The 71049-nt window shown below is 44.4% G+C and overlaps 2 protein-coding genes across 8 annotated transcripts; both read left to right on the forward strand.

The window, feature by feature from the left end:
• Positions 1 to 2809: 2809 nt before the first annotated feature.
• On the forward strand, positions 2810 to 24817 carry LOC131810152 (conserved oligomeric Golgi complex subunit 2-like). 2 transcript variants are annotated; one of them, XM_059137760.1, is made up of 3 exons: positions 2810 to 3012; positions 22724 to 22884; positions 24283 to 24817. In XM_059137760.1, exons 1-3 carry the CDS (start codon positions 2941 to 2943, stop codon positions 24347 to 24349), a joined length of 300 nt encoding a protein of 99 aa, XP_058993743.1. In that variant the 5' UTR covers positions 2810 to 2940; the 3' UTR covers positions 24350 to 24817. The 2 variants fall into 2 exon arrangements, 1 of the variants encoding a protein (XP_058993743.1); XR_009345451.1 differs by lacking the exons at positions 2810 to 3012; positions 24283 to 24817 and adding an exon at positions 3028 to 3163 and having other exon boundaries at positions 22724 to 23074.
• A 1755-nt stretch (positions 24818 to 26572) lies between these two features.
• Positions 26573 to 47151, forward strand: LOC131810153 (conserved oligomeric Golgi complex subunit 2-like). 6 transcript variants are annotated; one of them, XR_009345452.1, is made up of 5 exons: positions 26573 to 26631; positions 28245 to 30721; positions 31538 to 31717; positions 33363 to 33490; positions 46658 to 47151. XR_009345452.1 is itself a non-coding variant. In XM_059137762.1 (4 exons), the coding sequence occupies exons 2-4, from the start codon at positions 31709 to 31711 to the stop codon at positions 46809 to 46811; spliced, it is 291 nt and encodes a 96-aa protein (XP_058993745.1). In that variant the 5' UTR covers positions 28187 to 28348; positions 31538 to 31708; the 3' UTR covers positions 46812 to 47151. The 6 variants fall into 6 exon arrangements, 2 of the variants coding, with proteins under 2 accessions (XP_058993745.1, XP_058993744.1); XR_009345453.1 differs by lacking the exon at positions 26573 to 26631 and having other exon boundaries at positions 28084 to 28348; positions 30613 to 30721; XM_059137762.1 differs by lacking the exon at positions 26573 to 26631 and having other exon boundaries at positions 28187 to 28348.
• Positions 47152 to 71049: the final 23898 nt, after the last annotated feature.

Raw genomic sequence — 71049 nt, forward strand, 5'->3', positions numbered from 1 at the left:
TATCCACTTTTTAATTTAATCTTCCAGCCTGTTTCCTGGATTCCAGCTTCTATTTCCTATGAAATAGGTACCATCACCAAAGACGAGAGTCAAACATGTAACAGTAGTCAAATCTTTAACAGCGCGGACAGCTAACTAACCAAAAGCTGGCCCGGGGACCCCTGCAGAGTCAAGTGTTACATGCCCAGTGCCTGGACCGTGAGGCCATGGTAGGGATCTTGGGAAGGGTTCAGGGTAGGGAGACACACCGCAGGTTCTGGCCAGAGGCTAGTCACCAAACTTTGTGTGGCTGAAGGGGTGTGTACCAGCTGAATGTCAGCTCCCAGATGAAACTGAGGGAAATGTCCTTTGGGAAGGTTTCCGCTGACTCTCTGCCTTTCCTTCGTCCTCCCCAGGGTGTTCCATTAGCATTTGGGGTCTGGGGTCTTGCCTGTTGCTCCTGGCTTTGGTGGGCCACGCCACTGCCACAGCCAGGGCTCCAAGTGGCAGTGAACTGTATGGGCTCTTGACTGTTCCCTCCTTACTCTTGGAAGGAGAACAGGCAGCAGGGATTTTCATTCTTTGTTGGCACCTACTCTCTTCAGCAACCCCAAGATCAGAACCCCAGGCTGCACAAGCTCAGGTTCATGTCTTTACCAAAGGCCGGCAATAATTTCAGAAAGGAATGACAATGAAGGCAAAAAACAGTTCAACTACTCGCTCATCTGGACTTCTAGGGCAGGTGGGGTTCCCAGACAACTTTGTTTCGTCGGTCTGGCACTCTTGCCCCCCCCCCCCTCGGTGCCTTGGTGATGAGTGTGGGCCTTGCTGTTTGCGCTGCCTGAATTTGCCCTTGTCGCTTATTAGCACTGTGGTCCTAAAAGTCTGAGAGGCTAAAAGTCATGCCTCTCAGAGCCAATCGGAATAGCTTATTAGACCTATTGATTCTGGCATAGTGGGCCTGTGCGGAAATCTCTCTTCTTCATCCCTCCTCCTTCTCAGTCTTCCCCTCCTCCACCTCTTCCTCCTCCTTCTTTGATGTGTAAACCAAGGTATTTGGGGAGCAGGGAATGATGTGATGTTTGGGATTTACTTTAAAATATATTCCAAACCTCCCCCCTCCCCAAAAGCAAAAATACAGCCACTTTGGGGGAAGTAGAAGGAGGAGGGCCTTTGAAACAGTTGGGGAAGCAGAGTGATAAGTACTCAGAAGGGCCGGGATCCTTCTGCTCTACACATTTTGGTGTGTGCTTGAGAATTTTCATAATAAGAGTAAACAAACAAAGACCAAATAATGAGGCTTTCATTCCCTATATACAAATGACCACAACAGGGCATAGAATGCACTTTCATAGTTGTTCCCCTGGCAATTTATTCTGATTCTCCAAATAAGATTCCAGCTCTCATCCTACCAGTCATAGTCTCTGGATATTGACTGGGAACGTTTTCCTCAACAAGGCCTTGCCAGGCCCACGCTAGGGAATGTATTGTTTTAGATTCTGTACTCAGGTTTTAAAGATTATTTATTTATTTATTTATCAGAGGAGGGGGAGAGCGAGCACAGGCAGACAGAATGGCAGGCAGAGGCAGAGGGAGAAGCAGGCTCCCTGCAGAGCAAGGAGCCCTTGTGGGACTCTATCCGAGGACGCTGGGATCATGACCTGAGCCGAAGGCAGCTGCTTAACAGGCTTCCCTGTACTCACGTTTTAAAAAAAGTGACCAGTTTCCCGTTTGGAGTGACTCGAATGCAAGACTCACTGTAAGCCATTGTCTTGCTGTGTCCCATCCCTTTCTAAGGACTGCTTGTGCTATCTCTGGGAGATCACAGCATTGGGAGGGGCAGCCCAGGCCTGGGCTACTACAGCAAAGCTGCAGCCTGAAGGGCTCACATGAGATCTGTGGTTTGAGCTGTCAGAGCCTCACGGAGAAAAAAAAAGAGAAATGAATCATCATTTGACCATGACATTCCCACTAAAGGTGAGGACAGTGGGAGAAAGAGCAAGGGAAGAGAAAAGAAAAATCTCAAAATAAATGTGGGGTGGATGGCAGGAGGAGGAGGGGGTCTCGGAAATTGGGGGCAGGTGTGGCGATCGAACCAACGCTAGCCACAAACACAGGATTCCGCCCATTCTAGAGCGGACTGGACATAAACATGCTCCCACATCTACTTGTCGGCTGCGTTTTGTCAGCCGGTAGCAAGGTGACTCTTTAAGAGCTCTGAGAACCCAAACTTGTGGCCTCCCCGCAGCTGAGCCAAAGTGGAGCTGGGAGCTGCCCTGACGACCCGAGGCTGCCAGCTGACCACCTTCCTCCCTACTGATCGCTGGAGCCAAGCTCGGCGGGGGAGAAGCCACGCTCGCAGGTGGGTGCCAGGGCTAAGGGCAGAAGCCGGGTTCCCACAGAGGCCTCCTCGCCCAGGCGGCTGCAGGGGCGGCGCACGGGGACCGGAGGCCTGACACCGGGACGCGCCCCCCACTCTGGACAATCGGCCGCAGAAGTAAAGGGCCAGCATCCGGCCACGGCTGTGCTTCCCGCGGGACAATCTCGGGAGAAGGTCCTGGAAGAGGCTCGCAGGCCGATTTTCCGAGGGAAAGGGCGAGGTGGGGAGGGAGCGCCCCTGACCCTCCCCGCCCCCCCTCTCCCGCTCACCCAGCATCACCAGCGTCCTGGCTGCTCCGCAGAAACTTACGCGAGGTTGTAGTGTCGCCCTCTGCCGCATGGGGGCAGCATCACCTGCTGGCTCAGCGGCAGCGGTCTGCACCCCTCTCTTGGCGGAGGCAGGCGCAGGCGGGCCTGCGGCATCCTCTTTCATTGGCCGAGGCGCGGACGCTGCCATGTTGGAGGAAGCAGTGCCTTCTGTGCGGTGGAAACGCCGTGGCTTCACCGGTAGCGTCGGGGAGCGCAGCCTCCTACCTTTTCTCCTCGCTCGAGTGTCGGTGCTGAGAGGCGGCGGCCGGCGGGATGGAGAGAAGTAGGATGAACCTGCCCAAGGGGCTGGACACGCTCTGCTTCGACAAGGACGAGTTCATGAAGGTGCGCGCTTGGGCTCTGCTCCCCGGAGCCGGGCCGTGGGTGGCCTGCCCTCCTTGGCCCTCCGGGGCCTCTCCTCGGGCTTCTCCTGCGGGCTTCCTGGGCCGTCCCTGCCCCGGACGGGTCCTCGGCGGGGACCTCACTGCACTTCACAGTGAGTCTCTTGGCCTCGGGTGGGCTAGGTGCAGCCTGGAGAAAGCACTCCTGTGAAATCGTGCACATTGAATGAAAAGGCCTGAAAGTTCAGGGCAAGTGGTTTTGAGCTAAACGTAAAAGCCCCGGATGCGTAGGACCCGCCTCTGGTACCGTGCGGCACAGTCAGACCGCCGCTCCCCCGGCCTGACAGAAGCCTCCCAGTGCCTTGTGCCTAGAAGCTGAGCGACTGTGCGTTGAACACATCTCTGAATACACGTACTTACCAGGAATCGGGTCAAAAAGGCACTTAACCTAACGTTTATGCCTGACTTTCGTCTTAAGCTCCCGGAATGAGAAATCTGAAAGACTGTACTGTCGTTACTGGTTCTGGTCCAGTACTACAAAGCATACCAAGCTCCTTTTCTAAAGTTGCCCTACTTCTCTTGGTGAGGTCAGCCTGAAGCTGGCAGCAGATAACTGTAGGACATAAACTTACAGAATAGAAATTTAAACTGAAAAGACTTTACTGACAGGAAAGGTTCATCAGACATAGCCTTGAAAATGTCCCAAGGTTTGAATCAGAGCCAGGAGGAGCTTTATCTGTTTTCTGTATCCCTCTGGGTCTGTACTTAAACTATCAAAACGTATATGTTTAATTTCTAAGGATTGGGATTTAGTAGCTGGTTTCAGTGTTAAAAAGTTTTGGCTCTGTAGGTACCTAAAATTCTGAAAAGAGTTTGAATTTCTTACTTTTTTATGGCTTCAAGTCATAATATGTTTTTTTCTTTTTTGGGTTAACCAGCTAGTTCCTTTTTGATACTTGCATTCAGATCACATCTCCCAAACTCTGGCTTTAAAAGTGCTTATGTCTGGGGGCGCCTGGGTGGCTCAGTGGGTTAAATCCTCTGCTTTCGGCTCAGGTCATGATCCCAGGGTCCTGGGATCGAGCCCCACATCGGGCTCTCTGCTCAGCAGGGAGCCTGCTTCCACTTCTCTCTCTGCCTGCCTCTCTGCCTACTTGTGATCTCTGTCTGTCAAATAAATAAATAAAATATTTTTTTAAAAAAAGTGCTTATGTCTGGATCCTCTGCAGTGTGGCCATATCATTTTTAATATGTAGGGATGCCTAGACGAAGGTATATTGTACTCTTGTTCTTGTATGGTGATGTTAAGCCACTGTAATAAAAGGTGTAAATTGAATGGAGTGTCTGAAGGAGAGCACAGAGTGAATTCTCGGATCCAGAAACCTTTTGTTAATGAACGACACGTGATGAGGAGAGAGGTCATTGGAAGAAGAAAAGGCACACACACAGACTTAAAGAATCTCAAAGCACGGAAGTCTCTTTAGCTTGTCTGTCTTTGGACTTCGTCAGGCTTTCTTTGAGCCTAACACTAGCATTTTCTCGCACTTCCTTGCCCCGCCATCTTTCTCACTCTGAGCTGACAGAATGCCTTTGGTCAAAGCAGCTTCGGAAAATAGAAATCTCAAAATAGCAGTTCTAAAGTAGGACTTAGAGGTAGGAAGAGAGCAAACTGGGAAAGTGGCTAGAATGCCAGCAATTCCATATTCTTTCAAGGCTCTGACATTTCTGAATATAATGTACAATTTGTAGTGTTAATGAACGTGACCCCTTCATACATAGAAGGAAAATACATAGAACAGCTGTTCTGTGTAAAGTGGTATTGATCTTCTATGTGGCTGCTGGAGATAAAGGTTATATGCAATTTGTGTTTCCGTCAGAGAGATGTTTTGTTAAGTTACAGTTCTGAGGCAGAAATGAGTGGAGAGCTTGCTGGCAGGGTTGTATTTCTACATAGGTGTCTTGTTTGGCACATTTTGGAATGAGACTGGGATGGTAAAGGGAGATGGGGTGGGGCTGTGGGTTGCACCTTGGACACTGCATACATTGAGGGGTCCACGTTGATGCAGTCTTCATGGTAGAGCTGCAGTCAGGTTTACAGCAGGATGTTGCATGGTCATATCTGTTGAGTTCGAGCTGACTGGTGGCAGGAGACTACTTAAAAAGTCATGTTTATGAGATCTAATGAGAAATAGAAGGGGAAAGGTATGCAAAAGAGGTAGGTGATCAAAGTGCAGGAATGGCAGATGGGGAAGGGTCACCTGGGGCAAAGGCACTGGCAACATCATACTTTGTCGGCTTAGAAATACGAAAATCCTTTGGGTTGACAGCCAACTAAGAGATAAGCAGGACATAACGTATTGGTAGTAGGGGGAGAAAGTGTCATAACAGATAAATTAGACCATTTACATGGGTGTGCTATTGACATCACATGTAGCCTTCCTCTTCCATCTCAACATATGACTTCATCTCCAGTCGTACAGAAAAATTAGCAGCCACCCCACGGGACCTCCTCCATCGTGCTGATCATGATCCCATTCTTGTATTTGTCCCCTTCTCCTCCTCACCTGGTACAGGGAGGGGCTCTCCTTCCTCCTCGGGTTCAGTCTTCACTCTGGCTTGGAGTCCATGCCCTCCTGCCCTTCCAGGAGCCTGCGAGGATCCTCTCCCCTGCACTCCTTCCCATCATGCGCTCCTGTTTGATCCTCTCCCACTTGACTGCCCCACCTCTAGGTATTGCCCTGTCACTGTCGCGCATCACAGCCAGTGCTCAGGGGTTGACTTGACTTTCCCACCTTCCACCCTTCAGGCCCTGTCGTTCCACTAAAGAGTTCTTACCAAAACTGTTTCTAAGTCAGCGCACCTGACCTTTCTCTGTCTCCTTACTCGACATCACAGTAGACCAAATGCTCTGCATTGCTTCCTGTCTTTCTTCTACCTCTCTGATGTGTCTCCTGTGCAAAGTCATGCTCCTGGTAGCCACTGAATGCTGATTATGGGTTCAGCCCTGTGTTCCTTTCTTTCCCTAGATGACCTTTTGTGCAGCTTCATGACCACCTATCAGCAGGTCAGGCAGATTCCTGTCTCTGGCTCACACGCCTCCTGAGCACCAGTTCTGTGTATCGGACTTGCTGACCTTTCTTCTCGGATGTGTCTGTGGCCCCTCAGACTCATCAGGTTCAAGACGGAATTCATGAGCACCTCCTCCACTGAAAACCACCTTTCTTATTCTATTGCCTCTCTCGGTAAACACTTCATCCATTTAGCCTGGAGTCGGAAAACCAGAAGTCAACTCCTACTCTGTCACCTTTCCAAACTCTAGTCTGTCACACCAAGTCCTGTGGATTTCGCTTCCTAAACCTCTTGAGTCCATATACTTCTTTCCATCTCTTCTCGTACCTTTGCAGCGCGCCCTTGCCATCACACCGTAGAAGCTTCTCACCCAGTCTCCATGCGCCTTCCTTGTCTTTCTGGCCCCTGGTCTACACTGCAGGCAAGCCACTCTTGTCAGAATGCGGATGTGATCTTGTATGTACCAGGTGACTGGTCAGTCCACCAGCTCTTGAAAAACCATTTTCCCATGCACTCGAACGTATTTCAAAGAGAATCAGTCCCCCATGGGGTAGTTTTCCTTGGTAGACAGTTTCTTTCTGCGCTGAGCCAGTCTGCCTCCTTCGAACTTCTCTGTGTCAGTTCCTCTCTGGAACCTGTGGCTTCGTTGGCACCCCGGGTAGGCACATGATGACCTTTTCCATGAGAAGTGAAGGCAGGAGCCCTCTGGACGGTGAATGTATGTACCCTCATGTTCCATAGGTAAAAGAACCGTGTGTGTGGGTGAGGGGGTAAGTCGTTGAGGCTCCTCCCTGTTCTAATTGGGTGAACTGGGAATTTTGAGACAGGAAGCAGGTCCTGTGTGTCCTTGTTTGCAGGGAGCATGCATTCTGATGGACAAAACGGAAAAGGGGAAGAATGAGCAGCTGCTCAGATCTGTTTGTACTGTGCTGGCTGATTAGCTGTGACCTGCAGATGTGGGTCCCATCCTCGGCTCTGCTCTCTGCCTGCTTATGTCTGACTTGGGGCAAATCTCTCGCCTCCGGCCTTCTGTTTGCTTGTTAGTATAATGAGGTGGTGCTTATCTATGTGATCTTTGCCGGCTCCTCTGAAAAGACTCTAGTCCATCCTGGCTTGCAGATAAGGAAACTGAGGCCTGAGGTGTGATGACTTCCTTTAAAGCCACACAGCTAGTTGGGGCCAATCACAGGCCAGATCTCCTGACCCCCATGCATCAGTCCTTGGAAATCCTACTGTAATATGTTCCTTTCCAGAGGCCACAGGTGGGAACTGAGGGAAGTGGGACAATCAGAACATTAAGAATAGCGCAGAAGATGGCACAATGTCCGCATGCCTTGGCACCTGCATTTCACCAATAGGGCCACCTCTTACCTTAGAAGAAGTTCCCACAGGGCTGGTGATCTGGGTGCCTGGCCTGGAGCTTAGCTACGGTAAATGGGACCGGAGGGAAGTGATGGCTGTTTGAGGTGGACTTTGTTGACGGTGGCTGGAGATAGCAGCTGACAGAGGAGGAAGAGGGAAGAGTGACAGATGGTAGATAGCCGCAGGCCCGCAGGTCAGCCACTGTTGCCCAGGGTGGCCCATCCCCAGGAGCTGTCTTCGTATCACAGGAGCTGAGTGCTTACCCTGTGGGTTCTTAGTTCGATGTCACATCTTGATGACAAGATTCCATTCTCTTCCGCATCAGTTTGAGACAGACATCGTAATGAAATTCTAATTAGCCAAATATGGAATGTAAGCCTGGAACTCATTTTATAGAGAAATTTTCTTATGTGAACTACTTTCCCTGATGGTAGAGGAGTTGTGACGATGTAACATCAGATAAAGTTTATCTGATTGGCACTTGTAAGAAGGTTTCCCGGCAAAAAAGAACTGTTTTTTTGTTGTTTTTGTCCTCCCTTTTGATCTTTCCTTTCCATTCCTTTTTTTTTTTTTTTTTTTTTTTTGGTCTTGTGAGCGGTCATCTGATTTATAAAAAGATGCAACAAAAAGTAAAATGGTACAAGATAATCAGTTTCAAAAAATAAAAAAGTGAGTGTCTTTAGCCATAGCTCAGAACAGAGGAACTGGGTAAGGAAAATTGCTTGTATGAACTGGCAACAGGAAAAGTTGGTAAAGGAGAGCTGAGGAACTCTATTAAGACATAGGAGTGAGGGGCTCCATCATCATCTGGCATTTGCTCAGTGTCATCTATATGGTTAGAGATGTCCATGATGGGAACTCCAGCAATCTTCTGGGTCTGGGTCTGGGTCAGCTGATGCCACAGTATAACACTCTGAATTACTTCTGTACTGAGCAGTCATCTGCATAGTTTGTCTTGTGTGTACGTGGTAATCATTTGAATCTTGGCTCTTTCGCAATCCTTAGAGCCTCTTGATATTTTCACCCCGGTTTCTCAGTTTCAGCCATTACACAGTCAGTTGTACAACTGGTACACTTGGCACACAGCCCGTCCATCATTGACCGGTCAAGTTTGGCCTAAATAGAAAAGTTGATAAAGTCGGTACCAACCAGGATGTGGTAAGTCGGCCCAGCTGTGTGTTTATATTGGAAAAAGCAGGAGGGATGTTGGGGGACTTCTCTTTCCTTGAGTGCATGGGATCCTTCTTTTCTTTCTTTTTAGGTTTTAATCTGTCCTTCTCTCAGAGAAGGATCTCAGAGCTAAGCATTCGCTTCCCGGTCACATACTTTCTTGCTTTCTCTTGCTTCCCCATGTTCACATCATGCCCATTTCTCCTTGCTTTTGATTTTCTAATTCACTCTTTGTAGTACCATAAAACTTATTTAAATAAAATGTTGGTCTACTAAGTTATTGATTATTAGTAAGTTCTTTGTTCAAAATTTGAGAGCAAGAAGTATTATGTAAATATATCTTTTTGTTATTTAACTAGTCTTACAACATTTAGCATCAAATTTCTTGAAACATTTAAACAAATTAATCACAAACTGGGACTTGGGCTCTTTCTTTCTTTTTTTTTTTTTTTTTAAGTAATCTCTATACCCAACATGGGACTTGAACTCACAACCCTGAGATCAAGACCTGCACACTCCAGTGACTGAATGAGCCAGGTGCCCTTTGGGCTTTTTGTTTTTAAGTTCCTCAGGTGAGGGGGTGCCTTAGTGGCTCAGAGGGTTAAGCTTCTGCCTTCAGCTCAGGTCATGGTCTCAGGGTCCTGGGATCGAGCTCTGCATGGGACACTCTGCTCAGCATGGAGCATGATTCCCTCCCTCTCTGCCTACTTGTGATCTCTCTCTCTGTGTCAAATAAATAAAATCTTAAAAAAAAAAAGTTCCTTAAGTGATTCTAATGTGTGACCAGTGTTGAGAACTCTAGCACTGGATAATTCCTTTAAATAGCTCAAGAAATTAATTATGAAAAGCGAACTAAAAGCCTACATAGATTATGATTGGTGTTAAATTGAGGGGAAAAAAAGAGATAAAGAGAAGAAACCAGCTGGAACAGAGTGTATTTAGGTACTCAAATATTTGTTAGATGGATAAATACATTTACGGAATGTAGGTTTTTTTTTTTTTTTTGTCTCTTCATAAATATGTCAAATGGGTATATAAATTCAACAAAGGAGTTTGATATAAAATTGATGAAAATGTTAGAACAGAAGTTTTTTAGAATTTCAGTGTTACTATTTCATGATGCTTTTAAGATGATTTCTCTGTAGATGGTGGGAAGATCTTGTTAGCATATGTTTTTAATTTCTCAAGCTTGAATAATTTAGTCACCGAACAAAGATTTAGAATGAGTTTTGGGAGACACAAGTCCTAGATTATGTCCCCACCTAGCTGGGTCAGAGATTTGAGAGCAGGCGCTGGAGGGAAGAGCTCCAAGGACATTTTTGTATACATACTGATACCTTGGGCGGGAACACTCTTCCCACATTTCCTGTGGCTAGCCCCTTTGTGTCATTTGGATCTCAACTCATTGTTCTATATTTCCTGGTTCATCCAAGTTAAAATACATCCCATTTGTCACTCAGACCTTTACTCTGTCCTGTTTTCTTTTTAGCTGTGATCACTATTCATTAATCACTATTTGATCACTGTTCATTAATATAATGTTTGTTTACATATTTATTTTCTCATTTCTTCATTAGAATATCTGCTTCTTAAAAGCAGAGACCTTGTCTTTTCTTTTCATGACTGTGTCCCCAGGTCTTAGAGCAGAGCTGGAGTTGCATGATAAATATTTGAGGAATATTTATGGGATATACAGGGACATTTATTCATCTCTGTTGTCCATTGTTTTCAAGAATGGTTGGAAACACACACATACGTGAGCTCACACAAACTTTCTATGTCTTTCAACCCCTATGTAGTGTGCAGATTAGTGCTTAACTATTTTGGTTTTTTGTCTCGATGAAATGGGACATGTTTCAGGGCAGAGCTCATAAATTTCATATGCCCTCTTAGTACTTCTCATCTTTACAGAGTGATGGTTCTGGGGATTCTGCTTCTCGTGGAGATAGTATATAGTGATTTTATAAGTCCATGTATCTGGGAAGGAGTGTTTTACTTCTTGGCAGTTTAGAGAACTTCAATCTTTCCAAATTCCATGTAATTTTCATAGCATTAAAGCTACTAATTTCAGATTATTGGTAAGTTTTAAATGATTAATTCCCAGGTTACTTTGAATTAGTCTTTGTTTGCCATCCCTGATTGCAGCTAGTTAGTAAAGTAGCTAAACTTTTAAACTCTACTTGGTTTTAATTTTGAGTGATGTCACTGCTCCTCTGATGGTTAATGGTTCTTAATTACCTGCAGCTTGTCTGGTTTGCTCATTTATTTTCCTGTGTTCCAACACCTCTTGTGATCTACCAACTTCTGGCCTTTTGGGGGATTTGTACTTTAACTGGGTTCAGATAGGAAATACCCCTGAGTACAAAGAGAAGATATTTTTCTTCTAACTTCACTATCTCCTATTATTAATGTATTACATTGTTGTGGTACATGTGTTACAACTGATGAACCAGCATTGATACAGTATTAATTAATAATCCATGGTTTACATTAGGGTTCACTCCTCTTTCTAAAGTTCTGTGGGTTTTGACAAATGTATAATGTTATTTACCTACTGTTGGTATCTTACAGCCTAGTTTCATTGCCTTGAAAAACCCTGTACCTCATCTATTTGTTTCTTCTCCTCTCTCTGCACCCTCCTCGCTCACCCCTCAGCCCGGGATGTTTTTACTGTCTAGAGTTTTACCTTTTCAGAGGCACCTGGATCGCTTAGTTGCTAGGGCATCTGACTCTTGATCTCGGGGTTGTGAGTTCTATCCACCACATTGGGTATAGAGATGACCTAAAAAATAAATTAAAATAAATAATGTTGGTTAATTTTTACCTTTTCCAGAATGCCATAGAGTTGGAATCCTATAGTATTTAGCCTTTGAAACTGGTCTTTCACTTAGCAATATGCATTTAAGGTTCTTCGAAGTCTTGTGGCTTAATAATTCATCTTTTAATTGTCGAATAATCCGTTGTGTGGGTGTGGCACAGTGTACCTGTTCACCTATTGAAGGAGATTGGATTGCTTCCAAGTTTTGGCGCTTCAGAGAATAAAGCTGCTGTAAATATCCGTGTGCAGGTTTTTGTGTGGACACTAGTTTTAAGCTCTTTTGGGTAAATACAAAGGAGCACAATTACTGATCTTATAGTGAGAATGTGTTTAGTTCTGTGAGAAACTGCCAAGCTGTCTCACACAGTGCCTCCCATTTTGCATTCTGACCAAACAGTGAATGAGTGTTCGGTTGTCCCACATCCTTGCTAGCATTTGGTATTACTAGTGCTTTGGATTTTTTATATTCTACGTGATATGTAATAGTACCTAGTTTAAATTTGCAATTTCTTAATGACATACAAAGTTGAGCATCTTTTCAGATCCTTTTTTTTTTCTGTTTTAAAGATTCTATTTATTTATTAACACCACAAGCACACGGAGAGGTAGCAGCAGGCAGCAGGAGAGGGAAAAAAAGCAGGCTCCTCGCTGAGCCGGGGGCCCAGTGTGGGGTTCAGTCCCAGGACCTGAGCTAAAGGCAGATGCTTAACTGACTGGGTTTCCCAGCCACCGCTCTTTTCACATTTTTAAATTAGGTTTGATTTCTTGTTGCTACTAAGACATCTTTATATTATATTTCTTATTTTAAGTCCTTTACCATGGATGTGTTTTGCAGATATTTTCTCTACTCTGTGACTGGTCTTTTCATTCTCTCTCTTTTTTTTTTATTTTTAAGATTTTATTTATTTATTTGTCAGAGAGAGAGCGAGCAGAGTGAGCACAGTCAGACAGAGTGGAAGGCAGAGTCAGAGGGTGAAGTAGGCTCCCTGCGGAGCAAGGATCCGGATGCAGGACTCCATCCTAGGACGCTGGGATCATGACCTGAGCCGAAGGCAGCTGCTTAACCAACTGAGCCACCCAGGCATCCCATCTTTTCATTCTCTTAACAGTGTCTTTTACAGAGAAGTTTAATTTTAACAAAGTCCCTCTCATCAATTTTTTTCTTTTGTAGATCATGCTTTTGGTTTTATATCTGAAAAGTCATTGCCAAATCCAAGGATCCCTACATTTTTTCTTATGTCATCTTTAAGAAGTTTTGCATTTTACGTTTAGGTTTTGTGAAAGGTGTGAAAAGTTTGTTTTTATTCTTTTCATTTCTTTGTTTTTTCTTATCAATGTCCCATTGTTCGGTTCCATTTGTTGAAGACTGTCCTTGCCATTGAGTTGCCTTTGCCTGTGTGTGTGGATGTTTTTCTGAGCTCTCCACTCTGTTCCAAGGACCTGTCTCTTTTGCCAGGCACCTTCTGTCTTAATCACTATAGCTTTAATAGTAAGTCTTGAGATTGGGTGGTGGCAATCCTCAATTTCCTTTTTTTCCCCGCTCTTTAATATTTTGTTGACTACTCTGGGACTCTTGGTTTTCCAGTTTTCCATCCAAATTTTAGAGTCAACATGTTGGTATCCACAGAATAACTTCCTGGCATTTTGATTGGGATTGCATTGAGTCTGTCGATCAGTTTGGGAAGAACTGACCTCTTAACAGTATTGAGTGTTCTTACCCAAGATTATGGACTTTCCACTTCACATCTTACCTTGCTTGTTATCTTTCATCAGAATTTTATACTTTTTCTCATATAGATCTTGTGCATATTTCGTTAGATTTGCACCTAAGTATTAATTTTTTTTGGTATGCTAATGTAAATGGTCTTGTGTTTTTAACTTCAAATTCCACTTGTACATTGCTGGTATATACGAAAGCAATTGACTTTTTAAATTTTTTAATTAAAATTCAATCTCATTAACATATAGTGTACTTTTAGTTTCATGGTTAGAATTTCGTGATTCATTGGTTGCATACAACACCCAGAGCTCATCCCAACAAGTGCCCTCCTTAATACCCCTCACCCAGTTACCCCAACTTTCCCCTCTCCAGTAACCCTCAGTTTGTTTCCTGTAGTTAATTCTCTTGTGATTTGCCTCCCTGTCTGTTTCTATTTTTTCTTCCCTTCTCCTAAATTCATCTGTTGTTTCTTAAGTTCCACATGTGACTGAAACTATATGGTATTTGTCTTCCTCTAGTTCCATCCATGTCCTTGCAAATGGCAAGATTTTGTTCTTTTTGATGGCTGAGTAATGTGTGTGTGTGTGTGTATGTATACCACATCTTCTTTATCCATTCATCTTGATGGACATCTGGGCTCTTTCAATAGTTTGACTATAAACATTGGGGTGCTTTTGCCCCTTTTGTGTACTTTGGATAAACATCTAATAGGGCAATTGCTAAGTCGTTGGGTTGTTACATTTTTAACTTTTTGAGGAGCCTCCATACTGTTTTCCAGAGTTGCATTCCCACCAACAGTGTAGGAGGATTCCCCTTTCTCCACATCCTCGCCAACATCTGTTGTTTCCTGACTTGTTAATTTTAGCCATTTTGACTGATGTAAGGTGGTGTCTCATTGTGGTTTTGATTTGTATTTCCCTGATGCTGAGTGATGTGGAGCCCTTTTTAATGTGTCTGTTAGCCATTTGGATGTCTTCTTTGGTCTGTTCATGTCTTCTGTCCATTTCTTGACTGGATTTTTTTGTTTTTTGGATGTTGAGTTTGATAAATTCTTTATAAATTTTGAATACTGGCCCTTTGTCTGATACATCATTGGAAAGCAATTGACTTCTGTATTTTAACTGTGTATTGTGCAGACTTGCTATAATCACTTGACTAGTTTCAGGAGGGTGTGGGGTGTGAAGTCTTTGTATTTTCTGTAGACAGTCATGTCATCTGTGAACAAAGTTTTATTCTTTCCCAGGTTGTATACCTTTTGTTTCCTTTTCTTACCTTATTTCATTAGTTTGGCCTTCCAGTATAGTATTGAATAGTAGTAGTAGGAGGGATATCATTGCCTTGATTCCCTGTCTTCGATTTTCTCAGTATTAATATCATGTTAGCTGTGGATTTCTGGAGACATTCTTTATCAAGTTGAGGAAGTCCTCCTATTCCTAGTTTCCTGAGGGTTAATAATGAAGAGGTGTGGATTTTGTTAAATGTTTTTTTTCCTCCCTTCATTGATATGATCATGTGATTTTTTTTCTGTTGATATGATGGATCACATTGATTTTCTAATGTTGAACATTTTCTAATGTTGCATACCTGGAATAAATCCTACATGACCCTGGTGTATAATTTTTTAATATAGTGTTTGCTTTTATTTGCTAATTTTTGTTGAAGATTTTTGTGTCTGTGTTCATGAGAGATACTAGTTTGTAGTTTCTTTTCTTGTAGTATTGGTTTTGGTGTCAGGGTAATAATGATCTCCTAGAATGATTTAGGAAGTATTCCTTCTAGTTTTACTTTCTGGAAGAGATTTTAGAGAATTGTGTAGTATTCCATAAATGTTTGGGTGAATTTACAGTGATTGGGGTTGTTAGCAGTAGCCCTCCCTTCTTTCATCTGATATTAGTAATTTATGTCTTCTAACTTTTTTTCTTTGTTTGCCTGACTAAGGGTGTATCTGTTTTATTGATGTTTTCAAAGAAACAGACTTGGGGTTTATTGATTTAAAAAAAAAAATCCTGGTTTTAATTACATTGATTTCTGCTCTAATTTTTATTTTTTTCTACTTCCTTTAGGGTATTTTTTAATGATTTTATTTGACACAGAGAGAGTCAGTGAGAGAGGGAATACAGGCAGGAGGAATGGGAGATGGAGAAGCAGCCTCCCTGAGCAGGAAGCTCTGATGCAGGGCTCTGTCCCAGGACCCTAGGACCATGTCCTGAGCCAAAGGCAGATGATTAACCAACTGAACCACCCAGGAGCCCCTCCTTACTTTAGATTTGATTTTGTTGTTGTTGCCTAAAATGGAAGCTTAGATTATTGACTTTAATCTTTTTTTTCCTAATATTTGCATTCAGTACTGTATTTTCCCTTTAAGCAGCATTCCACACATTTTGCTACATTGTATTTTGTTGAGACTGGTCTCCTGTAATTTAGAAGTGTGTCATTTAATCTCCATGTATTTTGGACTTCTTCAGCTATCTTCTGTTACTGATTTTTAAAGATTTTTTTTTTTAATTTATTTTAATTCCATTGCGGTCTGAGAACATACTTGGTATAATTTTTATTTTTAAAAATTTGTTCTGTTTTGTGGTCCAGAATTATTCTGTCTTGATGAGTGTTCCATATGAGCTTAAGAAGAATGTGTGTTGCACTATTACTGGGTGAAATTGTCTGTGTACATCTGTTGTACGGTAATTGATGGTGGTGTTAAGTGTGCCATGTCTGGACTGAATGTGCACATCTGTCAAATCCTTGTTGCCCTGCTGCTGGATCGGCCCATTAATGAGGGAGAAGTGTTGAAGTCACCAGCTGTGATAATGGAATTGTTTATTTCTCCCTGCAGTTCTGTTAGGTTATGTCTCACCTGTGTTGATCAGGTACACATACATTAAGGATAATTGTGTCTTCTTGGTCAGTCGATTTCTTTATCATGTAATGCTGCTCTTTATGCCTGATAATTTTCCTTCTCTGAAATCTGCTTTGTCTGAAATTCATGTAGCTACTCCATTGTTCCTGTGATTAGTGTTACTTTGGATATTTTTAATGTATCCTAGCATTTAACTTGTTGATATTTAAGTTGTTTCATTTTTCATCAAAATATAATTCACAAAGCATAATAGTTGCCATTTTAAAGTGTACTCTTCTCTGGTTTTTAGTATATTTACTGTGTATATGGTACATACATCACTTCTGTCTAATTCCAGAATGCTTCCATCACCCGAAAAATAAACCTCTTAGTTCCAATTCTCCCCTCCCCTTATTCCCTGGCAATCATGAATCTACTTTCTGTTTTTATGGATTTGCCTTTTCTGGAACATCTCATATCTGTGGAATTGTATAACACGTGACCTTTTGTGTCTGGCTTCCTTTAACCTGAGAGTAGAATGTTTTCAGACTTCACTCGTGTTGTAGCATGTAACAGTTTATTCCTTTTTATGGTTGTGTAAGAGGCTCTTCCACATTTTACGTATCCATTCATCAGTTGATGGACGTTGGGTATATACTCTTTTGGCTGTTACGAGCAGCGCTGCTGTGCACATTCATGTACAGGTTGTGGCAGGAACATCTGTTGTCAGTTCTGTCGGTGTCATACCCCTAGACGTAGAACTGCTGGGTAATTGTACGTGTGTAACTTCTTGAGGAGCTACCGAGCTGTTTGCTGCCTTAGCCACACTATTTTACATTCTCACCGAGAATACAGGAGGGTTCCAGCTTCTCCGCCTTCTTGCCAGCACTTTTCTTCTTCTTTTTTTCTTTTTCTTTTTCTTATTTTACCATAGTTGTCCTAGTGGGTGTGACGTGGCATCTGCATGTGCTTTTGATTCGCATTTCCCCAATGACTAAGGATGTCGAACATCCCGACATGTGCTCTTGACCGTCTGTGTATCATCTTTGGAGAAATGTCTATTCAAAAGTCTTTGGCTTGTTTTTAAATTAGGTTATTTGTCTTTTTGTTGTTGAGTTCTAAGAGTATATTTGCATATTCTGGTTATTAGGTCCTTGTCAGACAAATGATTTGCAGATACTCTCTCCCATTCTGTAGGTTGTCATTTCAAGTTCTCCGTAGTGTCCTTTGATACATGAAAGTTTTTATTTTGATCAAGTTCAGCTTATCTAATATTTCTTATTGCTTTGTGTATCATGTCTAAGAAAGCTTTTCCCGATCCAAAGTCATACAGATTTTCACCTGTTTTCTCTGAGTGTTACAGTTTTTACCCTTACATTTAAATCTTTGATCCATTTTGAGTTATATTTTTGTGTATGTGTGACGTTGCTGTTCCAAGTTCATTCTTTTGCATGTAGATATTCACTTGTCCCAGTAGTAGGCACTCGAAAAGACTGTTTTTCCCCCCATTAAATGGTCTTGGCATCCTTGTGAAAAATCAGTTGACCGTAAATGTATGGGTTGTAAATACTTTCTTTTTGAATACTTGGGAAATCTACACTATAAAGTAAAACCATTCCTAAAGTAGTAAAACCATTCTTGGTTAAGTGAAATGGGTCTCTATTATGGCACTGTGAGTTTGGGTTTGCTTTTCACAGCAAACGCTGCCTAACCCAGTATTCACAGATGTTCCGAGTTATTTAGTCATGTGTTATGCAACTTTTGTTTATCTGAGAACAAATGCATAAATGGTAAATTGAGTACTAATATTACCTAATAGCATTTGTTCACTGAGGCTAAGTTATATGATTTATTTATTTATTTATTTAAGATTTTATTTGAGAGTGAGAGAGTGCAGGAGCAGGAGGAAGGGACAGAGGGAGAAGCAGGCTCCTTGCTCAGCAGAGCGCCTGATGTGGAACTCAAACCCAAGAGACTGGGATCATGACCTGAGCCAAAGGCAGATGCTTAACCACATAGGCACCCCAGTTATACAATTTAGAATGCCATCATGAAGTTCAAGAACTTTCAACAATGTGTAACTGAGGCAGGGAAAGTGATCGACCTAAAGGTATACAGTTGGTGAGTAGGATGGCCAGGATTATGAACCGAGACCCCCTCCCGTGATGTACTACATAACTATGATGTAAGGTCTGAGATGGTCTCAGGAGAGAAAGGTCCAGGCTAATTTGGTCACCAGTGTAAGGAGCAGGTGGCTCTCTGTAGATGACTGTGAAATTACGGTTTGGTATGAAGTCCTTCTCTCTGACACTAGCAGGATCAGTCTTTGGTTGTAACTAAAAAAGTCAGTTTAAACAAGTACTCTTAGGGAATAGTACATACAGTTCTTAGCATTTAATTGGAAAAAATATATGTACATTTATTCTTCATTGAAACAGAGTGCCAGGTCTTTTCTCTGGAAACTGGCCTGCAGATTAGATTTCTGAGTTATCACAGCACTTGGGTCGCTCAATAGGTTAGGCATCTACCTTCGGTTCAGGTCATGACCCTGGGGTCCTGGGATGGAGTCCCGCATTGGGCTCCCTGTTCAGCAGGGAATTTCCTCCCATTGCCCCTTTCCCTGCTCATACTGTCTGTCTGTGTCTCAAATAAATAAAAAGAATCTTTAAAAAAAGCTTTCTATGTTGTCTTTTTTTGCATTCAGTTTCAGTTTCTTTAACTGAATTGAGTGAGAATCCTGTGATCACTCCCTCCCTGCCTGGTACTTGGTCATCTCACCCATACCTAACTTAGCAAAAATTTTCTTATTGATTTCTTTGTATCAAATCTTTCCAAAGTAGCTGTGTTAGTTTTCAAAAGAACAGTGATTTTTTTTTTGCAGTCATATTTTGTTGGTTTACATAGTGTTTAATGAAAAGTAAGTGTAGGTGTCCTTAACTAGTTTGGGAATCATCACATTTGATTCTTGCTGACTAAACAGGTCATGGAGTAGCAGAGTCACAGGGGAATTAGATAGTAATTTATTGCCTCTAAGCATATAAGCCTACCAGGGTATCACAGTATTGTAAAGGGGAAACACAGGATAGCTAATCCTGTGAGACCAATACTTGGAAATAGGTTATGAAAGATTTGGAACATATGTTCAATGGGACACTCAGCATGCACGTAAAATATTAATAGAAATGTATGTGTTTTATGTAAAGACATTCAAGTTATATTTTTAGATGGGAATTTTTTTTTAAAAGAATGGGTTTTTATTTTTTATTTTTTTATTCTTTTTTTAAGATTTTATTTATTTATTTGACAGAGAGAGAGAGAGGTCACAAGGAGGCAGAGAGACAGGAAGAGAGAGGGGGGAAAGTAGGCTCCCAGCTGAGCAGAGAGCCTGATGTGAGGCTTGATCTCAGGACCCTGAGATATGACCTGAGCTGAAGGCAGAGGCTTAACCCACTGAGCCACCCAGGTGCCCCTAGATGGGAAATAGTTTAGAAGAGCATGAATATTTGTGTGTGTGTGTGTACACATATGTGTGTGTACACACATACATAGAGAAGGTCTGGGGTTTCCATTCAAGATGGAAAAAACCCTACAACTAGCTGAGTGACTCCTACACATTAGGTGAGTAAGGAAAAAAACCTATGTTGAAGTAAGAATCAGTCTTGCCACAAACCCCACCCCTGGTACAGCGACCTGGGATTGGGAGGGTACTCAAAACCCCAGGCTTCTCCCTGAGGAGCAAAGGGTTTGAGCCCCACTTCTGGCACCCCAACTTCCAAGACGTACATCTAAGAGACAAGACCCCAAAACATCCAGCTTTGAAAGCCATCAGAGCTTGCACCCATGAGACCCACAAGGCTAGAGCAAACTGAGAAACAGTTCTTAAAGCAGTCGCCCGCGAATAGACTGACCCACCCTGGAACTCAGCACAGAAGCAGCAGACTGAAATGGGTTCAGATTTCTGTGAAAGAGGCTCATTTGCTTATCTTAAAGCCCTGAGGGGCAGGCATCTAATTTAACCTGGATCTGGGAGCCTAGTAAGGTATTCTCCAAAGATGGAGCTGATGGGTACCATCTTTGCGCTGTCCCTCTACCTCGCTTCTGCTTTCTGGTATCTCCTGGAAAGGAGCTTGAATGCTCGTATGATGCCCCGAGGTTTGCAGTTGCTACCCAGGGTATACCTCTAGATCACCTGGCTCTAGCGGCCAACAAGACTCACACTCACGGTAGTGAGTATCACAGTATTTACAACAACCAAGACTTGGAAATAACTAAAGTGTCCACCAACGGGGTGAATGGATAAAGAAAATGTGTGTGTATACGATGGAATATTACTCAACCATAAAAAGAAGGAAGTCTTGCCATTTGCAACAACATGGATGGACCTTGAGGATATTGTGCTGAGTGAAATAAGTCAGACAGAGAAAGAGAAATACTGTATGATCTCCCTCACATGTGGAATCTAAAAAACAAAACAAAATGAAGTCATAGAGAACAGATTGGTGGTTGCCAGAGGCGAGGTTGTGGAGGAAATAGATGAAGGGGTCCAGTGGTATAAACTTCCAGTTAATAAGATAAGCCTTGGGGATGTAATGTACATCATAGTGACTGTAGTAAATAATACTGTGTATTATTGTATATTAATTTTATTATTTTTTATTAGAAATATGTATTATTAGCCCCAGGGTTACAGGTCTGTGAATTGTCAGGCTTACACACTTCCCAGCACTCACTGTAGTACATACCTTCCCCAATGTCCACAACCCCACCACCCTCTCCCTACACCCCTCCCCCCAGCAACCCTCAGTTTGTTTTGTGAGATTAAGAGTCTCTTATGGTTTGTCTCCCTCCCAATCCAATCTTTTTTTTTTTTTTAAGATTTTATTTATTTATTGGACAGACAGAAATCACAAGTAGGCAGAGAGGCAGGCAGAGAGAGAGGAGAAAGCAGGATCCCCGTTGAGCAGAGAGCCCGATGTGGGGCTCAATTCCAGGACCGTGTGATCATGACCTGAGCCGAAGGCAGAGGCTTTAACCCACTGAGCCACCCAGGTGCCCCCCTCCGAATCCAATCTTGTTTCATTTTTCCTTCCCTACCCCCACACCCCCCACTTTGCCTCTCAAATTCCTCATATCAGGGAGATTGTATGATAATTGTCTTTCTCTGATTATTTCACTCAGCATACCCTCTAGTTCCATCCAGGTCATTGCACATGGCAAGATTTCATTTCTTTTGATGGCTGCATAGTATATTATATATATATATATTTTTTTTAAGATTTTATTTATTTATTTGACATAGATCACAAGTAGGAAGAGAGGCAGGCAGAGAGAGAGGAGGAAACAGGCTCCCTGCTGAGGAGAGAGCCTGATGTGGGGCTCGATTCCAGGACCCTGGAATCATGACCTGAGCCGAAGGCAGAGGCCTTAACTCACTGAGCTACCCAGTGCCGTATATTATTATATATTTAAAGTTGCTAAAGCTTAAGAGTTCTTAGCACAAGAAAAAAATGTGTATGTTTGGTGATGGATGTTAACTAGTCTTAGGGTGATCATTTCACAACAGATAAAAATATGGAATTTTTATGTTGTACGCCTGAAACTAACATGTGTCCATTATATGTCAGTTTCTTTAAAAAGTAATTGATATTTTATTTTTTAAAAAATTATTTATTTATTAGACAGAGATCACAAGTAGGCAGAGAGGCAGGCAGAGAGAGAGACAGGGAAGCAGGCTCTCTGCTGAGCAGAAAGCCCAATGCGGGGCTTGAACCTATAACCCTGGGATCATGACCTGAGCTAACGACAGAGGCCTTAACCCACTGAACCAGCCAGGCACCCCAAAAGTAATTTATATTTTAAAGAGAAAGACTAGGGCACCTGGGTGTCTCAGTCAGTTAAGCATCTGCCTTCGGTTGAGATCTTGATTTCAGGGTCTTGGAATGAACCCTGGCATCAGGCTCCCAGCTCAGCAGAGAGCCGGCTTCTCCCTCTGCCCCTCCTCCCACTTGTTCTCTCCATCTCTCTCTCTCAAATAAATAAAATTAAAAAAAAAAAAAAAAAGTAAAGAGAAAGACCAAAGCAAAGTCTGGAAGGATGTTAATCGCTGTGTTAAATAGTGAAGAAAAATAAATATTAACAGTGCTTAACTGCAGAGCATTAGAGAGTGGGTGATTTTTTTTTCTCTCTCTTACATAAGTATTTCTTGGTTGGTTGAAAGTTTGACAGTGAACATTTGTTACTTTTAAAATTAAGAAGAAGGGGCGCCTGGGTGGCTCAGGGGGTTAAGCCTCTGCCTTCGGCTCAGGTCGTGATCTCAGGGTCCTGGGATCGAGCCCCACGCATCAGGCTCTCTGCTCAGCGAGGAGCCTGCTTCCCACTTCTCTCTCTCTGCCTGCCTCTCTCCCTACTTGCGGTCTCTCTCTCTGTGTCCAATAAATAAATAAAAACTTTAAAAAAAATAAAATTAAATTAAGAAGAAAAAGCTGTTTCTATTTTGAGAAGAGCCTCTTTGAAATGTATAATTAAAAGAAATAAAATGCCTGTAGAGTTAGGCAACTGGAGAGAATGGTCTTGGTGAGGGGCTCCCTTTCCCATAATCTTAGGAAGTGAGCAGACCCCCTGATGTCCCTGTGTGTGTTCCCCTGCAGTAATACAGCCTCTTATTCTTTCTCTGATCTTAATTTTTCTATGTAAAATGTGGTATCAGTGCAATCATTTTTTCTCTCTGGTTTGATTTTCAGGAAGATTTCGATGTTGATCACGTTGTGTCTGACTGTAGGAAGCGTGTCCAGCTGGAGGAACTAAGAGGAGATCTGGAACTCTACTATAAACTTTTAAAACAGCCATGGTTGAGCTCATCAACAAGGATTATGCAGATTTTGTCAACCTTTCCACAAACTTGGTAAACCTGAAATTCACAAGTCCTATACACACACACACACACACACACACACACATTTTCTCTCTCCTTCATATTTATTAAAAGGGCAGAGTTTTTAGAAACCTTTCAGTTGATTACCCCACCAACCCCACCAGAAACTTGAAGAAATTACCAATTTCATTAATAAAAGAACTAAACTTTTTGGAATACATTTTTTTGTTTGTTTTAGTTTTTATTCATTTAAGGTTGCTCTAGTTTGATTATGTTTCAAATTCATTAGTCAACAGTGAAAAGTAAAGGATAATAATACCCAAGGGGTTGTTTTATTAGTTGCTAAGTCCTGAAGTCTTCCTTGATTTAGACTAATTTGTAGGAGCAAATGTCCACCACTCTTACAATGTTTAATTTACTCCCAGGTATATCTGTTAGCCAGAGCTAGGTTGAGGGAACATTGGCCAATATTGATATTTTAAAAGTTTGGTTTTATAAAAATATAAGAATGATTTGCAGTGAGCTTATCAATTGTTTGTAAAAGCTGTTTAGAAATGTTGAATTTTGGGGCGCCTGGGTTGCTCAGTGGGTTAAGCCGCTGCCTTCGGCTCAGGTCATGATCTCAGGGTCCTGGGATCGAGTCCCACATCGGGCTCTCTGCTCAGCAGGGAGCCTGCTTCCTCCTCTCTCTCTGCCTGCCTCTCTGCCTACTTGTGATCTCTGTCTGTCAAATAAATAAATAAAATCTTAAAAAAAAAAAAGAAATGTTGAATTTTGTTACTTGGCAGAAAAGTCTCCTTGTTGATGCTTCATTTTGTTTTAAATCTGTTTGTCCAGAGAAGCACAGAAAGTTGCAGCTTCGTGGGAATTTCAAGAAGCATTAAAATTAATGATGCACATTTGCTTTTGGGAAATATACCACTAAGATAAATATCCCAATAGGATTTAAAACCTAGAAAATTTTACTTCTGTTTAATTTCTATTTTTCTCAAGGCTTATAATAATGTTTAAGAGAGACGTAGCCCGTGCTCGCTTCGGCAGCACATATACTAAGAGAGACGTAGCCCGTCAGACTTTCACATCAGCTGGCTGAGTATCATCAATTACAGACAGAGAACTGTTTACCTTCTGTGAAAATTTTTCACATTCATTTAAAATGTCATCTAAAGGCAAATTGTTCTTAAGGAAACTTTCGTTTCTCATGACTTCCCTTATTTTTATAGTTCCATGTATTTCAACAGATTTTTTTCATATTCTATGAACAACATTAATGGCCAAATAACACTTCTGTTGTTTAGCTAGTTATGTAGCAAAATACGGTTGTGCCAAAAAAATAACTTAAATCTGGTACTGCTTTGATCGTTAAATAGATACGTCACTATTACTTCTTATCGTGATGTGTTTGTGCCAACCTGGTTTTGCCTTTAGGTTGGCATGGACAAAGCCCTCAATGAACTTTCTGTGCCTTTGGGACAGTTATGAGAAGTTCTGGTAAGTCCCCAATTAATGAAAACAGTCTGCTGTGACGCCTGTTGTCCTCGTCGGCTTTTCTCTAAGAATTCTTTTCATCTGTTAGTTTGGTGGTACTGGTGGTTGTATTTTAACGGTTCATGATTATAATATTCACCTTCAGAAGAGTTGTAAATGATTTTGTTTTTGCATATGCTAAAAACCTAAAAAAAATGTTCGATTTGAAGAAGACATATTCTCAGAGTAGACAACCTTAAAATGTCAGGGGAGAGGAAGCATATTTCCAAATTCAACTTATTAATGCCACTTTGGTCATATGTAAGTGGTTTCTAACTTACGAATGACTTGTATTTTAACAGTTTGTAATCTTGTAAATATCCCCCCCCACCCCACGTAATCTACATGTGGTTAGGTTCCTGGGCTGATCTACAAAAACTGTGTAATCCCTAATGGAACTGAAGGATAATATAAATAAAATGTAATACTTAATAAATGTTACATTTGCATGTTCTCTCAGAAAAATCTCTGTTGTGGGAATGGGACTCCCCACCTCTAAGCCATTGGGAATAGGAACTCCACCTGGGTGAACAGTGGAGGGGCAGTTGTGGCATCACTTCTAACAGAAAACTGTGCTGCCCTGTCTCCCCCCCCCACCCCCCCCGTCTGTGTCTGGTGCCCTGACTTACGGCCTCTGTCCGTTCTGATGCCCTGTCGTAAATTTGTCATAAACTGCACCATCCTTCCTTGTCTGTCTCCTCTAGCTTGAGTGGCCTCGTGCATCCCTCCGCTAAGACAGTGCCTGCATCCTAGAGAGAATATAAAGAGAACATAATTTAAGGGAAGACACAGTACATGGTTAGAACCAAGAAAAATGCGGAGTAATGGAAATATCAGTGCTGAGAAGCCTAGGGGAGGGGCAGGCAGGAAAGAGTTCGTGAAACAGGTAAAAATCTTGAGTTGTGCCTTGAGGTAGCCAATACTTTCCATGGTTTATGTCTCATTTGAATTTTACAAAATCTTGTTAAAGGTACTTTTCCTTGGAATGGAAGGGAATTTCGTGGTCCGCTGTTGGATTCCACACCAGCCGCTGTGGGGCTCTCCCACTGCCTCCTTGGTGTGCCTCTTCCTCCCGGGGCCTCATAGTGGTGTTGTTTCCCAAGCCTAGCCTTCCTTTGGCCTCCCACTCTTCTCTCCCTGGAGGCAGATTTGCTCTACTCACACAGCTCCCGTCCCACCTCACCCCCTGCCATCACTGTATCCCCTCCCTTTTCCATGGGCTGTTTTTATGGCCACTGTGGTCCTGCTCAGCCATAGGCCTGACCTGCCTTTCTGGTCCAAACTCTGAAGCTGTTCTGTGAGATTCTCAGACCTCTGAGGGATACGACTATATCTGTCTTTATTGTATCCCTGTGGGCTGCCACCATACTGACATCCAGGAGGTGTTTCATAATGTTGATGGAGTGAATTAATTCACCTTCCTGTGGAATTTTTGTGATATGCCTACTTCATTCTAGTTGTTTCTGTTAACCTTTGTTTTGGCCCTAATTCCTAATTATCTCTTTATTCATTAGCTTCTGGACATGTTTCTCTACCTCTGTGCTCTGCCTTTTTCTGGTCTTCTGTTCTTCATTCTTGATTCCTGGTATTTCCATACCCACATTTCATCATCATGCATCAGTGCTTTGACATTCTCTCATTCTCCAAAATATGCAGAATCTAAAGACCTCATCTCAGTGAAGTTGGCCCTCCATTCCTATTTCTGCTTCTCTCCAGAAGGAAGCCTGCAGTGCACATGGCTGTATGCCTGTCTGACCCTGCCCCTGAGTGTGTGTGCACTTACATCTGCTCCCCATCCCCTCCCCACCTCGGCAGCTGTGTACACATGGCTTTCAGAGTCCGATTTGAGCCCCGTCGCATGTCCAGACTCTCCTGTACTTTGCTTCATATTATCTGTTCTCCATTCTAAGCCCCCTCATCCCCATAACTTTCACTGTATATATGTCATTCTTCTTCTGGCCATGCGACCCTGCCTTCGTGTCATTATGCCCCCAGATCATGAGTCCCCTCAACAGTAACTATGTCTGGTATATCATTTTTTTTTTTTGTCAATATCTGCATAGTACTGGAGCACAGGTATTAAGTTCTGTGGAATTGAATGAGATGTAGGAACTTGATGATGTGACAAAACAATGTCTGTAATACGTTTTATTTTTTATTCTTTTAAAGAGTCTCAGGTCATCAGTCAGTAAAGGAATTCGGGCAGTAGATGAACTAATGTGTAAACAACAGGACATAAGGAAGAAAAAGGTACCCTCCAGTAGATTTCTTATGCTGCATGCCAGTTGAAGCCCTCTCCCCTTTTCTCCACGAACTTGTCAGCACTATTCAGCTTTTTTTCAAAGCTCTCACGCATGTGCATTTTATGCATTACGTCATGTTATCTACCTGAAATAATAAGACAGAATTTCAGAGGTACCCACACAATCTCAAGATCACCCACTTTTTCCAGAACAAGAAACCGTGATAAATGTTGTCGGTGCAGCGCCTGACAGTTAACGACTGTATAAATTGTCAGCGACCCTGTAAAGAAAATAGTCCTATATTAGAGACTAGGGGAGAAGTGGGCTTTCCAAAGCAAACTCAGGATTCTGCCGTAGGTTTGTTGTTATTTTCTGATCCTGTGTTCTTTATGTTCTGGTGTTAACTTTAATTTTTTCAATTCCCAGTAGTTAGCATGTGATGTTGGCTTAGTTTCAGGTGTGTGAGACAGGCAACGGCTCTGTACATCTGAGGGCTCACCCCGGGAGTGTGCCCCTTAGTGCTATCTCCAGTTTCAAGTGTCCCCGATGTCATTCATGATCATAACGATGTAGGGGCACAGTGGGCATTGGGAGTCTGGGCTTCTGACTCTCGCCTGCTGCTCTGTACTATGTTTTCTATGTGTATTATTAGCATATTTGTTAAAATCTCAGTGGGGAGAAAGCCTGTTTGAGGGACCTTCTGTTTAATTCGCCTCTGGATCTCCTCACAGCTTTTGTCCAAAGAATGCTTGTCATGCGCTTCCAGACAAAACAGTAAGCTTTATGAGAGCAGGGTGTATTTCTTGCTTTATTTTCTCGTGCCCCCCCACCCCCACCCCCTGTCGGAATGAATGTCGAGCTCCCAGGGGTGTTCAGGAACTATTTATTGAATGGATGACTTTGTATTTTTTTGTTCTTTAAGGATGAGAGTTTTCATAATGTCCCTCAACCTCTTTGATAATATTTGTAGTGTAAAAGGTCTTTAGTGATTTGGTGCTTGGCCATATAGGTATATGCACATGTAAACTGAGAGGATCAGTACGATCGGAAGCCAAAGTTAAAACATGAATAAAGGGCCATAAGAAAACAAATGGAGGGGAGCCTGGTGGCTCAGTTGGTTAAACGTCCGACTCTTGATTTTGGCTCAGGTCATGATCTCAGGGTCATGAGATTGAGCCCCACATTGAGCTCTATGCTCAGCAGGATGTGTACTCGAGATTCTCTCTCTCCCTCTGCCCCTCCCCTGCACGTGCACATGCAGTCTCTCTCTCTCTCAAATAAACAAATCTTTTTAAAAAAATAGGAAAGAAATGCCAATAGAAAGATTCAGGTTGGGGAAAAGAAGAAATAAGAGTATAGAATATGAGAAAGCAAAGTCTAGGGTTTTTTTTTTTTTTTCTATATAAACTTGCAATAGAATATGGAAGTATGCTTATTCTAGAACTAAGATTTGCATTCTTGAGAATTCTTTGTTTCATAGAAATATTCAAAATATAGCATGCCCTATATATTTGAAGTTAACTTTTGGTCTTATATTTTCCTGCATTTGGCATGGGAAATAAAGATGATTAAGAGTAAAGATGGTGACGTTTTTTCTTTGCTTAATTTTTATTTTTATAGATGTGTGTGTTGATGCTTATACAAGTTATTTGATCAGTTGAAAAGATTGAAAAAATCTTAAATTCACAAAGTTCTAAAGAAACCTCTGCACTAGAAGCAAGCAGGTAAGCATTTTTTTTTTTAACTAAGTAGCACATAAATTAATACTTCACATCCAGTCTAATTAGGCGGGGACGGCTTAGTTAGAATTCATTTCTAAACAAGAAGAAAATCCAGGTTTGTGGCTAGAATGTAGCTCCAGGAGAGTGGAGAGCATGAAATGGTGAAATCTATAACACGTTCCTATAAACCCTTTGGTTATAGACCACAGTTCCAACACGTCATTATGCTTGCAGTGGAAAAGTATATTTGGAACCACCTTCCCTGAGGACTAGCAAAGTCCTGTTGATCTTTAAGGCATACCTACCATTCATCTTGGTTTTTCTCCATCTCATTTTTTTTCCTAGACATGCCCAGAGTATTACCATTGATGTATTTTGCACCAGCATTATATTATTATGAAACAGTATAGGGCACATCCAGTTGAAATTTACAAACAGGAAAGAAAAAGCTTATGAAATAGGAAAAAGATGATGGCTCTCTTTGTTATACTGTGATTGTCTTGTTCCCTTCCTGGTGTGAATTTTCAATCAGCCAGGGTAGATGAGTGACTCAGAAAATGAGTAGTTAGGTCCTGTCAGCACCGTGAGACACACAGTGGTGCAGTGGGAGTAGCCCGGGCTGGTTCTGCACATACCAGCTGGGCTGCCTGCGTCAAGGTCGCATGGTGCCCTGCGTGCCCTGCGTGCTCTGTTATGTGAGGCTAACAGTCCCTCCCCCTGCAGGCGGAGTTAGGTTTCTAAATTTTAGGAATTAAGGTTTTAGATTTGGAAGGAACTTGAGAGACCATATGCTCCACATGTCTCATGATGGAGATTAAGAACGGACACATCCCAAAGGAAGCGATTCTCTGGTCCTAGGTCTCTGCCCCCTTTCACATCAAGGCATTCAACTAAGTGGTCAGCCTCCACTGTGCTTGTGTCTCTAGCCCGTTGCACTCGTGCTTCTGCCCCGTTCGTCCACACTTAGCAGACAGTCTGTACGCGGCCCTTCTGCAGCCCATGTGTCTCCAGCGGCTCTGCTTTGCTGCAGCCCTTGGCAGCACCTGCAGCCCCTCCGGCCATGTCCACGTTCGGCCCCTGGGGAGCTGGCCTTCCAGTGTTCTTCCCGTCTTTGCTGTTGCTGCTGTGCTCCTCGGATAGAAACACCTCAGTGAGCTCTGTGTCTACAATCCTGTCCCTTTGCAGCACTGTCCTTGATAAACAGATATTGTGCGCTTTCTTGCTCAGAATTACCTTGGAGGACTTTTTTCTCCAGAAGAGTAGCTCTGAGCTCTGGAGTCAGGAAAGCCAGAGCAGAGTCAGCGCACGGTAAATCCATCATGCTCTTCTAGGCCCAGAAATGCCGAGATAAGGATAAATAGGAAATGCGCATGGGATCAGTCAGTAGAGGTTGGGATTAGGCTTCTTCATTGGTCATGCCCAGCGCCTGCCTTCCCTCCACACCAGTTCTGATGCTCTGGGACGGAGCACACCGTGGCAGGTCTCCAGACATTTTTGGGTTTCCTTACAGTGTGTTTCCTCACTACCTGACTGCCCATCCTCAGATGTGGGATGCCTCATAGAGCCCAGCAGGGGCTTTGGGGTCTTTGTTGTGTTTTTTTTTTTTCTTTCACTGTTCGGCTTCCTTTTGAATGGGGTTGACACTTTCTAATGTGGGGGGCAAGAGGGAAGTGTATCCAGTCCACTTGATGGCAGATGCACTGTGAGTGATTTCTCACCAGCTCCAGGAGCACCGAGCTTGCTCTTTCTGCCGTTGGGTAAATGTAAACTTGGAGTCCGCTGCTCTGAGCGATTTCCCAGGTTGCTGCTAGGCGGTCAGTTTTAGCTGATTGAGGAGACAGCAGTAGTTGGTACTGGGGAGGTACTTGGGAGGGAGAATGAGGCAGGCAGAGAAGAGGGGGATTCGCGTATGAACGGTAGGACAGGGCAAGAGAGAGGAGGGGGTTAGAGAATGGGAGAAGAAGGGAGAAGAAGGGCACGAATGGGAGAGCCCGAGGAACGTGGTGGAAACATGCAGTTGTACCCACACTGACCTAAAATAGCTCCATCCCCTTGCCTGGGCCCTGTGGCCCGGGCCAGGCTGCATCGGTGGCTTCTATGACCTCCCCGCTCCTCACCCCTCGCACCTGGGGCCTGCTGCACAGACAGTTTGTCCTGAAAATTGATGGCGTGCAGGTGCAGGTGCCTGAGCGCTGTAAGGCATGGGGGGCGGTGGGGGTGGCAGGTTTTAACTTTGGGAATTACACTTCTCTAATTGTCTCTACTAGCCCTCTCTGGACTAGAGAGATTTTGGAGAGAATTGCCACAGAATTTAACCAGTTACAGTTTCATGCTGTTCAGAGCAAAGGCATGCCTCTTCTGGACAAAGTAAGACCAGTAAGTGTTGGTTTCGATTTTCAATTTGCTGTTTGCGAATTTCCTGGATGATTTTGATTTGACCTAGCATTGCCCCCTGATAATTGCTACTTTACAGGATTTTGAAGCTAGCTTTGAATTTTTTTTTTTCAGTATCTCCTGCTTGGGACCCTTCTTCCATTATGTCACACTAGATAGATTTTGTGTAAAGACACAAGCGTAGTCTCCAAACTATGCAAGTAAAATTAATTCTGAATTACATGTAACTTGACACATCATATGATGTAGTCGGAGTTCATTTATCCAAAGCCCTTGACTGGGTTTAAATGCACGTTTGTCAGATTTACTCCGTAGCTTAAGAGGCAAATAACTTTTTGTCATTCCGTAATTGTCTAAACTTCACTTTGATGAAGCCGACTTACTTTCAAAGAAATCATACGGAGGGGACGCCTCAGTGGCTCGGTCAGTTAAGCCACTGCCTCTGGCTTAGGTCATGATCCCAGGGTCCTGGGATCAAGTCCCACCTTGGGCTCCTTGTTTGGCAGGAAGCCTGCTTCTCTTTCTGCCTATGCCTCCTTATGTGCTTGTGCTCTCTCTCGACAAATAAATAAATAAAAACCTTTAAAAAAGAAAGAAAGAAAGAAAGCAATCATGGGGAGAAGAGATTCATTGTTATTCTCTAGGAAATGTTGGGATTTTAATCTTACATATATTCTGGTAGAATTAGAGGCTCGATTTATATATATAACACATATGTATATAAATTATACACATATATTGGAGCTTTTAGAAACTGTTGTGCCTGGACCTTCTTTCCTGGTCTCTCTGTTCTTGCAGCGTATAGCCCACATTACGGCCATGCTGCAGCAGTCCCTGGGAGGCCTGTTGCTAGAAGGGCTTCAGACTTCCAATGTGGACATCATACGGCACTGCCTCCGGACTTAAGCTACATTTGACAAGACACGGGATGCAGAGGCGTTCGTTGGTCAAGTACTGGTGAAACTGTACATGGATGAGGTTTGTGCTCCCATGCACCTCATTCCACAAACACAGAGCATCTAATCTGGCTTCGTTTCTTGACTGGGTGCGAGAGAGCTCAGGGCTCTTCCTTGAAGATGCTCTTAGTTCCTGCTCTTCTGGATGTAAGAAAAGGTTGGTCCCGCTTGGAGCCCATCAGCATGGCAGGAATCAGGCATGCGCTCTTTTCTCTTCCAGTGATGCCATAACTCAGGGATCATCTTAATTTAGTAGGGGTGAGGGACTTGCCTCGGAAGAAGGTACGGATCAGAACATTTTCAGGCCAATTTCCATTTCCATAAGTTATATGTTAATGAAGTTGCTGAAAAGCGTGACCCCACCAAGGCGCCCGTGCCCACTGGAGGAGCTGGAAGACAGCTCTGTGCGCAGGGAAAGTCTGTGAGGGGAGGCGTCTTCGCAGAATTGATGTGGCTTAAGTCTTGAAGACCATGGGGGAGTTTGCCAGGCTAGGAAGGTGGGAGGGAGGGAATATTCAAAGATAAAGGGCTTTGAAGGGCGAGTTAGCGGGGTAGTACCTTAAGTCCGGAACTTGGTTACCCAGTGTTCTTGACCTATAAGGATACAGTTAAATATAGGGAGTCAGTGTATCCTGCCTCTGAGCAGCCGGAGTATGGGCTGCACCATGTGAGACCACCAGCAATCAGCAGCTTCCAACGTAGAGAGCATTGGTTTCATCTAGTTCAGGCTGACAGAAGTTATGAAGCCAGTCTCAGCGTTTGAGGGCTTTCTTCCAGTCACCTGCCAGTGCGAGTGTTCTTTCTGTCCGGTAAGTATAAAGCTACCCACCATGACTTCAGGATGAAAGGCTTCCAGTTTTAAAACGAGACAGTATCCCAGTGATAGAAGTGAAATTGAAGGATTAATTTCAGTAATCTTCTCAGCTTCATTAAGACTACTAAAAGTAAATGATCTGTCAGTTCTTTGTATGTATCCTATTATAGTTCATAGCTCTCTCTGTGGGGGTGAAAAAGATTACATTATTCTTTGTCACTAAGTGAAAATATTTTAGTTGTTTAATTTATGCCCTTTTCATTGAACTGAATCTAATATGCTAAATTAGGGAAGTACTTTACGTTTCCGTGTCGTTAAGTGAACTGTGGCCACGTTTGTATTTTAAGTTTGTATGCTTGTCATTCACCTCCTCCAACTCAGCCTCACCAAAAAAATAAAATACTAAAGCAAAATAAGATGTGTTTTCTTCCATCACTTTCCATCTCAGCCCTTCCCTGTTCTGGAGACGGTAGAGGATAAGGCCAGGGTGAAGATGGTACAGAGCTGTTGTCTGCAGATACAGTATTTTGCTTTTAAGCTCAGAAGGGAAGCAAATGAGTGTGTGTGATGTTTTAGCTTCAGGCCAGTCTCTGTCCCTCAGCCTCTGTGTCCCCCAGGGTTGGAGCAGTATTCCCAAATCCCGGGACCTAGATTTTCATGCCATTGTTACTTACCTCCTGTTTAGAAAGCATACTGAGTGGGGAGGAGGAAGAACGAAGTGCATTTGTAAGGTTTACTCGATTCTTTTCTCTGTAGTGTATAGTTCATACTTCTCTTTTAGGTGCTTTAAAAACAAACAAAAACACAAACAAACAAACAAACAAATAAAATAAAACGCTCTTCCTTCTGCTAGGTGATTGTAGAGCAGATCGTTGAGTCTCATCCGGACGGCCTGAAGATCATGTATGCTAATAAGCTCCTGGAGTTCGTTCCTCACCACTGCCGCCTTCTTCGAGAGGTCACAGGAGGAGCCATCTCAAGGTGACGTAAAATGCTGTGTATGCACCTGAGCTCAGTTTAGTGACCACCTGTCACCTCCTCATGTGCCGCTGATCCCTGGCTGTCCTGTCTGACCCGGGAACGTGGGAACGTGTGCTCTTCCCTATTTGTTACCAGTGCTGTGAGGCAGGTGTCGCTTGCCTGGGTTTACAGGGAAGGGAATGAAGAGTGTGGACGAATCTCAACGGTGACATTTGTGTGACTCCAGAGCCTCTGCTTTTCTCTTGTCTATACTTTCTCCTTAACCAGGTTCAAAATCAGAATTGGTTTCCTTCCATTATTGTGATGTCATCATCGGTCTAGAAATACCAATTCATTTTAATTCAACACGTTTTATACTGATGGCAATTAAAGTCATGTTCGGTTTTCCCTCCCTCTCTTATTTCATTTCCATGGCTTTCCATTTCTGTTTCATGAATATCCCATTACCTTCCACCATCTCCGTCATCCCAGTCCAGACCTTTGTCGCCTTTTGTTCGAGGGTAGCGGGCTCTCCCCACCTGGTCTCCCAGCTCCACCTGTCCCTCTTCATTGCAGCCTTCAGCTGTCCCACCTGCCCAGAGCTCTGCAGCCTTCCTGAGTCGCTCGTGGCTTCTCATCGCCCACAGAGGAGCATCCAGTCTTCCTGCGCAACCTGTGACCCTTGGTGCTGGAGTCCTAGTGGTTCTCCGCTGTAGAACTTTTTACTGTGGAACTTTCCCCCATACCACTATGGGTCTTGGCCAGACAGGAGCGCTTGACCTTCCCTAACACACCTGGTACAGAAGATCCCTGACTTCACCTTGGTTCAGTTTATGGTTTTTTGACTTTTTATAATAGTGCAGAAGTGATATGCATTTAGTTTGGATCTTTTCCCAGGCTGGCGATCTACAGTAGGGTCCTCTTTTGTAATGCTGGGCAGGGGCAGCGAGCACAGCCCCCAGGCAAACCACGTGATCACGAGGGTCAGCAACCAACACACTTGAACCGTCCTGTTCTGGCTTTCAGTGCACTGTTCAGTAAGTTACATGAGATACCAGACATTTTATTGTGAAATAGGCTTTGTGTTAGAGGATTTTGCCCAATTGTGCAATACTGTAAGTTTCTCAACACATTTAAGTTAGGCGGGGCTAAGCTCTGATGTTCAGTCGCTTAGGTGTTTTCCATGCATTTTCAACTAAAGAGATTTCCAGCTGAACAATGGGTTTATTAGAAGCCGAGGCCGTCATAAGCTGAGGAACATCTGTCTATACTGTGCGCCTCTGTGTTTTCCTTCATTGCTTCCTGTCTCATATCCCTTTGTCTTTCTGTTGATCTGTCACTCCACATGAAGCTCCAGTCAAATACAACTTCTTTTGTTTTTAGGTTATTTATTTATTTACTTATTAGAGAAAGCATAAGCAGAGGGGGAGGCAAGGAGTATAGCAAGCTCCCCACTGAGCAGGGAGCCCAATGTGGGACTCGATCCCAGGACCCTGAGATCATGAACTGAGCCACCCAAGCGCCCCCAGGCTATGGTTATTTCAAGAAAAAGTCCTATTTGTGAATTCTTCATCTAGTGAAGATGAATTAAAATCAGAAAGTCAACTCTGCCACCTTTAAAAACCCAGGAACAAAAAAAAATTCCACGACCAGGTATAACCCTATACAATTTTTAAATTGGAGAACGACTTTGACCAATAAACCAGGGCTTAGTTCATGAGACTATGTCAATGAGCTTATACCATCCCATGTCCTCGTCAAACCCTCATGTCTGGGAGATGGAGGGACATCTTCATCTTCAGAGCTACTATTAGTGAAAAAGGTGGAGACAATACTGACTGAGTCCCTCCTTCAGCAGGAGAGCCAAAAACACCTTGCCCCTCCATAATCCCAAATGAAAATAAACATCTCAGGGCACCTGGGTGGGTTAAGCTTCTGCCTTTGGCTGGGATCGAGCCCCACGTCGGGCTCTTTGCTCAGCGGGGAGCCCACTTCCCTCCTTCTCTCTCTGCCTGCCTCTCTGCCTACTTGTGATCTCTGTCTGTCAAATAAATAAAATAAATAAAATCTTTAAAAAAGAAAAGAAAAGAAACATCTCATTTTACTAGTGTGCAGCAGTGACTATGCAGGAGAAATTATTATTATATTATTATTATTATTAAATGATATTATTATTATTATTATTGTACCATATTGTTAACCTTTTGAATTCGGACACCTAAAATTTTTAATAAAATATGAAGGCCTTTTTTTTTTAAGATTTTATTTATTTGAAAGACAGAGATCACAAGTAGGCAGAGAGGCAAGCAGAGAGAGGACGAAGCAGGCTCCCCACTGAACAGAGAATCCGATGCGGGGCTTGATCCCAGGACCCTGGGATCATGACCTGGGCTGAATGCAAGAGGCTTTAGCCCACTGAGCCACAAAGGCGCCCCATGAAGGCTTTTTTTTGTTTTTTTAAAGATTTTACCTATTAATTTGACAGAGAGATCACAAGTAGGCAGAGAGGCAGGCAGAGAGAGAGAGAGGAGGAAGCAGGCTCCCCGCTGAGCAGAGAGCCCGACGTGGGACTCGATCCCAGGACCCTGGGATCATGACCTGGGCTGAAGGCAAGAGGCTTTAGCCCACTGAGCCACCCAGGTGCCCCATGAAGGTTTTTTTTTAAAGAAAAAAAACTTCAGACTATATCTTTATCCTAGAAGTTCCCCCTACAACTGGCTTCTGTCTTGGCCAACATTTAGCCATTCAGATAAAGTCCGTATTTAGTGCTTCGTGTGTATGCATGTGTAAAATAAGAGGACAGTCATAAATCTTTAAGATTGTGTATAATAACCGTGAAATAAGGATTCTTGATACACAAGGTCTCGCCTGGGGAAAACAGTTGGAGAACAGTATGCAGTTTTCAAATGACGGAGAGGAAATACGCATTCGGTTATGAGAAAGGGAAGGAGAACAAGACCAAATATTAATAAAAGGGAAAAAAGCATTTTCTGCCATCTTTCCGTGCCATAGTAACAGTGTGAACAAATGTCCCACAGATCTCCTAAAGAACATTAACACTGCTGAAAGGGGGGGCGAAGGCCAGGTTCTTAGGAGGCCCTGCACCAAAGTCATCGTCCCGTTTCTTCACTGTGATGACGAAGCATGAGTACATTGGCAAATTTGAAATTATTGATGACCACAGAGCTGGGAAAACTGCTGTGAACCTCACGGGCAAGTTAAACAAGTGTGGCATGACCAGCCCTAGACTTGTATAACTGAAAGATCTAGAAAAGTGGCAGAATATTTCCATCCCCTCAGTTTGGTTTCACTGCATGGAAAAATTCTTCTGGCATCATGCACCATGAAGAAGGAAGAATCCAGGCAGGAGGGAAAATCCTGGGATTCCTTTTTCCTAGAAATATAATATACATGGCACGTGAAAAAAAAAGGAAAATAAATTACAGTCAACTAATGTTGACAAGGGTGCCAAACAATTCAATGGGGGTAAGAACAGTATTTTACTCCCAAGCAGCCACATGCAAATAATGAAACAGGAGTCCTGCCTCACACCATACAGAGAAAATAACCCAAAATGCATCAAAGACATAAATGTAAGCATTAAAATGATAAAGTTCGAGATGCCTGGGTAGCTCAGTTGGTTGGACGGCTGCCTTCTCCTCAGGTAATGATCCCGGAGTTCCCGGATCGAGTCCTGCATCAGGCTCCAAGCTCCACGGGGAGTCTGCTTCTCCCTCTGACCTTCTCCTCACTCATGCTCTCTCTCATTGTCTCATTCTCAAATAAATAAAATCTTTTAAAAAATAAAAATAAAGTAAAATGATAAAGTTTTCAGAAGAAAACACAAAGGTAAATGTTAGTGGTCTTGAATCTAACAACGGCTCCTCAGCCAAACACCAAAGTCAAGCAACTTAAAAAAAAATAAACAAATAAATGGGACTCAACCAAAATATCCCAGTTTTGTGCTTCCAAGGACCCCATTGACAAAGTCAAAAGACAAGCCACAAATGGAAGAAAATATTTGCAGGTCATATATAAGGAACATGCCTTCAGACTGTGTGAAGAATTCTTACAACTCAAATAAAAAGACAACCAAGTTAAGAAATGAGCAAAGAGGGGCGCCTGGGTGGCTCAGCGGGTTAAGCTGCTGCCTTCGGCTCAGGTCATGAACTCGGAGTCCTGGGATCGATCCCCGCGTCAGGCTCTCTGCTCAGCAGGGAGCCTGCTTCTTTCTCTCTGCCTGCCTCTCTGCCTGCTTGTGATCTCTCTCAAATAAATAAATAAAATCTTTAAAAAAAAACGAGCAAAGAACTTGAATATACATTTCTCCAATATTCAAATGTATACATTAATATATAAATGTATATATAAATATATTTTACATTATCATATATTTATATAAACATTTATGTAAATATATTTACATTCTTAAATATGTATTTAAATATAAATAAAATATGAAATATATATATTTAAAGATACATATAAGGTATATATAAAATATATGGGACAATAAGCACGTGAAAATATGCTCAACATCACTAATCATTCGGGAAATGCAAATCAAAACCATGGTGAGATACCACCTCCCACCCTCATGGATGGCTACTATCAAAAAACCCAAAAGCAGGTGTTGGAAGGATGTGAAGAGCTGGAACCTGTAAATTGCTGGTGGGCTTGGAAAATAGCGCAGCCACATTAGAAATGGTTTAGTAGCTCCTCAAAATGCAGAACACAGAGTTGCCATATGACACACCAATATCACTCCTGTGTATAGAGCCAAGAAAAAAACTATGCTCACACCAAAACTTGTGCATGAAGGTTTAGGGTTTATTCGTAATAGTGAAAAGGTGAGAACAACCCAGATGTTCATCAACTGATGAACAGATAAATAAAATGTGATCCACCCAGCCAGTGGAATATTATTCAGCTTTGAAAAGGAATAGAATTTTGATATGTGCCACGACACAGAGGAGCCTTGAAAACATTCTGCTGATTGAGAGAAGTCAGTCACAGAAGACCACATACTGCATAATTTGATTTATATGGAATTTCCAGAATAGCTAAATCTACAGAGACCGAAAGTAGATTAGCGGTTGCCTAAGACTGGTGGTGATGGCTAAAGTTTTCTTTTGAGGATGATGAAAATGTGTAGGTAGTTCAGTATAGTATAGTTAACTATAGTGAAAGCCATTAAATTGTCCACATTAGATGGTGAGTGGTATGGCCTGTGAATTATATCTCAATTAAGCTGTCATCGAAAAATGCAAAGAACTTCTATATTTATCAAGTAGAAAAAGAATGAACTTGATTAAAAACATCAAAAATGGGGAAAATAAAAACAAACAAAATAAGATGGAAGGAATAAAATCATGACTGTTTATCATTAATTTAAATGTGTACAGACTGACTTTTTCTATTAAAGCACCTATCAGGGGGTTACAGATCCACGCTGTTCAAGAAACATACTTAAAATGCAAAAGGGATTGAGAATGTATCAGGTGAGGAGATACCATGCAAAAGAGAAAGCCGGAATGGCAAAATTCATCGCAGACAAGTTGGGTCTAAAGTTATAGGTACTAAGATGAAGAGGGACATTTTTAAAGGCAGAGTTTGGAAAGAAGATGTAAAAGGTATAAGCAGGTATACATCTAACAACATAATACCTAAAGACTCTAAAAATGCAATAACAAGGTAAAATTTTAGCTTTTCAAATGGGAGTATCTACTAGAAGGAGGGAAAAACAAGGACACAACAGAAAATAGACATCCTGGGGCGCCTGGATGGCTCCGTGGGTTAAAGCCTCTGCCTTCGGCTCAGGTCATGATCCCAGGGTCCTAGGATCGAGCCCCACATCGGGCTCTCTGCTCCGCGGGGAGCCTGCTTCCTCCTCTCTCTCACTCTCTGCCTGCCTCTCTGCCTACTTGTGATCTCTGTCTGTCAAATAAATAAATAGAATCTTTAAAAAAAAAAAAAGAAAATAGACATCCTTATTTCCCTCGGAAAACATTTCTTTCTTACACCTAAGGAAAGCCATATTTGTAAAGATTAATTGCATACTAGGCAACAAAGGAAACCTTTACAAGCCTTCCAAATTAAAGATTTAAAGAACAGTTCTTTGATCACAATCCAGTAGAATCAGAATTAGATAACCTGGTAAAAAAAATTGAAACTACATACAAGTGAAGAAATACAGTCTTCAGTCAAAGAAGAAATCATAAGACGACTGAAGAAAATCTTGAAAGCAATGGAAAGGAGATTATTTCATAACAAAACTTACAGAAGACACCAGAAGTTATACTCTAAGGAGACTTTAGTGTCAAATGTCATCAATTTCAAACATTTTTTTGAATAAAAGAAACTACTCATTACCCATCAGAAAAGGGCAGCTCAATCAAAAGAAAGGAAGTAATTATAATAAAGATAAATTTTTTAACTAATAAAAAATATGAGGGACAAATAAACTCAAAGTTGTTTTTATGAAAGACTAATGAAATAATAAAAAAAAAACTTCACATGCCCTATTTAGGATAAGAGAGGGGGAAGATGGGGTGTGGGAGGAGGTGGGGAGAGAGGGAAGGGGAATGGGGAAAGGGGGGTTTCAGGGAGGAGGGGACAGAGAGAGGGAGAGAGTTGCAAAACAGATAAGGATTGGGAACAGAGATATAAAAGCAATTGCATAATATAAAAGAATCACTAAACTGCAAGGCACTTTATACTAATCAATTTGATAACCTAGAAGAAACGATGATTTCCTAGGAAAACAAAATCATCCAAATGATTCAAGAATGGAAAATTCAGATGAGTTCCAAGATCAGACAGGTTTGCAGCTGGATAACTGTCATTCTACTGTTAAATGGCAACAGGCAATTAAACAATAATAAGTCAATTCACTTGATGACGCTGAGCACAATTTTAATACCCAAACCTGAGAGGGAGGAACGGGGAAGCTATTAACAAATCTGGCTTAGGACAGATTAGTTAACAGAAACTGAACTAATGTTAGCAAATAACAGAAGTCAGGCACCTATCAAAGGACTATATCCTGAGACCAACTTGGATTCATTCCAGGAAAATAAAGGGAGCTCAAGACCAGAAAATCAATAAGATTTACCTCATCACTAAATTAACTGTGAAAAAACTCTTAAGACCATAGCAATAAATGCATTTGATAAAAAATAAAGGCACCTGATAAAAGGTGAGCAGCCATTCTTTATAAAAATGAAGATATAAACAGAAGGACGTTATGCAGGAGGGATTCTTAACCGGGAAGCACTAGATCAAGAGGTAGATAAAATGAGCCCATATTTGTCAAACAGTGACAGAGCCCCATGCGTGTGTGGATAGAGTCGAATGAGCTCATGGATGAGCACCAGGCTGTCAACAGGTATTATAGGGACAAAGGCAGCGGTGAGGAGAGGAGAGTCTTAACAACAGGGAAGAAGGTAAAAGGAGGATTGCAGTTAAAAATGGTGCATGATACAAACACATGCAAATAAGACCGGATATTTTCCCGTATATAGTTTTTTAAAACCCTGCACACATTACTGGAACTACCAACTCTTTCAGCTCCGCAGCCCTCGCGTGCTTTTCCAGTACCAGGATGCAGGGGTAGATCCTCCGTTGGTGAAATCCTATGTCATTGTACTCCTAAAGGGACAGGTGAAACAGCGCAGGGGCTGGAGGTCGGAAATCAGGCATCGCTGCGCCCACCCCAGCTCCCTGCTCGCCCAGCCCCCACTCTGAAGCAGCGGGCACTTGGAGCTGTTAAGAAGCAGGGATCTGAGCAGTTCTCTGGTTTCCCCTGGAGCCATCTGCATCCATCATATTTCCCACAGCTCTCCCTGAGTGTTGGTGCTGGCTCCCCCCGAGTGTTCCCTTAACTCCTAGCACACCCTTCTTATGAGAGCACCTAGTACTCCCCGTCACAGTGCTCTGTCTGTCACATGCATCCATTGATCCACTTTGTGCTGGTTGAGGGCTGGAGCCCCCTCCTGTTAACTCCTCAAGTCCGTTTCTAATGCAGCAGCACCTGGCACTTAAGCACCCTGTCAGTACCTGCCAAATGAATGAAATGTACTCAAAACATAGTATGAAGTCTGCGTTTTGAAACTCCTTTTTGGAGCCATTTGCTATCATTTTCCCAGGCAATTTAAAAAATTTCCAGCCTTGCTGCCAATAACCTGAAGGGGTAAAGGAATGCCGGCGTGCCCCATGGGACATGTCACTCTGGATGGTCCTTCGGCAGCAGGGACTTTGATCGCGCTCTTCCAAACCCAGCAGGATGGTGGAATGGGTACGTGGCTGAGTGCCTCCAGGGTCTGACCCTGTGTGACAACACCCGGTGCCTGCAGCTGCCCTCTGGAAGGTGTTGCTTTTGCGGCAGAGCCGGAGGGCACCAAGCGTGTGTCTGTCTCCAAAGTCCTGGGCACCACATCACAATGCCTTCCTGAGAAGCAGAATCAAGGACAGTTGCTGATCTTCATTCCTTCCCACCAAAGGTATCTCATACACCATCTTTGGAAGTTGGAGCCAGGGGGCGCCTAGGTGGCTCAGTCGGTTAAGTGTCTGCCTTCAGCTTAGGTCATGATCCCAGGGTCCTGGGATCGAGTCCCACACATTTGCCTCCCTGCTCAGCGGAAAGCCTGCTTCTCCTTCTCCCTCTGCCATTCCCCCCACTTGTGCTTTCTGGCTCTCTGTGTGTCAAATAAGTGAATAAAATCTTTTTAAAAAGCTTGGGCCATACTCTTTAGCCATTCTACTTTCCCTGGGGTAATTTGCCACCTCCCTGAATTTACCTGCATCTTTCCCAAAATCTACTTATCTTCCAGCCTTCGTGACCATAATGAGTCTATAAATTTTCAATAGACAGTGTGAACTTACACTTGCTAATCTTTGCATAACATGCACCTCTTTCGATCTCAAAGAAAAGCTTCTCACCGCAATGGTCTCTAATCTACAATTAGGTTCTGTTCTGGGATCCCACTGGAATTCTACACGCCTGTCCCCTAAGATGCCATAAATTGTGGTCCAGTTTCCCAGCCAGCCAAGGAAAGCACATGGAAAATCTTGCTGAAGTATGAGTAAGAGCCAACGAAAGGGAACATATTTATCTGCCTCGAATGCTGGGACCTGAGGAAAGCAAGTTTTATTACAGACAAATCAGGAAGAAGGTGCAGATTGCTTTTTATGTCACTCTGGAGTGGAGGTCTGCCATTGATCATTAAGGCCATTTCCTGCAACGCACTCACCAAAGTGATACTCACTTCGGAGTGGACAAAACTTAGGAAATGGCCAAGGGGAGCTCTGCTTACACTTTACACTCTCAGCATTTATTTGTATTAATTTCTTTATAGGGCAGTATAGAAACATGAGACCACATTGAAAAAGCAAAGCTTGTCATCCTGTGGCCTTGGGTCAAGAATAGAGATAGTGCTGCTCATGTCAGTTTCAACCTCCAGTGGCCAAGGGTTTGATCTGATGCTCTTTCAAGTTTTCCCCATAGCCTTTCTCAAGCTCAATGGCCAATGATCCCACAGGAGGAGATTTTAGGGCCCTCTCAAACTTCTGTTTCGCTATCTCTCCCCAGCCTGCTTCCTCTGCAAAAGTCACCACTTTGCCTGTGCATCTACCACCTCTTAGAGCTTTTGGAATCAGCCACGAATTGCAGTGCTGATTCCTTCCATGACCACATATTGTTTACAGGAAAACTCTTCTTCGTTATGCCTTGCCAGTCAGAGTGACGGTTTCATCCGCAACCTGGACCAGGTTCGGGAATGTTCTACACATAAATGTGAGCAAATGTCTTCTGTATTGAGAGACATGTACATTCTGTAAATGGACTCTATTGAAAAACCAATACATAGGGTACACTTGTGTCCTGACCCAGCTGGAAGGAGGCACTTTATTTCCATCTTTCAGAAAATTGGTGTAACACATTGATTTTCATAACAAAGAAAGCAGTTTTGTGTCCTCTACCAAAAGACTGTCATAGTAAGCAATAAATTGCCTCTTTGGAGCGAACAAATTAATAAGATATTTTCTAAATTTCAAAATAACAAAGACAGAACGATGTCTGTAATGCTAAGTGCATCCCCTTAGTTGCAGGACATTGTGTCATGGGCCACCTGAGCAATGACACATGGCGGCCGGTAGTCTGATTCACCTGGCAACCTGTTAAAAGAAAGTCTTGCACATGACAAGGTTTCAATAAGTCACTGACAAGATGGCCAGGAAGCCAGCCTTAGCTGGCTTTTTCAGGTGTCCAGACATCTAGTCAACCTACCTCACCAACTCATCACCATGCTTACTGGAGTAAACCCAATCTCTTCCTTCCCCCCTGGAGATGGGAGAAGAGCCACTCACATGTTTGTATGGAATCCTCATTCCCCCTCGCTCTGTCCCCACAGAAATAAATAAACAAAGCTTTATGTCACCCAGAAGTTCCTGGGTCAAATTACACAACTTGGACAATTTTGGGTCACTACAGCCTTTTGTTTTTCTCTCCACCTTAAGCCTTCTGGGTGACCAACAGCTATCTAAAACTCATGTTGCTGCCATATGCTGTTGTTCTGCTTCATCTTCCCAGTAAAGTTCAGTATTTTTCCCTAAAGTTTGGTTTATCAGTATCTCCAGCGTCTATCTCCAGCTAGGTCATGATCCCAGGTCCTGGGAGCAAGTCCCACTCTAGACTTCCTGCTCTGCGGGAAGCCTGCTTCTGCCTCTGCCTCCCATCTCTTATGAATAAAAAAAGAAAATCTTTTAAAAAATTTAAAAAAACCATTTCTATCTTCCCACTTTTAAAGATTAATTCTAGGAATTATTGCTATAATTCCAAGTGTCCTATCTCTTTCTTAAAAAGTCTACTCCAGGGCACCTGGGTGTCTCAGTTGATTAAATGTCTGACTCAAAATTTTGGCTCAAGTCATGATCTCAGGGTCATGGGATTGAGCCCTAGTGAGGCCTCTGTGCTCAATGGGGAGTTTGCTTCTCTCCTTTTCCCTTTGCCCCACCCCCCTACTCACATGTGCACACACATGCTGTCTCTCTCTCTCAATAAATAAATAAACAAATATTTAAAAAGTCTTCTCCAAAGGGAGTTTGGGAAATAGTCCAGTAAGGGGCTGGAAGAAAATATTATAAGTTTTATTCATATTTCATGTCATCCATTTAACTGTTTAGCTTTTGCATATCATTTATAATGTGCATAATAATTTAGAGTAGTAGAGTCTATAATTTATCAAAAATTTGCTTAAATTGGTGGTATGTACGCAAATATTTTTGTATGTATGTATGTATGTATTTACGTATTTATTTATTTTTGTGAAAGAGAGGTGCACAGTAATAAAAGGAGATCACTGCTCCAGGGACCCAGATATTTCCCCAAATCCTGTTTCCTTCCATTCCCTCTGGGCTTCATTAGAACCCCTTAACACCAATCTTGTCCCTAAAACACGCCCTCTGCAGCACCAAGTTCGAATGCTTAACTTGGGCCATCACTGCAGGCTGTACCGGGATGACCTTAGGGAAAAGGGTGGTGGGTCTCACGAGTTAGCTGTGTCACCTCTATGAACAGTCCTTTGTTCTGAACAGCTAGTGCAGCCCACGTTTGCAATCACAGGCTCTGGCACCAGAGTGGGCGTAGAGCCCAGCTGGCCCCTCAGTAGCAATATGGCATTGGGAAAGTTGTGTCATTTCTGGCCCAGACTTAAGGCTCATCCATAACGTGGAGGAGAAGACAGTGTGACCCTCAGTGGGCTGTTGGAAGGATCACGAGATGGTTCGACTCAGGTGCTCCGAGGTACCCAGCACACAGTAGGCCCACAGTAGAACAAAAAGTTGTTCTATTGATCTTATAGTTACTATTACTCATACTAACAAAACTGATCATTTGAGATGATTTTCAAGTGAAGTGTCTTCGCCTGGATTTCTAAGATTAACCTACTTCAAAATGAATTCTGCTCTACTGTGAAAAACGAGCTAGCCAGCAGGTTTCTTCTGCGTCTTTTCTGAACTTTTTAGGATCCTCTCTAGAGAAAGGTTCTAAAGGAAGACAAAGTGCAGAAATACTCGTGCTTCAAAGGATGTGTAGGAAATGATTAATTTTGCCAAAAAACAGTGCCTTGAACATAAAAGATGTTTGACGAAGCTCACTGTAGACAGTGTATCCCTCCAGGATTCTTAAGTTGAAAACTCAATGTCCAAAGGGACATAACTAGGAGATGGGGTCCTTGGGAGATGTTTAGGTCATGAGGGTGGAGTCCTCATGGGCGAGATTAGTGTCTCCATAAGAGAGACCCCACAGAGATCCCTCGCCTCCTCCACCTTGGAGGTTATAGGGAGAAGATGGTCATCTGTGACCCAGGAAGTGGACACTTGAACAGACACGGAATCTTCCAGGGTTTTGATCATAGACTTCCCAGCTTCCAGAACTGAGAGAAATAAGTATGTCTTTAAAGCACCTAGTTTATGGTGCTCTTGTTACATCAGCCCAAACTAAGATAAAGCTTGCCTCTTATACTGAAAAATAACTCAAATGTTAACAACAATTAAAAAAAGGAACAATGTAGCCAATGACATGTAATGAACACCATCTCTCCTCTACAGAGCCAAGAGCTTAATTAGTTTCGGGCAACTCAGTAGAGTATGATTAAACCAAAGAGCAGCAAGATGTCTAAATGCTCAAGTCCTCTGCCTCCTACTTTTCTGTCAAAACAAAAGAAAAGCCCTAGGCTGGTTTTGGTTGCCACCAAGCACAAAACAGCCAAATTCCAAAATAGAAAGCTATGGGGTTTAATTGTGGATGTATGGAATTACATAGAAGCTCTCTTTGATCATTCCAAAGGATGTTTCCCTCAAAGGTTACAAATACATCTCAGCCTACCAACCATCTCAGGCCTACCAGAAAAATTATATATATATATATATATATATATATATATATATATATATATATATATATACATACACTTTTAGCATTTTAAAATGTGTCTAAATTTCAGTTTCGGATCCAGTTTTGACTATTGTTATGGGCTTAGTTGGATGCCCCCAGATTCCTACATTGACGTCCTAACACCCAGCATCTCAGATTGTGGCAGTATTCAGAGACAGGATTTTTAAAGAGGTGATAAAGGGAAAACGAGCTCACTGGGGGTGGGCATCAAGCCAACAGGACTGTTGTGCTTACAGGAAGAAGAGATTAGGACACAGACAGTACAGACTGAAGGACAATCGTTTGAAGACAGAGTGGAGAACACAGCTATCTGCAAGCCAAGGAGAGACGTTTGAAGAATCGAACCCTACTGCCACCTTGATCTTGGACTTCCAGCGCCCAGAACCATGAGAAAATAAATTGCATGTTGCCTAAGCCACCCGGCTGTTGATATTTTGTTTATGACAGCCCATGACTCAGAAATTTGAGGAGCTCCCCCTCAGACTTTATCCTGAAGTTCTGTTTCAGCTTCAGGGGCTTGTGTAATACTACTGTATCAAGGAGGGAGGCTCCTGCCATTCCCTGCACTGGGTCATTGAGACACTGCACAGCTGTCCCCAGGGCTGGCTACATAATTTACAAGCCCCATGCAAAATGAAGATATAGGGCCCTTTGGGCAAAAACAGGGAGGAAGTGTTTGTTAAAGGTACTAAAATAGAAAGCTCATTTCCTCCATGGTCTGTCTTCTGAAGGGGCATAGCTGCTGTTTTCTATTTGCATTTAATGTCATTCCAAGCAAATAAAAATTTTAAAATGTGATTATGGGCATGATTCTTGCCATTCATCTTCGCAGGGTGCAATGTCAGTGTTAAATAATTCACGCAGGGATTCCACAGCTGGGGCACACCCACGTGCCCTCTTCTTATCAGAACCGTGGAAATCCTGCACAAGACCAGCTCTGCCATCTTTACCTCACCTGGGGACTCACACATGTTCCACCGACCCTGCCTCCCTCGGCTTCCTGATGAGTAAGGAACTTGACAGGATCAGGAGCCGGGGGCTGCCTTTCTTTCCCTTCCCTCCTAAGTCACCACTTCCAAGGCTTGGCTAACACAGGGAGTTGACATGAGTGAGAAAGGACAAGACAGGGTTCTGGGCTGCTCACAAGAGGCCACCGCCTCCTGCCGGTGCTCAGAGCAATCTCTGGTCTGTAGGGAAGGCGAGCTCCCGTTGACTCGGTCATAGACGTCACGTGGTCAGCGAGTCTCGTTGACCACCACTCACGAGGTGTCCATTTCCATGCTGTGCTCACTGGACAGGGCGAGCAGTACATGCAAATGAGGAGGCAAGGAATGGTGGATACCCACAGTGGGCTGTCCCCTCCGCTATGTACGTGCTCCACTATCCCACCTGTTATGCCCCAATAATGGGTCCATGATTAAAATAGCGAGACTGATACAAAGCGAAGGTCAAACAAAGCTTTATTTCGCACCAAGCATCAAGAATCAAACTGACCAGCCAGGGCCGCTTTTCTTACAGAGAAGTCAACCCCTCTCTCCTTTACGGACTAGCTTTTAAGGACATAGGCCATGTGGTTGGGCCTGGTCATGCATAGGTGGCCAATTAAATTGTAACACACAGAGAAAGCTGCACAGTGATGCTAGGTGACCAATTGAATTACAACTTACCTTTTAGTAGATATTTGACCTAGCCTATCACCTTGGTTAGGATTGGCGCCCAAAAGACTCACAAAGGGCGGGACCCATACTCCTTGGTAGCTAGGGAGACAGTATGCAACCCTCCACTGATCAGATGTCTTACCTGGCCTGACCCACCCTTGTATTTGGGCTTTGTTACCTGAGGTTGATTTCCGGGACTTGTTTTTAAGTAAGTCCCCTGGGAGAAGGGGAGCAGGGACAGCTTAAGCGTTAAACAACAAGGTTATTGTGTAACCTCAATGGAAGCCTCTGGCTAAAATATAAAAATATAAAATAGGTCCTTACACCACCCACTTCGCTCAAAAAACACAAAGTAAAAAATAAAACTGAGTAATTCCTAGACAGTGAGAGAGAAGCACACTGACTTCACCATAGAACCCTTCTGAGGGCGGTGCTTGGCGGGGTAGGGGGGTGTGAGGGTGTTGGGGGTGGATAATGGGACCTCTGAGGGTGTGGCCAAAGGGCAGGGCCCTTTGGGAAGGGGCTTTCTGGGGGAGGGGCCCTTCTGGGAGCAAAGCTCTGGGTGGGGGCATTCCCTCTGGGGGCAGGGCTGGGAGCAACCCCAGAAACCTGGCCCACAGAGAAGCTGGTCCTGTCTCTCCCTCTGCCCCCTTTCCCCAGGGACCCCTAGGCTTTGAAGACTAAAGTCAAAATTAAAGCCATATGTCTAAATAGTTCATACTGTGGTTGGGTAGTGTTTTTAACATATTAATTGACTGGTTTTTCTCAGTATTTGTCAAACCTTTCCCAACTCAAGGCTTTCTCTTAAGCAGCAGCGCAAGGCTGGCCCTTCAGTTGGGTCAAGCTGTTTGGTGATTCTCTGTAAAAACCCACCCTCTTGCGCTGCTCAGGAGGGCAGTGTTGCGTCCTAGGATAAACATAAATGTATATCAAATGTGTTTACAAATTATATTTATATGTATACATTCAATTCTATGTTTACATATATATGTATAAAATAAAAATAAAAATATTGTTTAAAAGGCTGTTTTCCGGGGTGCCTGGGTGGCTCGGTGGGTTAAAGCCTCTGCCTTCAGCTCAGGTCATGATCCCAGGGTTCCTGGGATGGAGCCCCGCATCGGGCTCCCTGCTCAGCGGGGAGCCTGCTTCTCCCTCTCTCTCTGCCTGCTTCTCTGCCTACTTGTGATCTCTGTCTGTCAAATTAATAAATAAAATCTTTTTAAAAAATGCTGTTTTGCAGGGAACCTGGGTGGCTCAGTGCTTAAAGCGTCTTTTTTCCACTCAGATCATGATCTTAGGGTCTTGGGATGGAGGCCCACATTGGGCTCCCTGCTCAGCAGGAAGCCTTCTTCTCCCTCTCCCACTCCCCCTGCTTGTATTCCTGCTCTGTCTCTCTGTCAAATAAATAATTTTTAAAAAAGAAATACTTTATTAAAAAAATATATGTAAAATGCTATTTTGCCCTCTATCCTGGTAAGATTGAACACATTCCTAACAAGAGATCTTCCTTGACTCCGTGATAAAAATTTAACATTGTCTTAATGAATCCTCACAACATCCGCCTCCCCAACCCTTCTCAGATGTTACAATTAAGGTTCAGTGAAGTCCAAACACTGGGCCTGAGGTAATATACCCAGTATGCGGCCTCTTGGCATAGTCTAGCTGCCCAAATTGGGGGCGAGGGTGTTTGAGTGTCGTTGGCCAGGATGAAAAAGCTGAAAGATGAAAAGAAGGGTAGTCTTGCTTTTTGGCCCAAAAAAAGAAAGAGACCTGTCGCCCAAAGGAGGAGGCTCCCCACTGATCCCGGCTGGGCAGGAGTCAGAGCAGAAGGGAAACTCCCATCACCAAGGAGAATGGGCTTCTCCTTCATACAAAAGCATAGGATCCCTCTCACCTGATATGTTTCTGTCCCATAGTCATCCCCCTGTGCCTGCCCCATAATAGCATTCACAGGAAATGGCTGAGAGATACATTCAACTTGCAGAATTATAGCAAATAAAGTAATCTTTGACCCATCCTGGGAGCTTCTGATTACTCGGAGGGGCCAAGCCATCCTAGGGCAAGTGCACTCATTTCAAGAACCAGTAAAATGACTCCAAGAGTATCCTAAGGGCTAGTGATCATGACTGGTCCAGAAATATTTCTGGGAGTCCCTTTTAGCATCCCTCCCATCATTTCTTCTCATCTCCAAGGGAATGGTACTTAGATATTCTGAAAGAAATATGCATGACTAGTAAACTGTGTGTGACCCCTGCCGCCTAATTCATCCCTCACCAGCAATTAACACTGATGGTTTGAAGGATGGCTACTCCCCTGGCAGGGCAAGAGCTGAAGCAGAATGTATGGGGCGAGGCGACTCTTCCCCCTGGATATAAATAATTAAACCCAGTAGCCACCCTTCCTGCCTGGCCACTGTCATTTAGGTATGGCTGATTATCCCTAAATGGGAATGAGATGGGGGCGGGGGTGGGGGAGGGAAGCAGGTGACAGTCAAAAAAACTACAGTAGCTGCCACTGAGGGTCCAACCTGGCATTAGACTGAGCTCAAGTCCTGATTCCATCATATACGAGCTGTATGAACTTGGAAAACTGAGTTCAACTCTCGAAGCATCTGCTTTGCTTCCCCTTGGAGTGAGAATAGTCAGTAGTATTGACTTCACAGGGCTTATTAGGAGGATGAAATTAGATACTGTTCATTTAGCACAGTTTCTGGCCTATAGAAGGCACACATAAAAGTTGATTATCGTTTTTATGGACCTCCAACTTTAAGCCTTCTATAAAGAACCAAATGATATCTCTGAAAAATACCAACTGCCTACAAGGTTGTAGGGAAAGTGGTATCTTTGTTGACCTGATTAGAAAAAAGTGGAAAATCTCTCTTGTTTAAGCCTTGTTGAAAATTTTCTAAACTCTGTCCGCTCTTCTGCTTTAGTAATTAGAACAAACGTTGGAGACTCGTGGTTTTCTGAGAACTGAGTTGCTCGTTGTAACGCAGGGCAATTCGGCATTAGTGTTTATTTAAAAAATTACCGCAAATGAAGATAAATGGTGAGACGTGCACTAAATTTGATGAAACTCCTGATGTGAGTGTTTCTTCTTGGGATTCTCTCTCTCTCTCTTTTTTCTCCTATGATCTGAGAGCAGATTACATTCTACTTGGGTGATGGCTCAGGTCAAATGTGTGGTTTTGCAGGTGCCTAGCCTTTCACAGACAATCTTGGAAGAACCATCATTGTCTCTGTAAGAAAACGGAGGGAAAGATGTGATTTTAACACTCAGCCTACAACAGTTCAACAATCTACCAATGTGAATTTAGAAACGCTGAGCAGGTCCCCCTTCTAGTAAGGAATATCTCTCCCTTTTTCTTATAATACCTGAGTTTCTACAACTGAGCAATCTACTCTTTTGTGTAAAACAGCTTCCCAGGATTGTTTCTCCTTTAAACGCAAGTGAACTTTGGGGATGGCACTCAGATCCCTTTCTTTTACTGGACAACTGTGGAGCAGGGGTTGGGTGTGTTTCAAGAGGGAAAATATCCACAAGGGGACAGAAAAAGTACATAAATGTACAAAATCCCATTTTCCAAGAATATAAAAAGCTAACTTCCAGGGGAGCCTGGGTAGCTCAATTGCTAAGCATCTGCCCTTCGGCTCAGGTCATGATCCCAGGGGCCTGAGAATCCAGCCCCGTGTCGGGCTCCCTTCTCAGAGGAAAAACCTGCTTCTCCCTCTCTCACTCCCCCTGCTTGTATTTCCTATCTCATTGTGTCTCTGTCAAATAAATAAATAAAATCTTAAAAAAAAATGCGAACTTCCAATATTTATTTTTTTTCGTTTGCTCTAAATATCTCAATGTTCACTTGTTGAAAGCAATTGATTGAAGCCCTAGGAAGAAGTGGTAGATTGAAGCACTCATCAGAGTTCTTTGTGCTGCTTTGCAGGGGTCTGGCTGCACTAAATTATTTCAAGAAGTATTAACTATCTAAGTCACTCAGAAGAAGCCATTTACCTATTTGATTTTCTTTTTTTGAAGAGAATCTTTTTTTTTTTAAGATTTTATTTATTTGTCAGAGAGAGAGAGGGAGCGAGAGCGAGCACAGGCAGACAGAGTGGCAGGCAGAGACTGAGGGAGAAGCAGGCTCCCTGCCGAGCAAGGAGCCCGATGTGGGACTTGATCCCAGGACGCTGGGATCATGGCCTGAGCCAAAGGCAGCTGCTTAACCAACTGAGCCACCCAGGCGTCCCCCTATTTCATTTTCTGTGGTTTTTGATCCTTCCCCCAAATTCTCACAGGCCTCCGCAGCTGGCACAGTGTCCGTTCCCATAACTATAATCCCTGTCCCATACTCTCACCTCCATCATACATCATACATACCTGATACAACCCCACCTTGGTAAAAACCCAACCCTCTGTCCACCTTACATCTGCCCCTGGCAGCTGAAGGTGGTTGGTGAGAAAAGCAACGATGCTGGAAGCTTTCACATTAAGTTTTTTTTTTTTTTTAAGATTTTATTTATTTATTTGACAGAGAGAGATCACAGTAGGACAGAGGAAGGGAAGAGATCACAGAGAGAGGAAGGGAAGCAGGCCCCCTGCTGAGCAGAGAGCCCGATGTGGGACTTGATCCCAGGACCCTGAGATCATGACCTGAGCCTAAGGCAGCGGCTTAACCCACTGAGCCACCCAGGCGCCCCTTTCACATTAAATTCTCAGCCACAAATCCAAGTATGTTTCTCTGACTGACAGAATCTCCGCTCTTCTCATGAAATATTTTGACTATTTCACATCTTCTTTCCTCCAACCTTAAGCCAGGGCTTCTCAACACTGGCCACACTTTTGAATCACCTGGAAGACTTTAAAACACAGGAGTGCCCACCTCCAGAGGATCTGATCTAATTGGTGTAAAACCAATTAGATTAATATCCAATTAGGGTCTGGATATAAGTGTGCTTTTAAAATTCTCCCAGGGATTCTAATGTACAGCCATTTTGTTCAGAGTGAGAACTGAACACCTTCCATCAGATACAGCTGATGACCGACCATTCTGATGACTTCACTGAGAAAAGTAAATTGAGGGCACCTGTGTGGCTTCAGCTCAAATCATGGTCTCAGTGTCTCGGGCTCTCACATCAGGCTCTCTGCTCAGCAGGAAACCTGCTTCTCCCTCTCCCTCTGCCTGCCTCTCTTCCTACTTGTGATCTCTCTCTCTTTCTCTCTGTGTCAAATAAATAAATGAATTAAATATTTTTAAAAAAGAAAGAAAAACAAATTGGGTGGGTGTGTAGGTGGCTAAGTGGTTAAGCGTGTGAATCTTGGCTCAGGGTTATGAAATCGAGCCCCACGTCAGGCTCCATGCTCAACGGAGAATCTGATTGAGATTCTCTCCCTCTCCTTCTGTCTCTTCCCCCTGTATGTGTGTGCTCCTGCTCTCTCTCTCTCTCTTTCTCTCTCTCTGTCAAATAAATCTTGAATAGAAAAATCGGTAAGGAAAGAAGACCCACAGAATCCCACTAAGTTTACCTGGGTGGAACCCTTACTCCAATCCCTTCTGAGTGAGGACAAGCCCCTCCACTTGGGGTTTCTTCTCATTTCCCTGATCTCTGAGTATGAATGTGCTCCAGGACCCAACCTCAGACTTCTCCTCTGTCTACACTGAGTCCTTGGTGACTGTCCCTCTTCTACCATCTGTCTCCTGATGACTCCACATCTCCACCTCCAGTCCAGACCTGGATTTTGAGCTTTCTCCCACTGCCTGCTTTCCAGATCTACCTAGATGAGTTAAACCCAACATGTTCAAAACCAAGCTCTTATTCTTCTGGAGCTCTGCTGGTATTGCAATAGCTCAAACAGGAAACTGTAGAGTCATTCTTGATTCATCTCTTTCTTTCACTGCCCACGTTTAATTCTTTGGTAGAAGCTGTGGATTCTATCTTCAAAATATATTCTAAATCTGACCAGTTCTCCACACTTCAGTTACTCCCACTGTGGTCCAAAACACCGTCTTCTATAGCCTGAGTTATTGTAATAGTCTCCTATCTGGTCTTCTGGATTCCATTTTTGCTCTGTTCTAGTTTATTTTCCACTCAGCAGTTAAAGCAATCCGTTTAAGACAAAAGTCAGACCTTGTTATTTCTCTGCTCTAAGATCTCCAATGGCTCCCCACTTCACTCAATACAAAATTCAGTCTTACAAAATTTAACACTCAACTTCCTTCTCAACTCATCTCCCACCTCTTCACTCAGCTGTCTCTGCCTCCACTCACCAGCCTCCTTAGTGTCTAACAGAGTCCAGCAAGTGCGTGCCTCCCTTGGGGGGTTGCACTTGTTTCCTCTTCTTAAATGTACCCGTCTTGTTCTCTGAATCCACTCAAGGATCTGCCAATGTCTTCTTATCAGAGTAATCTCCCCTAACTGCACACACAGCCAGCACCAGCACCATCACAATCAACATAGTTTCTGTCCCTCTCTACTTTTGACTTCTTATCAACAGCTGACATATTATATATTTATTTATTTACTGTCTGTTCTCTCTCTTCTATTTGAATGCATGTGCTATAAAAATGGTATTTGTGGGGGCTTTTTTCCTGATTTATTCTGTGTTCAGAAGAGGATTTGATACAGAATACTCAGTACATAATTGTTGAACGAATGAATGAATCAATGGAAATATCAGGTTATCTCAATCATAAGAGAGATTTCTCTCAAGCATTTTCTATAGTATTGCCCTATTACATTCTCTGCACCTCTGGGTTGATTAGTAGATAAAATCATTATGTAAAATCAGTTTGAGCAAGGTTGGATCCTTAAGCTTCTATGTCACCTAGGACTCCAAATGTCACGGTGTACCATGCACATTTGCCTCCAGCCTTCTCCCCCATATTTTGGTCATGGTTCAGCAGCTGTGGCATCGTTCAGCTTTCTTTTCCCCTCCCCTGTCTCAGTTCCAGGAGGTCCTCCTTGGCTTTGGGCCCCCTCCTTGTGGGTGATGAAGGCAATGTAGGGAGAGGCAGCAGCTTCCCTGACTCACCCCTGCTTTCTCCATTCATACTGATCCAGTAACGCATAGCCTGTGCAGTACAGGGCTGGCCAGGTCAGTCTCTGCCACCTTAGGACCTCATTTTTGTTCCCTGCGGCAGCTTGGCCATTTGCAAAATCAGAAATTGTAAAAGTACAAACAGGAGACAATATGCCATATTTTATAGATTTTAAGATGCCCCTCCCCTCCCATTTTCTTTCACATCTCCAATGTCAGGAATTGTCTTATAGTTGGGGCTGAGCAGGTGGAAGTCCCTGTAAAGTTACCACAGCTTGACCCTGTTCCATGTGGTTACTGCTCCTAGGGCACAACTGATCATCTACATCCCTTGGCATGCCAAGCCACAGGCCTTTTGAGGACCATTTAAAGAAAGAAAATAAACTGGTTATTATATGAAAATCTCAGATAAGGAAAAAAAAAAAAGAAACCCCACCAGCATCAAACCAAGCAGAATGGAGGGGTGGCAATTTGGATGACCTCAGAATACTTTTATAAGAAGTGCAGCATGCAAAACAATCTGGAGAAAGGAGAACAAAGCTGGAGGTATCAGCTTCTTGGATTTCAAGATATACTACAAAGTTATAGTAATCAAAACAGTAGGGTACTGGGAGAAAATATACGCATAAATCAATGGAAACAGGATAGAGAGCCCAGAAATAAATCCACAATTATATGGTCAATTAATCTTTGACAAAGGAGGCAAGTATATGTAACAGAAGAAAGTCTCCTCAAAAACAGTGTTGGGAAAACTGGAGAGCCATATGCAAAAGAATGAAACTAGACCACATTCTTTTACCATACACGTAAAGAAACTCAAAATGGATCAAAGATCTAAATGTGAAGTGTGAGGTGTGCCTGTCTTGCTCAGCCTGTACAGGATGTGACTCTTATTCTTGAGGCTGTGAGTTTAGGTCCCACATTCAGTGTAAAGCTTACTTAAAAAAAAAAAAATTAAATGAATAAATGAGAGACCGGAAACAATAAAACTCCTAAAAGACAATAAGCAGTAATCACTTGGAGATTGGTTTTAGCAACATTATTTGTGGGTATGTCTGCTTAGGCAAGGGAAACAAGAACAAAAATAAATTATTAAGACTACAACAAAATAAAAAGCTTTTGCACAGTACGGGAAACCCGCAACAAAACCAAAAGGGAACCTACAGAATGGGAGAAGATAGTGGTGAATGATAAATATAATAAAGGATTAATAACCAAAATATGTAAAGAACACACACACACACACACACAAAACCCCAAAAAAACCCAAACCCCAACATATAATCCAATTGAAAAATGGGCAGAGGACTTAATAGACATTTTTCCAAAAAATATATAGAGACATCCAATAGACATGTGAAAAGATGCTCAATATCACTCATCATCAGGAAAATAAAATCAAAACCACAGGGAGATCTATCACCTTATACTTGTCAGAATGGCTAGTATTAAAAAGACAAGAAAGAACAAGTGTTGGCCAGGATGTGGAGAAAAAGGAACCTCTGTACATTTTTAGTGGGAATGTAAATTGGTGCAACAACTGTGGAAAACAGTATGGAGGTTCCTCAAAAAATTAAAAATGGATTTACCATATGCTTTAGTAATTCTAGTACTTGATATTTACCCAAAGGAAATAAAAACACTTGATTCAAAAAGATATATGCCCTCCTAGGTTTTCTGCAGCACTATTTATAATAGCCAGTATATGGAAGCAGTTCAGGTGTTTATCAGTAGATGAATGGGTAAAGATATGGTGTATATAGATATATAATGGAATATTATCCAGCTATAAAAAAGAATGAGATCTTGCCATTTGTGACAACATGGCTGGATCTAGAAGGTATTAGGTTAAGAGAAATGTCAGACCGAGAAAGGCAAATACCATATGATTTCACTTCCTTTTTTTTTTCTTTTTAAGATTTTATTTATTTATTTGAAAGAGAGAGAGATCACAAGTAGGCAGAGAGACAGGCAGAGAGGCAGGTGAAGCAGGGTCCCCATCGAGCAGAGAGCCCGACTTGGGGCTCGATTCCAGGAACCTGGTATCATGACCTGAGCCAAAGGCAGAGGCTTTAACCCACTAAGCCACCCAGGGGCCCCTGTAATTTCACTTCTATATGGAATATAAAAAAAAGAAACAAGTGAACAGACAAAATAAAAAAAAAAACAGAAATAGACTTTTAAATACAAAGAACAAACTGGTGGTTATGGGAGGGAAGGTGAATGGGGGATGGGTGAAATAGGTGAAGGGGTTTAAGAGGTACAAATTTCCTGTTATAAAATAAATAAAATAATTTCCTGTTCTCATCTGGAGATGAAAAGTACAGCATTGGGAATACAGCCAATGATATTATAATAAGTTTATATGGTGACGTGATGATATGCTTACTGTGGTGATCACTGAGTAATGTATAGAATTGTCAAATTACTATGTTGTACACCTGAAACTAATTTAACATTGAATGTCAGCTATATGTCTAATAATAATTTTTTAAGTGCAGCATGACAGAAGCTCTGGGTGGCTCGGAGGAACATATTGTGAGAAAAATCTGGGCACTGAAATCTCTCAGTTAGAAAGTAAATAAAAGTAGTGAGATTCTTAATGTGAGGTTTGGAAAAACGTTAACCAAAAATTTTAAGTTTTATTTTATGTATGCATTAAGGCCATATGTAATAAAAATCTGTCTAAATACTTACCAAAGAGCTTTTTGAATACATTTTAATTAAAATATTAATGAAAAGAAAACATTGTATCATAGTTTGAATGGTAGCATTTTTTGTTTCTTATTAAACTGATGAGGGAGCAAGAGGCTGGCTGAGAACAGAGCAGGGGCTGGCGCCTTGCACCCCCTCTCCACCCACTCCCCTTGGTAATATGTGTGACATTTCACAGGCACCCCTGACGGCCCTAAAAGAAGAGCAAATGGTTATCTTGCAGAGATCACAGTCCTGCAAGGCAGGAGTCTCTCTTGGTTTACAAATGTCCTTGAGATTTACTACAAAGAAGTTGTCTTATCAATAGCCCAATTTCCAAGGACACATAACTCAGTTCCTCAAGCCTTAACGTCACCCTCCCCTCCATAAAAAACCGAAGGAGACGGAGGTAGAAGGAAAAGTAAATAAAGTTAATTTTCTTTTAAGACCTAACTCTCACTAACAAGGACGTTTGATAGCAGGAATGTAACATTCCACCAGGAGACTCCCAATTGTCTTTATGTTAGTGCCTCATTAGAGGGAAAGTGGCCTTGGCTTGATAGTAACCAGGCCTTCAATATCCTGATAGTCTTCTTTACCCCAATAGCCCTTCTGAACACCCCTTTGTCCTCACCTACCCAACTCCTGTGTATATAACCAGCCACTCCTCACAGGCCCTGGGCAGCTGCATCTCTGCCTGCCCACGGGTCCTGTCCCCGTGCTCTAATAAACCACCTTTTTGCACCAGAGACGTCTTAAGAATTCTTTCTTTACCCGTCGGCTCCGAACCTCACCCCACCGAACCCCACCTAGGTTCTGGGACTTCATCAAAACTATACCAGGAAAGAAGGCCAAGACTCAATGAAATATGGCTATTATCCCCAGTTTCACAAGAGCATGAACCTCTCTGCCTAACAAAGCCTAGGAATCTACTACAGAAATGGGTTGTTCTTACTACCCTGGAGCCTTTTGTGCAGACTATGAACCAAAAGCTCAATATTAATCTTAAAATTAATTATATTACAAAGTTGTATTATTTGGAAGATGTGTTTAAATTGAGGGAGCAGGAGGCTGGCTGAGGACAAAGCAAGAGCTGGCGCCTTGCACCCCCCCCTTCATCCGCTCCCCTCCATAGGTGTAGCATTCCTCAGGCACCCCTGACTGCCATAAAATGATAAATAGTTAACTTGCTGAGATCACAATCCTACAAGACAGGAGTCTCCCTTGGTTTGCAAATGTCCTTGAGATTACAACAAAGAAGTTACCTTATCAATAGCCCAATTTCCAAAGACACAGAACTCAGTTCCTCAAGCCTAATGTTACCCTCCCCTCCATAAAAACCGAAGGAGGTGGAGGTAGAAGGAAAAGTAAATAAAGTTAAATTTCTTCTAAACCTAAATCTCATTAACAAGGATGCTTGATAGCAGGAATGTAACATTCCACCAGACTCCCAATTGTCTTTAAACCTAAATCTCATTAACAGGGATGCTTGATAGCAGGAATGTAACATTCCACCAGGAGACTCTCAATTGTCTTTACTTGATAGTAACTAAGCCTTCAATATCCTGATAGTATTCTTTGCCCCAATAGCCCTTCTGAATACCCCTTTGTCCTCACCTACCCAACTCCTGAGTATATAACCAACCACCCCTCACAACCCGGGGCAGCAGCAGCTCTTCCTGCCCACGGGTCCTGTCCCCGTGCTTTAATAAACCACCATTTTGCACCAAAGATGTCTCAAGAATTCTTTCTTGGTCATCGGCTCCGGACCTCAGCCCACCAAACCTCACCTAGGTTCTAGAACTTCATCATTTTGATCCCTTTCAATTATTTTTTTAAAATATATATCATTAAATTTTAGAGGAGTACTACAGAATTCCTAATTGCAGAATTTGAACTTGAGCTACGCAATCTTACTTTTCGTCTTCAATCTATGTGTCATTGACCATTTTAAGTCTGATTACCTGTATGAACTCTCTTCAGAATCTTTCCCTGGTTAACACAGTATAGAGAAGTGCTGGAAACCAGTTCTTTTCTGTGACACAATTCTTCCAACGGAGTTGAAATGCTTTGCAAACAATTTCACGTATATCAGCCAATTCATATACAAAGCAATGTCATGTGAATCCTTTCCTTTTTATATATCATCTTTCAGTGATGATCAGGAATTCATGCTGGTACAGAGACTCTGGTTTGGGAGGAGGAAACAGGGGCTTGCGAGGGGAGGGCGAGAGCAGAAGCTGCTCACCTGCTGTTAGAACTGACCTTAGCTGGTGGTACCAACATCTTCACCCTTTATGCATCTGCATCCTTTATGCATGAAATAGCAATATGCCTTTCCCTTTCGTGTAATCCTTATTTAGTTAATGCCCAGTAGGATTTGCAAGCCCTTCACATCTCTGTGGATTTATTTTATTTCAGAGTGCAAGTGACTTTATGGCCCAATTACCATCATTGTGACTTATTGCATTATTGTGGGAGGGAGAGAGGAGCAAGAAACGCCTGATCATGTGTATCGTCATCAATGGAATGAGTGCCACGCACTCCTGGCCAAGGCAGAGGGATGATGAAACCTTTCTGATCTATTGTTTATCAGAACACTGAAGCCTGGGTGATTGTGCCGTATTTTAACAGACAAGTGTGTCAAATGTATGGGTGAAGATGTTGCAGTGGTGGTGTTAGAGTAATTAATATTTGGAAGGTAATGAATACTTTGAGTTTAAAGATGTCAAAGGTCAAAGACGGGAGGAATGACTAAGATCGGATGTTGACCCCCTCAAATTACAGGGGTATTGAAGCGAGACTGAGTCACCACCTGACCCCAGGAATGAACCAGCGAGGCGGGCTCCTTATTAGAGCAAGGCTCCCGGAAGCCAGATAGCCCTTGTGCTTGCAAGAGCTCAAGGCACAGCCGGTTGTGGAGCACCGAAGCAGCAGCAGCCACAGCAGCCACGGGAATCGTGACCCTCCGGCCGGGCGCCTACCTAGAATTTCCGCAGCGCCTGGTTCAGAACCACCGGGGCGGACAGCTCCCCGCCGCCGCCGGCGCCGACTGCGGAAGGGGACCGAGAGCGCGGGCTTCACGCTCCGTGAGCTCGGGCGGCGGGAAGACCGGCTGCGTCCCCCCCCAACCCCCGACACCCACTCGGTTCCTCCCTTCCCCCTGCAGGGCCGCGCGGGGCCTGCGGGTGGCCGTCCCGGGCCACACGTCCCGCAGGCGAGGAAGTCACCGGCCGCCCTCCCCCCTGCCGCCGCCGCCGCCGCAGCTGCTCTCCTCGCCCCGCTCGGCCGAGGGCTGTGGGGCGTGCCCCGCGAGGCCCCGCCCCGGCCTGCTCCCCATTGGCCGGCGGGCCGGAGGTGCGAGGAGGCGGGGTCGGTCTCTGGCGGCTCCCGCCGGGGAAGGTCGGCCAGGGAGCGCCGGGTGCCGCGGGAGGGCGCGCGGGGACGCAGCAGGCGCCGAGGAGACGTAGCGGCTGCGCCTGGGCCCGGCCGCAGCCCCTGCCTCCCGCCCTCGCGCCCTGCGTCCCTCCGCGGCCTGCAGCCTGCGGCGCCCGAGCTCCGAGGGCGCTTCCTCGGGCGCTGGGCCCGAGGCGGCCCAGACGGCGGGCCGGCCGGGCGCGGGGCGGCGGGCGCTGTGCTGCGGGCTGCGCTGGTGGGGGGCGGCGGGCCGCGGCGCGGGCCCAGTGCCCAGCGCGTGCGGCCGGGAGGCGCTCTGGGGGGCGGGCGCGCGGGCGGCGCCCGGGGCTATGGCCCAGGTCGGCGGGAGCGCGCGGAGGAGGGCGCCGGCGCTGCTCGAGGCGGCCCGCGCGCGCTACAAGAGCCTGCACATCTGGGACGACGTGTTCGGCGAGTCCGGCCCGGACAGCGGCGGGAACCCCTTCTACAGCACGTCCGGCGCCTCGCGCTCCTCCTTGGCCGCCTCCTCGGACGCCGAACACGAGCGCCCCGGCCCCCCGCTGCCTCCCGACGCCCCCCGAAGCGCAGGAGTCCGACGAGGACGAGGCCAGCACGGGTTGGAGTGCCACGCTGCGGGACCGCCCGCCCCTGCGCTTCGTGGACACTGGCGGTAAGGCGCGGCCCGCGGGTACGGGGGCGGCCTGGGGTGGCGTGAGCGCGGGGCTGGGAGAACTCCAGACGCTCCGCGGGCCGGCTGCTTGAGGTCGGCTTTTAGGTCAGCACACAGATGGGGCCCTGGCAGCGGGGATTTGAAGTGGGAGAATCAATCTGGTTGCGTGGTGGTGGTTGGTGGGGCCGCTCTGACTTCCCCGCTGATGGAGAGGATGAGGAGGAGGCCCAGGTGGCACCCTGCCGCTGGCAAGGACCCAAGGGGGGGGCCTTCCCTCCCTTGCTGGGAGTGTCCAACCCAGTCACACCTGTGGGGTTGCTCCTTAGGGGTGCGTTTGAGTTAGGTTCCTAAAGCCCGATGCAGCTTGTGTGTGTGTGTGTGTGTGTGTGTGTGTGTCTGTGTGTGTTTGTTGCGGGTGGGGGGTACGTAAATCGTTTTGTGTGGATGGCCCCAGAGCAGCGTTACCCAGGTGCCAGGGGTGGGGCAGCCAGCCTTTGGAGGGAGGCCTAGTGTGAGCCGGGACGTCTTCACTGGCTCATGTTTTCTCCAGTGAATCTGACCAACTTTGTGCATGCCTTTCAGGATCACTTGCTGAGAGCAGAGAAGAGTGAGAGGACCAGTTATCAGTGTTAAGCTGTCTGTTCTCGCTCCAGAAGGCACTTGTGTGTTCTGCTTACCGACACGGTCATGGTCAAGCCCCTGATATCTGGAGGTCGCAGGCCTGCTGGCTTTTGTGGCTGCTTGAAATTCTCCTTTACTGCCTACTTTTTGGGAAGGTAATTCTGACATGTCTCTGCTTAGCCTGCAGAAGCTCTGCGGCCTCTACCCTCTGGGAGAGGTGGAGACCAGCCAGCAGTCCCACCTGTCCCCTGATGCTTTCTGTTCCTTGCTCGACAGCCTACTGTGGCAGGCCCTTGTTTCTGCACACCATTTTCTTGTGTTGAAGAGTGTGCAACCAGTGTTGTGGAGGACCAGGGAGTGGCCATACTGGACCCAATGCCGCTCTCCCTGTGGCTCTCCATGATTGTTGTTCAACCATAGGAGGGCAGGCCAAAGGGAACCCTGGCTGGTGCCTGGGCTTGGATCTGGACCTTGTGCCACAGCCTGCTGGTAGGCTGATTGGGTTGGCTGGACTCTCTCAGCAGGGAGTGGTCTGCAGACCTCCCACGGACAGGCTGCAGTGTGGACACCCTGAGCTACAGCTGGGCTCTAGGGTCTGAGTCAACTGTGCTGTGTTTTGGAATGGGTGAATTTAACATATTCTCATTTAGGCTTCAATTCAGAGTTTGGGAATTTTGAAAGTCACATCACCCTGCATAATCCTTTTAAACCCCATACATTTCCCAGAATGTCATAAGGGTTTCCAGCCCCAGATGGCTGTTTTCCATTCAATTAGCTCTTTAAGAATTGTACGTACCCAGAGCTCTGGTTTGGCAGACTTGATGCTGTGAGTGCTGTGATCCAGTTTTTCATCTTCGACCATGAGAGACATGTCCTCTTGTTTCCCTCCCTCTCTGGAGAAAATAGGGGAATCGTGTGAGCTTAAGCCTGGTTATGACTAAGAGCCATGAGTGTTGGTCTGAGAAGGATGAGCACACCTAGATACATTTTCAAGCAATATTATGTTTCTCAGTAACCTATACTTGGGAGAAATTCTGCGTCAGAGCAATTTAGTCTAGCCACTGAAGCACTTAAATGGTCATGAAGTTCAGGATCATTTGTTATTTAGCATCAGGTTCAAATTCTGCTTCCTTTGGATGTGCACTGAGCTCACATCTGGACCCGAGAATCACAGGCAGGCAGGTGCTTTAACCAAAGACATTTAGTGGTTATTGGATGGTATTTATACCCAATTTTGTTTTCCGTTTTTTTGTGGAAGCTTGCTTTTAAAATCCAGCCCTAATGAAGAATTTCCTTTTCTTCTTGAAACAGTCTTCCCCTGTGGGATATTCAGGGTAGTGGTGGAAGGGTGATGTGGATGGTTTATTAAGCATGAGTTCAGATGGCCTGGAACAATGGGATATGATTTATGGGGCCTGGAAATAGATGCCGGGCAGAGAAAACCCTTGTGCCCCACGGTGGGGACGGGTTTGGTAAGAGTGAGAGCTGCACCCTGGCCAGTCTGAGAGCAGAGAAGCTCAGGCTCTGAGGTTTATTAAAGTGTCAAATATAACCCCACTTTAGGAAGGCAGCTTGGGCCTGTCTTCCATCTTTGTTCCCTGGCTCACTGACAGACGTCAGCGGGCCGGTGGGGTAGGAAAGGGTGGCAAACAGGACGGTGGCATTTGGATCTGTGATCAACCCTCGAATAGGAAAATCCGTAGCAGAAATGGCTGTTGCTGCTAGAAGCAGATGAGGAAAGCAAAGGACTTAGGGAACAGGTTTCATGCCTGCCTTCTGCTGCAAGAGTGTGTGTGTGTGTGTGTGTGTGTGTAGATAAGTGAATGTGTATGTGTGCATAGGTGTCTTACACATAAATATGTATTGTATGTATTGCTTGTGCTGGCTTGGGCTGGTTGGGGATTTTGGTTTTGGTTTTAAATTAGAGATCACAGGTGCTGTCTAGGAGTCCCCTGATGCCCTAGACTCCCTGCGCCGGAGAGAGGCATCGGCACTGGGCACCCCTGAGCTTGGATCTGCATCTGGAGTGCAGTAGGGAGGCACCTGGTGCCCAGCCGAGGGGCGGAGGGCAGGGAGGCAGAGGTGTTTCTGTGGTTCAGGTTGAGACCAGTCCGCGAGCAGCTCTTCTAGTCTTCCAGTCTTCCCAGATTCTTCCTTCTGTTCTGTCCACGCATTTAGCTTCCTGGATCAGGCGCTCCAGAAGTGCAGCCAGCAGATAGGAGTGGAGGTACCCTCTCCCTCTCCCCCTTCCCTCTCCTCCCTGGCTTCTGGTTGTGCCTGGAGATATGGGCCCCCTTGAGGTGATTTAAATACAAAGACCATGCTCGCCCTGCTGTCTCTTAAACCCTGTCTGAAGGGAGGGTCAGCCTGGAAGCTGGAGATGCGTGCTGGGACCCCAGGGTCCAGAACCTTCTCCTGATCAGACTTACAGCTCTCCCTCTAAAATAACCCCTTCAAGCTGTCAGCCTCACCTGCCCACTGTGTAAATAACTGACACAGCAGGCGGGCTCACTCCTTGGAAGCAGCACGAAATTCAGGACACGCTGGTTTCCGGGCTTCTGCCCTTCTTATTTCCCATTCCGAGCAGTCTTGTGACTTGTTCCCTCTGAGGAGGCAAAGGAACAGGCAGATTCCCAGATGCTTCAGGGGCCCCTCTGTGTTTGGCTTTGTCAGTGGTTCCTTTGCCGTGGCTAGCTGGATTCTGAGCTGTTTGCTTTTTCTCTTAGAGGCTGGACATCCTAAGAGTTTTTTTTTTTTTTCTGTGTACCGTGTCAGCAACCCTCGGTAATTATTCAGTAGGGAGGTGTGACCTTGAGAAGCTGAAGACGACCGTAGGGCTTTGGAAATTAACATGGTTAAATGTTTTATCTTAGGGTTTGTTGTTGGTTTACTCGGCTTAAAGTCTTTTTTGACTGAGAAGTAAGAGGAGAAACATCTTAAAGCTAGAGTTAAATGTATATGCTCGTAATGGGTTTGTGAGCTGAGGTACCTTGGCCCTCATCATTGGTGTCCACGGTGAGCCCCTGCTCCCAGCTTTAGCTCTGTATGGCATTCGGTGGCTCCGGGAGGAGCTGGGTGTCTGGGCGAGCGACAGGGTACGCCTTCTGCAGTGCTCCCTAATAGTCAGCCACGTACCCCTACCACACAGAATTCAGAGAAGGGACCTTCCTGGAGGGAGGTGGTGTTCAGGCCGTGGGCATGACGGTGACCACAACCAGCGGGCCCCGGTCATAGTGTTCCATTTCATAACCACGCCAAACCTTTGCGAGTACTCCGAGAGAGCCGCGATCACCTCCACTTCACAGAGAAACATGGTTTCCTCTGAGGCGATGAGATTACCTGGGGAAGTGGTAGCCTTCTCTCGAGGGAGACTTGATTAATCAGGGAAGGTCGTGCCTTTTTAGTTATTTTTTTTTTCTTTACAGCATCTGAAAACTTTTGCTGTCAGAAATACTTTTGTATTTTTACAGGGAATTGCTTGTAACTTTTTCTCAGGGCGTACGCAGTTCAGTGAGGTCTAATGCATGTATGGATTTGGATTTGTGTAACCAATCTGCACAGTCGGATAAGAGACAGGAAATCTGGAATGTTATCTCTTTATTTAATCTGTCTCAGCCCCTGTGATGAGCGTCAATAGAGCACTTCTGCAGGCAGCAGGGCTCTGAATCCATGGGGAATCTGGGGGTTGTGTGGGGTCTGGTACTCAGTTTTATTTTATTTATTTTATTTTTTTAAAGATTTTATTTATTTTATTTGACAGATAGAGATCACAAGTAGGCAGAGAGGCAGGCGGAGAGAGGGACGAGGAAGCAGACTCCCTGCTGAGCAGAGAGCCCGATGCGGGGCCCGATCCCAGGACTCTGAGATCATGACCTGAGCCGAAGGCAGAGGCTTTAACCCACTGAACCCTACAGGCGCCCCTGGTACTCAGTTTTAGAGTTGTGTGATTGTGTATTTTTTTCTTATTAATAAGTAATATATGTACATTTTAGGGAAAAATGATGAAATTTTAAGAAATCCCATAACCCCTCATGACCTTAGCTAATCATAGTTAATCATATTGAGTATATTATTCATATATCTTAGGTGTCAGCTTGTTGGGTGACCTGCTCTTTAATTGTAATTAATATATTGTAGTCGTTTTCCATTTACATTTTTAAATGTCGATTTTAATGAGTCCGCGGTATCACACAGTTTCCTCTGGGTCAGTGTTGTTGCTGCCTCCCTCTTGTATTTGTTCTGCTGTGATAAATATTCTTGAAACCTAAGTCTGTGTGCACATCTGTAGCACAATCCTTAGCAGAAAATGACCGAAGCAGAATTGAATCAAGGACCCACTGTAAGGTTTTTGGTGTCCGTGGTGAAATAGGTCTCCAGAAACATATCTACAATGCTCCTGCCGGCTGTGCACCGAAATCCTTAGAAAGTCATGCTCGGAGGACCTGCTCCAGTGTGTGATTCCTGCCCGCTGGGGCTCTTAGAGGACCGTTGCCTTTGGTAAAGCTTGCTGAGGTGTAACACACACACACAGCACGTGAGTTCTAGCATGCGGCACGCTGTGTGTAACTACTACCCAGATGAGGATCAGGAACGTTCTGAGCACACCAGAGGTTCCCTCCTGCTCCTTCCCAGTCAGTCACTCCCTGCCCCCTGCTTCTCTTCCATCACCAGCGATCAAGTTTGCCTGTTACCTTGCTCTGGTGGTTCGGTTCCTCAGGACATCTGTGGATTCCTTCTTGTTGTCGCATATGTGGCATCTTAAATTTTGTGATCGTCTGTTGTCTTCCATCACGTAGGTACTGTAGTCGGTTATCCGTTCTCCTGTTAATGGTCTTTTACATGGTATCCAGTTTGGGGCTTCTGAGGATAAGCTGCTTCAGACATTTTTGTGGTTTTGATGGACAGATACATTTCCCTTGAGCATGTAAACCTAGGAAAAGGTTTTCCAGGTCCTAGATTAGATTCGGGTCTCCCCTGTCGACCTCGTGGACTGGGTGATGTTTTGCTGAGGCCTGTCTTGTGCATGGCCAGATGTTGGCCACCTCCATTCGGCCTCTCCCCACCAAATGCCCAGTGGCACCCTTTCCTCCAATTACATCAACCAAACGTTTCTCCAGGCATTGCCATATGTCCCCTGGGGAGCCAAATCACCTGCAGCTGAGAACAACTGCTTAATTTTTTTAAAATTTATTTTAAATTTATTTTTTTGAAAAGATTTTATTTATTTATTTGAGAGGGAGGGGAGAAGCAGAGGGAGAGGGAGAAGCCAACTCCCTGTTGAGTAGGGATCCCCGTGCAGGCCTGGATCCCAGGACCTTAGGATCATGACCTGAGCCGAAGGCAGATGCTTCACCGACTGAACCCCCTGGTGCTCTGAGAACCCCTGCTTCAGTACATGCTGCCACACTGTGTTCCAGTTCATCCAGCTGCCAGCGATGTGCGGGACATGCCATGTGTTAATTCAGCAACATACTGAACCCTGCTGGGATAAAATGATGAGTGAGACCTGTCTCCTGGGGTCCAGCAGGAGAGACAAAGTAAAGACAAGGAGAAAGAGCCTCTGGGAAGCAGTGGGATCAACGTTAACAGGGATTTATATGGAATTCTGGGGAGGGTCACCTGGTCCAGCGGGGTTGGGGAGGAGGTGACCCCTCTGATGGAGGTGGCCCCCTGAGCTGCTTCTGGAAGCAGAGATAATGATTACTCAGGTGAAGAGGAAGGAACAGGGCATCTCCAACTCGGGCAAATGCCAGGAGGAGAGAGAAGGTATGCCACTCTGCCCAGGGGCGGACCCACCCTTTTCCTACCCTGAGCATCCCGACCCGAGGCCTTATATACGAAAATGTCCTGAAACGCCACATGATGTCCTTGTTACCACAGCACAAGTAACTGTAGCTGGGATCCAAGGTCCCATGTTCAGGTGCAGATACAGATGTTTCCGGCGTTTCCTGGCGCCCACAGGGAGGGGAATGTGGTTGGCTCGGTGAGATCTATGAACTTAGGATGGAATCTCTGGAGAAGCCCTGAGCTCTGCCCTCAAAAGAAGGAAGAGGGAAAGGGAAAAACTCAACTTCTGTTGGCGGAAAGAGGCACGGTGTTGTCTCGGGGTGGGAGGGATGTCGTACTAAAAGGATAACAGGCTCTGAAAACACCCTGTAATGTGACGATGATGTTCCGCCCCCACTGGCACGTGGTGCAGAGAGCCCCTCTCCCCTTTGTGACTTTCAGAAAAAACTTATTACAAAAGTAGGAACCCCGGGCAATAGTTAGCTGTGTGTTTAATAAGCCACTTTACTAAAAAGTTTAGAACTGCAAATCTTGACACTCTCACTGCGACAGACTCACTCCTTGGCCAGGATATTGGAAACTTCATCTGCTTCCATTTCCAGCTTCTAGGCTCGTGGACACCCCCACCCCATCCCCATTTCTTCTGTGGAAGAGGAGCGATCTTTTACAAATATAGGCTAATCTGATGATTCCCTGCTTAAACCTTCATGTAGCTTCCGGCTGAAACCAAAGGGAATTCCAGAGTCCTTCGCAAGGCCTCCAATGCCGACAGCTGCTCCGCAGCCTTCCTTTCCAGTGTCCCCTTAGTCCCCTGTCCTGCTGTCTGCACATAATCTATTCATTTCCGCCTTCATGCCTATGGGGCCCATACCTGGAATGTTCTTCATGGCAGGCTCTGCTTGTTAGTTTGGTCTTGATTCAGATGTCACTGCCTTACCCCATCCCTCTTTGCTGCCACATTTGCTAATATGTTTCCCTTGTGGGATGAGATGCTGGATGTCTTGGTCACAGTTAGGACACGGTGAGTCCTCTGTGTTTGTTGAATAAAGGAACTAACAGAAGACCAGATGAACACACAGCTAGGTTGTTAAAAATGAGGATGGAATCAGCACCAATGGAGAAATGTCTAAACGTTTTCTACATCCCAAATAGTGGAAGAGAGGTTGGACCACTCTTGAGGGAACGGATTCCCTACTAGGAAGGCAGCGAAGCAAGTCTGGGATGTATTTTACAGGTTTTCTGTCCTGCATAGAAAACTGAACTTGGCCTCGGAGGAACTCGACAACCTTGGGCTTGTGCGGCCTACCCACTTCCTAAGAGCTAGAGACCCCCAGACAGGAGCCTATTAGAAATCTGAAGGGAAGCCAGCCTCTTGTACCCTTTTATCTGTTTAACAAGTGCTTGTGTGTCCTGTATTATGTGCAGATAGTGTTCTAAGAACTTAGTTTTTTAAAAGATTTTATTTATATATTTGAGAGAGAGAGAGAGAGGGCAGGAAGTGAAGAGGGAGGGAGAGGGACATGCAGACTCCTCGCTGAGCAGGGAGCCTGACACGGCCCTATCCCAGGACCCTGAGATCGTGACCTGAGCTGAAGTCAGATGCTTACCCACTTAGCCACCCAGGTGCCTCTAAACACTTTGTAACGTGTGTGTTCCTCATAACAATCTTGTGAGGTATTATTATCCTCATTTTTAGTATAAGGAAACTGAGTCACCGATTGGTCAAGTGATCTCGGGTGAAAGAGTTCCTTTGACTAGGGCTCGAAGAAACCCCATCCTTACGGCGTGAATGTGGAACACAGTATATCTGGTCACATCTGCTACTTAATGGTATTTCCCTTGTGAGGGGCCCTTGAAGGCCAGTGTCATTCTCCAGATCTGTCTGACCTGCTGCCTCTCTTCCTGGTGGCGGCACCTCGTTACTCAGCACCCTTTATAGTGAGACGGGGCCGCTGCCTGGATTCGGCGCGGTGGAAAATGAGCCCAAGGGTGGGCTCCACTCTCAGGCCTGGCCGTGGGAGGCCCCTGGGAGCCACACGTCAGGGATGTTGGGCCCGGCAGGCAAAAGGACCTCGTATCGAAATCACCATTTGGAGAAAAGCTGCTCCCGCATCAGCCACAGCTCTCAGGGATTAAAGGCTTGTCGGCCAGAAATGAACTTCTTCCCCAGTTGGTTCTTGGTACGTTTGGTGGGGGGTGTTAGAGGAGCCGGGTTTGCAGACACAGACGCTGAAGAAAAGTGGATTCCTCGGGGGAAGTGGATTCAGAGCAGTTGGGCCCACGCGGCATTGCTGCGTGGGGACTCCTGAGGGGCTACGAGGGAAGACAGCCCAGAGGATAAAAATCGATTCCCTGTCTCCTTGCTGCGACATTCCCACGGTGATTTTGGGAGCGGCCAGGGAAGGGTGCCGGGAAGCCACGTGCATCCTGCGCTCTGGAGATGGGTGCTGAACTGCACGTCCGTGGTTTGAGGCTGTAGATGGTTTGGAAGGGGCTAGGGGGTCAGTTTATGGCTGGAGAGGACCTGGGGCAGGAGGCCTGGGCTGTGCGTGGGCTCCCCCTGTGACTTTGCACCAAGGGGCTCCTTCCCAGGGTTCTGAGGGACAGGAAAGATGTGCGGGGAAGCCCAGAGCTGCTGGCTCATTCTGGGGAGCTTTATCTTTCTTCCTTTAAACACATGATGGCTTTTGTTCTACTTAGGAGATTTTCAGACCTTTGCAGCAACCAGGAACCTTAAAGAGGGCAAACCCAGGTTACCTATATGAGGCAG

This window comes from Mustela lutreola, chromosome 10 (assembly GCF_030435805.1).
Source record: "Mustela lutreola isolate mMusLut2 chromosome 10, mMusLut2.pri, whole genome shotgun sequence".
Lineage (NCBI taxonomy): Eukaryota > Metazoa > Chordata > Mammalia > Carnivora > Mustelidae > Mustela > Mustela lutreola.

Bases quoted from the DNA above. Each gene is read 5' to 3' on its own strand.
- LOC131810152 (XM_059137760.1), top strand. From the start codon at position 2,941: ATGGAGAGAAGTAGGATGAACCTGCCCAAGGGGCTGGACACGCTCTGC. The intron at 3,013-22,723 runs GTGCGCGCTTGG...TTTGATTTTCAG, and splicing joins ACAAGGACGAGTTCATGAAG to GAAGATTTCGATGTTGATCA. The intron at 22,885-24,282 runs GTAAACCTGAAA...TTTTGCCTTTAG, and splicing joins TCAACCTTTCCACAAACTTG to GTTGGCATGGACAAAGCCCT.
- LOC131810153 (XM_059137762.1), top strand. The intron at 33,491-46,657 runs GTGACGTAAAAT...TTGTGCTTACAG, and splicing joins ACAGGAGGAGCCATCTCAAG to GAAGAAGAGATTAGGACACA.